Source organism: Gopherus flavomarginatus, chromosome 1, assembly GCF_025201925.1.
Source record: "Gopherus flavomarginatus isolate rGopFla2 chromosome 1, rGopFla2.mat.asm, whole genome shotgun sequence".
Classification (NCBI taxonomy): Eukaryota; Metazoa; Chordata; order Testudines; family Testudinidae; genus Gopherus; species Gopherus flavomarginatus.
In genome coordinates this window covers 135,114,210-135,186,298 of record NC_066617.1, presented here as the reverse complement: position 1 = coordinate 135,186,298, position 72,089 = coordinate 135,114,210, and the positions used below count along the sequence as shown (strand labels likewise).

Below are 72,089 nucleotides of genomic sequence, written 5' to 3'. Positions count from 1 at the left end.
GCAATCACAGAGCATATCAGAATGGATATTCATAGAAAAGCATGTGGTCTGGAGGCCATTGCATCAAGACTAATGCCACATGATCAGGGCTGGTGCAACCATTTAGGCAAAGTAGGCGGCCGCCTAGGGCGCCTAGCGGTTGGGGGCGCCTAAAAGCCCCCTCAGGTGAGGAGGTGGAGGTGAGCTGGGTGGGAGGGCACGCGGGGAGGGCTGCCCGCATTAACGAGGGTGGGGGGCACAGGGGAACCGCTCCCTGCCCCAGCTCACCTCTGCTCTGCCTCCTCTGCTGAGCACACAGCCCAGCTCTAAGTCTCCTCCAATCAGCGCCGCTAGCCTGGGCGGGGAGGAGAATTAGAGCAGCACTGATGTGCTCAGTGGAGGAGGCGGAGCCAAGGTGAGCTGGGGCAGGCTACTCAGGCAGGCTTAGTTTCTGCAGGAAGTCTCCCCAGGCAGGGTTAGCTGCCGGGGCGGGGGGGAAGTCTCCCCAGGCAGGGTTAGCTGCTGGGGTGGGGGGGAGGAGGGAAGTCTCCCCAGGCAGGTTTAGCTGCCGGGAGAGGGGGGATGGGGGGAAGTCTCCCCAGGCAGGGTTAGCTGCCGGGAGAGGGGGGATGGGGGGAAGTCTTCCCCCAGGCAGGGTTAGCTGACTGGCGGGGATGGGGGGGAGAAGGGTTAGCTGTCATGGTCGGGGGGTAGCTGCTGCAGGGGGGGCCTCCCCGGGTGGGGGGCTGAGTTAGCTGCTGGGGGGGGGGGCAGGGTTAGCTGGGGGGGGTGCAAGGTGGAAGTTTCGCCTAGGGCATGAAACTTCCTTGCACTAGCCCTGCACATGATGACTTCTGCAAGCAGATAAACTTGCAGTGGAACATATCTGCTGATACTTACAAGACTGCAGCCACTTTTCACTCCAACTTCCAATGAGGTGGAAACAGCCTTTGGAGGGCGAATGGGAAAGGCTTCCTTCCTAGGTGCAGCGTTTCCTTTACAAATTAGGAAAAGATAATGCTTTCTGGATCATTTTTTGATTTTGACTGGCCAATATGATTTACTTGGAAATAATAAAGTTCAGCTGGTATACTCTGTCCAATTAACCCTTGCCTGTCTTGGGCAATTAAAGAGACATTCAAGAGAGATTTAAATTAGGCTGTGCGGGTTTAAACAATTATTATAGAAAGGATGGCCTTTATTGGTTTTGCTTTACTTGCATGGGATATTTTATAGAAAAATTAAAGTCAATGTGAACTTCAACCTGATTTAAGGGTTTTTTTATAACAAGTAAATGGTTAATTTGCCAAAATAATGCATTACTGATTGGAGATGGCTGTACCAAGTGATTTGTTTGAGATCAGTGTTTGAATGAATATTTAGAGAGATGGACACTGGGTGCAATATTTTAATCTACTAGGGCTGCAGGTTAATACTCCATTGACTAACATGGTCAGAAACTAGTATAATGTTGGCAGCAGTCTGAGTGCTGGACTATCCACTCATTCACACAGTATAAATTAAACAATCAGATGATAACTTTCATTCAGGGCTGACCCAGGCCAGATTTGAGCTAGTGGCCTCGATCAGGGGTTCTCAATCTTTTTCTTGCAGAGACTCTTCCCCTCCCCCACCCCCAAATGCTATAAAAATTCCGTGGACCACCTGTGCCACAACAGTTTTTCTGCATATCCAGTAGATTAAAAGCCAGGGCTGGTATTAAGGGGTAGCAAGCAGGGTAATTGCATGGCACAGGGGGCCTCGCAAAGCTAAGTTGCTCAGGTTTCATATTCAGCCCTGGGTGGTGGGCCTCAGGCTTTGGCTTTCTGCCATGGGCCCCAGTGAGTCCAATGCCAGCCCTGCTCTTGGGTTTATTTTGGCAGCCCCCTGAAACTTGCAGCCCCAGAGGGCCCCAGACTCCTGGTTGAGAACCACTGGCCTAGAGGTCAAACTCCAGATCTCATTACTTTTCCTCTGAGCCATCTAGTCCCACAGAAAACAGAGCTTCTATATCTTAACTAAAAGCATTCTAGTCAATTCCACATTGCTTGTGGGAACAGTAGTGTCTAGTCATCCTAAAGAAATGTAGTTTAAACAGCAGAGCCTTTTTGATCACTACCATTGACTAACATGGTCAGAAACTAGTATAATGTTGACAGCAGTCATATTATAATGATATGAGGGTGGCTTCTGCTGTGATAACAATATCACTGGTGAATAAATTGCAAGACTGAAGTCAGGTGGTTATAACAAACCAACCCAGAGTCCCAGAGCTACTCAGTGCAACTACTCACAAGAATATGGCTTATAGGATTGGACTCTTAGTCCCATAGTCCAGGAACTGGTTCTGTGTGGACACCTTTGGAGCCATATTGAGTTCCATGGAATGCAGCAGGGCTCCAGTTAGACAAAAATGTTTGCTGATTAATTGCAGCAGGAGCAGGACCTTTATTTACAATTTAGCTCAAAAGTTTGCAAGCTATCTGCTTTTTATGGGAAAAAATTGCTTTTGCATAGATTAATAGCACTCCACACTTCTACAGCATCACCCAAACAAGATCAAAGAATGTACATGCTTTTGCATTATCTACACTTGTGTGTAAGCCAGAACTTAACCTTTTGGATTTTCTTAGTAGTAAAATTTTCATGGGAAAAATTGCATTAACAGAAGGTGTTTCCATCCAGAAAAAATAGATCTGGGATGTTAAATTTACCACAATGTAAAACGGACCACTTTAAATTTCAAATTTAAGTTAAATGGCTACAGCCAGAAAAAAGAGCTTTGAAAATTGTAGCTAGGTAACTAGGTATCACCTAACACTAAAACTAAGGCTGCAAAAAGCAGAGAGAGATACATGATGGGAAGGTAGTAATGTACTTTTCTTGTTTAAAAAAAATATAGTAATTATGTACTGGTGTCTGTCAGCTTATGTGAACGTGGATGGTAATTTTGTACCTTCTAAAAGACCCTGAACCAAAGAGATTTGAACACAAATTGAACAGCATTTAAAACAGAAGGGGTGGATGGGGGAAAAGAAAGGCTGCTGTCTTGAATGTAGGTTTCAAAAGCACACACCGTTTTAGTTATGTTGAAAGAACAGTTTTAAACCATCATGCTTGCAATCAACCCAACCTAACCTTTTTTTTAAGCAATCGTCAATACTATCGGGGATAAAAGTAATATGAAAAGCCTAAAGTTTTTAAAGAAACTAGTTCATCTTCTGGTACTACATCACCAACAAGTAAATTTCATCAGTGGCCCTGCACACCCAGGTGCAGTGTTTGCACAGAGAGCACAGTAAAAAGAGATGAGCTAAACAAGGAAGGCCCAATGCTGCATTAACAAGAATGCTATTATACACCTGCCAGGTTAGTGCTGGGATGAGGCCTAAACTGGAGAGCATCATTAAGCGCTTCATTAGCATGAAGATCTGACTTCAGCCCATCTCTCGTCAGATATGTTTTTCACCCATATCCCACCCTTTCTTTATACCACACTTGAGGAAAAGTTTACTAGCACATATAGGCCTTGTGTTTTACTCCCTGTAAGGGTGGAGGATAACTCCTAGGGCTATGATTTAGTCTCAGAAATTATGAATTTGAATAAAGTCTGTGACATCTTGGAAATAGCTGTAAAAAACTACACGTGATTAGCTCCCCTCCCCCAACCAAGTGATGTTGCAACCTGGTGCATGGGATTGTAGAGACACTCAAGTTTGACCCATCTGCTTCGCCTCAGGTGGTGGGGGGGCTAGAACAACTTAAGTGATGCTGTGACCCTGTGCTACAGGTTGCAATAGTTGGAGCTGGGCCCAGTCCTGCAGGACAGAGGCCACCACTACAGGGTGACTGTGAAGTGGACTCGCTCTCCAAACACTCCCCCACCCTGCACTTTTTGTGACTTGCTTTCCCCCCATATCTTTGCTGTGAAATTTACTAAAAATTTCTAAGCCAGAATCATGGCCCATTACACCTGGAGTGTACCCATCCTTACTGCCATATACAGGCTCTAATAGTGGCACAGTCTTGTTCTCCCTACTGAATTAGTTTTAAGGTCTCTGTGTCATTTTGCATATGGTTTCATAAAACCACCAACACCACGTCTGTGATTTCTCAGCCACATGACCAGATTTTCGTAAGCTGCTGTGCAACTACAGCACTCATTGGTTTCAGTGAGGTCACTGGATGCTCAGCACTGCTGAAAGTCAGGCCATCAACCACCACTCTTCACTACATGGTTGGAGCACCAGCATGCTTCTCCAGCCTCTGCTGTGATTTCTCTTCAACAGTCTTCTTTCCTAGCTAATAAATGCTCCAGCTTTTCCAGGGGTGACCTGATGATCAGGAATCCTAGTTTTCAGTGATAAAAACCAAAAATTCTTAAATAACCCCCCCCCCGCATAAAAATCCATGTTTTTCCACAATTAAAATGTAACACCAAACTTTAGTTTCCCTAGCCACTATATATAGAGGTATCAGTTGAACACAATGTTTTATTGATATATTTACTGTTGTAAAACACTGGCATGATCGCATCACATTGTTTCTTTACTGTTGTCGATGGTCCTGTTTCAGCCTCGTTTGTTTCTTTTTATGTTTAGTGCTTTCCATGTGTTCAATAATTGTCTGCCTTCGAACGTAATCTACAGCTTTGTTGCATACCATACAGAACAGCACATTACCAGCAATGTGAAATTTGTCCTTTGCGAGCTCAGTGACAGTCTTTAGGGGTGATTTTTAAAGTTTTCGGCATCTTCTCATAACTTTAGTCAGTCATATCTGGAGGCTGAAGTGAAATTTGAGATGCATTAAAATGTGAACTCCTATACACCACTGAGTAAGCTCTGCATGCTGGAAGCAGTTTCTTGGAGTATGTTTAGCTATGTAAATTTAAAGCACATTCAACAATCAACCACAAGAGGGGGAGGTTGCACACATTGAATAAGCTGTGACACTGGTACTTTGGCTACATCTTCACTACCCGCCGTATTGGCGGGTAGCAATCGATTTCTCAGGAATCGATATATTGCGTCTCATCTAGACGCGATGTATCGATCCCCGAACGCGCTCCTTTCGACTCCGGAACTCCACCAACGCGAACGGCGGTAGCGGAGTCGACGGGGAGCTGCGGACGTCGATCTCGCGCCATGAGGATGGTAGGTAACTCGATCTAAGATACACAACTTCAGCTATGTGAATAACATAGCTGAAGTCGAAGTATCTTAGATCGATCCCCTCCCCTAGTGTAGACCAGCCCTTTCAGTAAAATTTAGTTAATGTTAAATGTAATGTTAAATGCCACATTTTTTCAGGGCAAACTGATGTCTAGGCTCTGTGCTGATGATGTACCAGGATATTTAGCACTGAACAAGTGAGCTAGAGCAAAGGTCCAGGCACATGCGATAATATAGTAACTTGTGATGATATAAACTAGATCTGGGAGAGTAATGACTTGATTAAAGTTTTTTCTAGTTACAAAATGCAAATGAATTCAAGCAACTGTTCTGGTTATTAGTAATCACTCTCTGGGATATTTCAGGGACTCTCTTCACTGTTATTCCAAAATAGGGGCCTGACCCTACCAACATTTACTACCCAGCTTAAGACCTAAGACCAAACAAACAGTCATCCCTATTCAACAAAGGATTTAAGAAAATACTTCACTTTAAGGATGTGCTTAAGGGTTTAGCTGAACAAGGATGACTAGTGAGTAATTAAATGCTTTGCTGAATTGGGGCCGTACTGCTTACTAACATAAGTAGTCTCATTCATTTCAGAAGCCACCTATCACATAAGCTCCAAGTTTTTAGATAGGATGCATTTTTCTAAATACACTCGATATTGTTCTTTTAAAAACTGCTCTCACAGTGCATAAGTTGTGTTCTGTAATAAGCATCCTCAGTTTGTATTCTTTACTAGTACATCATGTTACCATGAAAGATTTGGGCCCCAATCCTCCAAACACTTGCTTATATGCTCAGCTCCACGAGTGGCATCACTAAAATCAGGGGGATTACTCACTAAGCATTTAAGTGATTTCTGCATTGGGGTTTGCATCTCAAAAGCTAGGAGAAGGAAAAACCACTAAGATAAAGCTCTATTACAAATTAAACCAGTTCTATTGTAGTGGTACAGGATGTTGCAAAGGAACATGTTTTTTTCCAGTGATACCCATCAATCTTTATCTGGCAAAGCTTCGTGAGATACTAACCTAAGCCCTGACCCCTGCAAACACTGATGCACGTGAACAACTAAGTGAGTAGTCCCACTGAGTTTAAAACAGAACTAGTCACGTGTGTAAAAGTTATTCAAGTGTATATAAAAATGTGTTTACAGAATGAGGGACCCAATTTGGACTTTCAGCTCTTTCTGATTAAGTGCTGGATGCAGTCAGCAGAGGGTGGCAAAGCTGTTTGCTTTAAAAATACAGGACACATTTGTGATCACTGTGAATGTGTCTTTTAGCACCAAGAAAATCAAACACCATTCATGATGCACCACTCATTAAAACTGGATACAATTTTTAAAAATATTTTATTTTTAAACCATTAAGGCAAAACCATAGCTTTAAATTAACCATCTTTACATTCATCAGTCTTACAGTATGACTTTAAGCGCATATGGTTCTTAACAAATCATGACACACTCACTAATCAGCCCAATCCCTTATTCTTAAGGAGAGAAAAATCAGAATGTAAAATAAAAATTAGAAAAAAATAACTCAATTTACAGGCCTGTTTCCAGTCTGTTGATTTTAGAACAAATATTCAGAATCCATTATATTTAGTAATTAAAAAAACTTTGTCATTGCTTGTAGAAGTGCAAAAGACCTCATAACTTTGTCTTTTCTACAAGTCCCTGTGTTACCAGGGCTTTCCATTCCCTCTTAAAACATCACCTGCACCGACTAAAAAGTAATACGGGATTTAACCTGAGTTACTGATACTTTACAGGAAGACAATCGCTCCATGAGAACTATTTTTGACCCCTCTCCACTTAGCAATATCTGCTACTGACAAGTTTGATACATTTTTCACTACACTTTTGTACATTTAATACAAGTAAAAGGCACCCAAGAAAAGTCTGACAGACAACTGGAAACCCTGACATAAAATGTTTTTTATATCTATATTTGTGCTGAGTTAACCACTTATGACCCCCCACAGGCTAGGATTTTAATTAATGGCAGCATTGACAAAAAAGTGATAATTTTTTTGTGCCACGTTGGATACTATGGGTCATTCTAAAAAAATTAAAATGAACACTGCTATGCAAGTACCTTGGTGTGTTACTTTAATTAAAAAAACTAATTCAACAACTGTTTCTACTCCCATTTCACTACTTTTAATCTTCAATGTAGATCCTTTGAGAAGTCAATAAAACTGATCTTTACTGTTTGACGATGTTTCTTTTGTGAAATCAGTAATATTACAACTTTGACTATTTCTCTGTAATTACCAAGGAAATAAATCAAGGCTTATATGCTCTCTTCCACTTCTGCAAGCTAAGGCGAATACTTAGTAGCTGTCTGTGGATCAAGGACATAGAGATGGAATCCTGGCTCATCAGCATGCTCCCCTCACACACGCACCCTGTGAGAACCAACTCCAGGAGTGGGAATGTATGAAAGCCTCTTTCCATGGCATCATTCTCCCCTTAACCCATTCAGTTAATGCTGGCTGGTTGAGCATTAGCCACCCTGATTAGTAAAAGCTTCCTGAGTAGAAATGCTGGGGAATGTTGGCAATGGGGGGGGCGGGGGGGAGAGGGAGAGGAGAGGAGAGGGAGGGAACATGGCATCAAGACTAGTTAATAACCATTCTGCTTTACTGTGGAAAGCAGGAGGCAGTATGAAGAGATGGGGCCTCCATGAAGGCAGTCCTGGCTTCCATGTGGAAAAATATACCTATGCTATGTAAATATGTCAGCGGTATTAAAGTACAGCTATGATGTATTTGAAGTTGACTTGTATACAAATCCAGCAATTTTGTTACAAAAATCTTCTTACAAAGCCAAGTTAGGGGAAAAAAAAATAAACAGTGCATACTTTTATTGAACTCATACAGGGCTGCCCTGGAGGGGGTGGGGCGGCAAGTGGGGCAATTTGCACCAGGCCCTGCAGGGACCCCCACAAGAATATAATATTCTATAGTACTGCAATTTTTTTTTATAGAAGGGGCCCCCGAAATTGCCTTGCCCCAGGCCCCCTGAATCCTCTGGGCAGTCCTGAACTCATATGCAGTCAATTAGGATGCCCCATTTGCTTACTGTCAGTGTTTCAGCTGGTTAACCTTGTTCCAAACCCAAGTACTGCAGCCTTTAGGAGGTAAACGATAACATTCCAAGTCACCACATAACCTTTTACAGCAATTATGAATCAGGATTTTTCAAATGTGTGTAACAATGCGAGCCAACATGCATATCAAGAGTAGCATATACTCCAAAATGCTTAAATTACATTAAATAAATTGGGCCAAATCTTGCAGTCCTTACTCAGGGCCAGTCCTGCAACTAATATTCCTGTGAATAGTTATTACTTAGGCAAGTAGTCCCAATCGGTACAGGCCTCTCACATTGTTGAGGATTGGGACCTTGGTGTTTACCTTGGCAAATCAGCAAGACTGAAGGATTTGGCCCTGTGTCTTCAGCATTATATCTCTCCCTGCAATTGTGATCTCACAGGCAGACAAATTTAAGAAAGGTAAAAGAGGCCTGGATTGAAATAGATTAAGAAACTGAAAGAAGCCTTAATAAAACTATTAAACACATGGATATTGCTTAGAAAAGCACCTTGCCCCTGGGATGATTTTCGTTAACAGGAAACACATCTATTATACAGTTGCAGTATAACATGACATAGCTGATGTAGCTCTTCGCAGGTTTTACTTTACTGCTGTCCCAGACCGTTAATCCAGTGCAGAAAAAATAGATTACCAAAAGAAAACATAGTACATCTTTTACAAATAAGTTCTTAACAGAAGTTTGACACATCGACGAACACAGAGAACTTGGATGATAATATATCATCTACAATTTTAAAGTTGCACCAACATTATAAGATGTGATATTACGTACTGCAAACAAAACAGCAACAAATTAAATCATGGCTAGAACAATTAGAACATACTGTGCTTGTTCTGGATGTCATTTTTTAATTCTTCAGAATAAAATTTAACCATTACAAATAATTAACTTAGTGTCTATGGCCTGATCCTGCATCAGGATTTGCTAGAAGAGATCCATGCAAACATGGAATTCTACCTTAGTCACAGGATGCAGAATCAGGGCCTATATACAGATTGTCTTAGTCTATATCAAAAGCAGTGGTTTTCAACCTCCCTGGGGTCTGCAGACTACGTCTAAGGGATCTGCGAAAGGTTGTCTTTATCATAGAACATGGTTTTCAACTTGTGGCCAGTGGACCACTGGGGGTCCGCAGACTAAGACTAGGATTTCCAAAGAGGTCCATACCTCCATTAAAAATGTTTAGGGGTCCGCAAATTAAAAAGAGGTTGAAAACCACTGATCTAAAGTCATAGGAAAAAAGGAATGTTCCTATAGAAAAATTAAACGACTTCCAAGTTATTGCATATTTTAATTATTACTTAGTTTTCACTGTATAGTCAAACAGTTACATATTTTGAAATGTCTAAGAAATCATAGTTCAACCTCAGTGTGTGTGGCACCAAAATTATTTTTTATATAAACAAACAATAGGACAGCTTTATTCCTGTAAAGCCAAAAATCAACTTCTCACAAAGTTTAAGTATAAATTATGAGAGAAACATAGGTCTACAGGAATTACATAGAAACGAGCTCTCTGGTTAATTATAAACCTCGTAGGATAACTAAAGTACTGCAGTGCATGGAAAGATGAAAGTGGTTCTGAAGTCTACCCTACGCCTGGGACAGTTTGAGCCCCAACCCTTAATTATGTTAACTAAATATTTTACAGCTACAGTTTATCCTGTGCCAGACTTACGTGTATCAAAAGAGAAATGAAAGAAAGTCTACATTTACATACAAATATTTTCAAACCTTGTTTACAACTGCAAATGCTCACACACGGATATGTCTCAAAGTTTTGCACAACACTTGCCCTCCACCGCCCTGTGAACTACACTTTAGAGCAATGAGGTGCTCCAAGTGATACCTCATCAGCCAAATTAGTAATGGAGCGCTGAACTCTACAAGGAGACTGAGTAGTATAAGGAAGCTACCCACGAGTGTTCTCTCTTTGGGGAAGACTTGAGATCTCCACAGATTAGAAAGGATCCTACATGAGGAAGAGCAGGGGGAAACACTGAGCTGGGGCTTGGAAGTAGTAGGGAGAAGCCTGAGGGAAACTATCAGGGAAGAGGGACAGTAGGAGAAATCCTATTAGCTCTGCAAAGAGCACTGGTGGGTGCCTCTGGATAGGATGGACCTGCAGCATGTGGGGAGTGAGTAGGAAGGTGGAAAGTCCTTTGAAAAGGAGTAAGTTTGTGGGGAGGGAATAGCTGACGCAGGCAATTTGGAACAAGAGACTGATAACCCCAGTGTAGATGGGGAACCGCAGCCAATGCTGAGGTGGCAGGGTGGCTCATAACTGTTTCTCGGTGAGAGAAGAATAAGAGTCCAGAGAGATAAACTATTGGCTGAGACTGCGTTAGTTTCTGTTTTATTATAGGAACCCTCTGTATGAGAGTTCTAAAAATGGTAGAAGTCTGGCTCAGGACTGATTTATACAGATGGAGTGGAAACTGAGGCAAAGGCTAGGGCAAGAGAGCATGATACAGTCCTTTATATAGTTTGTGGCAATTAAGTCCACAAACAGATTAATAGCATCTTTAACTTGAGACCTTGTGGCCTTTACTCATACAAGTATTCACTTTGTGACTAAGGGTTTGCAAATCAGGTCCATAGTGTTTCACTTAAATAATTTACATATTTTCTTTAAAGCTTTTGTAGTCTAATTTACTAAAAGTTTGTCTTGCAATTATATTTGTATATTTTACATATGGAAGTTTAAAGAAACACTATCACATTCAGTTTAAAAACAAAAGATAAAACTGAACAATACCAGTAATCTTAGTTCAGACCTCCATATTGTAAATTTAACCACTCAGTACCTGAGGGTTAACAAACTTGATTAAATACAGATATTCAAATTTGAATGTGGTTATTAAAATAGCACTGAGGTACAGGAAAGCCTTATACTGTGCTTTTCAATTCAACAAGCCTTAATAAAGGAATATGGCTTTCAATGAAGTACCAGTTTTATAACATACTCAACAATTCATGAATTTTATTATAAAATAGTACAATGGATATAAGTGCATTTAAATAACTGCTGATGTTTTGCTTCTTTAAAAACTTTGAGATAGAAGCTTTGGGACTGAAAATTAAGGGACAAAATGAGCTGAAATGGAAGAGGATCAGAAACTAATTTAGGTAGCTACAATGCAATCTTCTCCAGCTGCTTTGTCTAAGGGTATGTCTATACTACGGGATTATTCCGATTTTACATAAACCAGTTTTGTAAAAACAGATTGTATAAAGTCGAGTGCACGCGGCCCCACTAAGCACATTAATTCAGTGGTGTGCGTCTATGTACTGAGGCTAGTGTCAATTTCCAGAGCGTTGCACTGTGGGTAGCTATCCCGTAGCTATCCCAGAGTTCCCGCAGTCTCCCCCGCCCATTGGACTTCTGGGTTATGCATGATGGTGCAAAAACAGTGTCACGGGTGATTCTGGGTAAACGTCGTCACTCATTCCTTCCTCCGTGAAAACCACAGCAGACAATCATTTCGAACCCTTTTTCCCTGGATTGCCCTGGCAGATGCCATAGCATGGCAACCATGGAGCCTATTTTGCCTTTTGTCACTGTCACCGTATGTGTACTGAATGCTGCTGACAGAGGCGGTATTGCAGTGCTACACAGCAGCATTCATTTGCCATTGCAAGGTAGCAGAGATGGTTACTAGTCATTCTGTACCGTCTGCTGTACCATTGTACATTGGCGATGAGATGATGGTTATCAGTAGTTCTATACCGTCTTCTGCTGTCATGGGTGCTCCTGGCTGGCCTTAGCTAAGGTCGGCCGGGGGCGCAAAGACAAAAATGGGAATGACTCCCCGAGTCAATCCCTCCTTTATGGTTTATCTAAAAATAGAGTCAGTCCTGCCTAGAATATGGGGCAAGTGTACTAGAGAACCAGTGTATCAGAAAACCAGAGAGCAAAGCTGCTCCGTGTCAGATCCCGCAGAAATGATGAGCTGCATGCCATTCACTGGGGGTGCCCCTGCAACAACCCCACCCGTTGATTCCCTTCTCCCCCAACCTTTCTGGGCTACCGTGGCAGTGTCCCCCATTTGTGTGATGAAGTAATAAAGAATTCAGGAATAAGGAACACTGATTTTTTGGAGAGATAAAATGAGGGGGAGGCAGCCTCCAGCTGCTATGATAGTCTGGGCAGGACATTAAATGGTAGGGGGGAGAAGAGCCCAGCATCCCGCTGCTATGATAGTCCAGACAGTACAGAATCTTTTCTTTAGACGTGAAAGGGGGGTGGGGGCTGATGGAACTCATCTCCCAGTTGCTATGATGAGGACGGTTACCAGCCGTTCTGTACCATCTACCGGGAATGACCGGGAATCATTCCTATTTTCACCCAGGCGCCCCGGCCGACCTCACCTGAGGCCAGCCAGGAGCACTCACGGGCTGATGACGACGATGGATAGCAGTCATATTGTACCATCTGCCACCAGGGAGGGGAGAGGATGCTGCTATTTGCTGCCGCAGCACCGTGTCTACCAGCAGCATGCAGTAGATATAGGGTGACATATAAAAAAGTCAAGAAATGATTTTTTTCCCTTTTCTTTCATGGGGTGGGAAGGGGGGTAAATTGATGACATATACCCTGAAACACCCCGGACAATGTGTTTGACCCTACAGGCATTGGGAGCTCAGCCAAGAATGCAAATACTTTTCGGAGACTGCGGGGACTGTGGGATAGCTGGAGTCCTCAGTCCCTCCTCCCTCCCTCCCTGAGCATCCATTTGATTCTTTGGCTTTCCGTTATGCTTGTCACACAGCACTGTGCTGTGGCCTCCGTATCATAGCCTGGAGATTTTTTCAAATGCTCTCTCATTTCGTCTTCTGTAACGGAGCTGTGATAGAACAGATTTGTCTCCCCATACAGCGATCAGATCCAGTATCTCCTGTACGGTCCATGCTGGAGCTCTTTTTAGATTTGGGACTGCATCGCCACACATGCTGATCAGAGCTCCACGCTGGGCAAACAGGAAATGAAATTCAAAAGTTCGCGGGGCTTTTCCTGTTTACCTGGCCAGTGCATCTGAGTTCGGATTGCTGTCCAGAGCAGTCACAATGGTGCACTGTGGGATACCGCCCGGAGGCCAATACTGTCGATTTGCGGCCACACTAACCCTAATCCGATATGATAATACCGATTTCCTCTCGTTGGGGAGGAGTACAGAAACCGGTTTAAAGAGCCCTTTATATCGATATAAAGGGCCTCATTGTGTGGACGAGTGCAGCGTTAAATCGGTGTAACGCTGCTAAAATCGGTTTAAACACGTAGTGTAGACCAGGCCAAAGACTTATTACCGTAAAGCTGTCCATTAGAAATGAAAGACCACTCAGAAATGCTAGTTCAGTGTGGGACCTAATTCCAGCAATGAGTAAATCTTCACAGATTTAGTATTTAAGATAAACACATGTTTAGATGCTTATCTTAAGCCCCTAAGTTTACAAACTTGTGTTAGAAATCTCTGGTACAATTGCAGGTATTTCCTAAATCTGTTTGGGCCAGAAATAGTGCAAACATAAGCTCTTTGGCAGCATTTCAACATTTTAGCAGCTGGTTGGAACCAGAAACCCAAAGGCACAGGAAAATGAAAATTAAGGCATTTTTAAATGCCAAAAAAGTTCAGTTTGAGTAAATGGAAAACATTCTGATTGGTGGTCATTTAAATTTTAGTGCATTTAAAATAGATTTGGGCTCCTGAAATTAAGGGATATGTTGGTATCCACACGTAACTTCATTTGTATTAATGAGGGTTGCATGCATGCACTTTGAAATTAGAATAAAGCTTTGAATAGAATAATCAAATGAATTAAAATTAAGGTTATACAATTTCCCCTAGAACCTGCTGCTAGTCAGAGTAATGATGTACCAAAGAGGCCAGCAAGTGTGTAATAGTGTTCTCTTTGAAATAAGACCACTCTTTCTTGTATAGAATTGATATTTTTTTTAAAAAAAACCCTGAAGCCTGGATGATTTGACTCCTTTGTACATGAGGAAAATTGCTCAGGAATCTGTTAGCACTTAGTCCAAACTGTAAACTTTCACAAAAGCAGCCATCTTGAAAATCTAATTTGTTAGTGTCTATTGTGATAATCTGTTGAGGTAGCTGAGCTAAACCTGTGAAAAATTTAATGCTAAAATAAATTCTGTATACCAATGCTAAATTTACAGCTGAGATTATTGTTCTGTGCCTTGTATTCTTTGAAGGCAGTACAGTTATCTCTGTAGTGCACTCAGCGGAATCTCCCAGAATTTTAGGATCTGTTAACATCTTGTTCAAGTTTCTGTAATCTCTAGACAAATACTTCTTGTACATACATTTTAAAGGTTAATTTTAATTGTAGCTCTTTAAAACACTCATCAAAATTCAAATGGTTATGGAAACTACCCAAAACATTAGCCAGTCTTGAAATGCAACTGCTGTCTTTTCCTATTTAAAAAACTTTTAGATGTTTGATGAATGAATTTCTAGATCAGGAACTTTGCTGACAAACAAAGATCCTAGCTGAAATGCAAAGAGGCTCTGGATGTGTGCCATTGCTACCATTGTCATCAGGTTCACACCAAGTGTGCTGTTCACTGTTACACACATGTGGGTGCTGCATACATCAAGAATGCTGAAAGCGATGCCGACAGATGTAGAGACCACCAGTAGGGGTAGCACTATTGGTGTTAAGGGTGAAAGTACATAGACATGGGTGCTGATGTACTCAGATGCTTGTAGTCATAGCATATACAAGTGGAGGTGGGACAGCGTACTGCCTCATCTGGGGAGATGTGGTGTGTACAGCTGCTATTTAACTAAACAAGAGCACTAGGGAGGTTAATAGGTTCTGCTTCACCTTTGTATTTAGTATCAGACAAAGAGGCACCAGGAAGACCAAGGTTTATGAAAGACTGAAGGAAAATGAGATGGTTTCATTCAGCAGATGAGGTGAGAGTGGACAAAACAAAAAAAAAGTCTCCTTAACTACCAGGCAGCAAGGAAGTAACGGTTAGGGCTCCTAACAGAGCAGGTATTCATAATGGCTGATGGTCAAAGACTTAATTATGGGGACTACTATTAGTCAAACACAAGGCATGCAGCTGAAAGTGAGTCAGTTGCATCACATCCCCATACAGAATAAGCATTCTGAAGGTTTGAGTTCTGAGGAACAAATACTTTAATCTAAGCTTTATAAACAGTAGTAACTCCATATGCATATCATCTACCTGCTGAGTCAATTCTAGCATTGCATTGAAGTCTCTCTCTCTAGAAAGTGCTGTCCTTGCTCAACCATCCTGGCAAAAAAACATCACATTTTATCCCAAATGGCAAAACCAAAAATTCATCATTCACTGTAATAGTTATTCATTCTGGGCCAAACCCTACCTCCCTTTCAATGGAAGCACAGCAACTTAAAGTCAGTGGAATCACTGTGATTCTTCTGTACTGCACACATTCTGGACAGCACTGAAACTTCACTCCACACTGGCTTCCTCCAAAGCAGCGCAGACTAGTGGCTGGTGGTAGGAATGGTGGGGGATGGGCAAGGGTATAGCCAGTGTTACAACAATTATGTGGTTCCACCAGTCTAATCACCTGCATGGAAAAAAGTGGGTATAATGGGTGCTGCTCAATAGGATAAGAATGCTGCCCTCCCTGACTCCCATGGACATTTACCTGAGCAAGGTTTGTTTATTTAAGGCCTGTACAAAGGTCCAGAATTTGAACCTATATGAAAGTTGGAAACAAACAGGGACAGTGTACTGGAAATGTAATAAACCCAGAACAAGTCTGAATTACATTTCCAGAAGGACAGATAATAATAGGAAGTTGAAATATTTTAAAATATCCAGAGTATTTAGGTCCATACTTAACTTGAGAAGTCAAATACTGGCAACTCTTATGGTTTCATTATGAGTCTTGCAATATTTGATATTTTATTTAAAGCCCCATCTTCCAGAAAGAAATGATTATGTGAGAATCTCAGCCTTCATTTAAGTTTCTATCCCTCATTCTTGGGAGTAAAGTTTGAAAATGTGACCTAGAAGCCCCTAAAACACCTCTCGCTCCAAAATCCAAGACATCAGTGATATATCTTATAGTTTTTAAGCCAACTTCATAATTTTTTAGCATCTGATTCATGATTTTTGAACTTTGCAGTTGGCAATGGGAAACATTTTTAATAGCAGAAAGTACCATTGCTGAAATCCTCTTATTTTTCTCAAGAGTCACAGTGTACTGCAATAATACATAAAAGCAGATCATTTCTCAATCCACTATTTTCTGATAAAACTTGAAAATCCATTATCAAATTGAATAGATAAGGTAGGGGTCCTATATCCATATTTTTCACTGCTGCTGGTTGTGAAAAAAGAAAAAATGGTGGATGGGAAAGGTAGCATGTATGCCATCATTTTGTGTATATGCATTCTTTACTTTTCCCCTCCCCCAGACCCAGGCACCAGTTTGAACTGTGTGTGCCTAAGAAGTTACATAAGCACAGAAACTGGAATAGATTCTAAGCACACTGATGGAAGTACAGATACTTTGTTTTTAACACTTGCAATGTGTAAGCTGAAAAAAAAATCACTCTAATCTCACTCAATATGTACGGCTCAAATGACCAAAAGCCTAGCTGTACCAACAAGTCTCTAGCAGAAACAAGTTCTACGATGAAAACAGAGATTGCTGTTCTGTGTTCTGGGATTTATCAAGCCTTACTCCCAAGTTGATTCTGTTAGTGAAGGTTTATGATTCTGAGGCCTTGAAACCAGGCTACAATAAAGCAGGCATGAAAACTGACCCTTTTTCAGCCACAGAAAGTATTACTATGAAAGTATTGTCAAAATTGGCTGTCAAGATCATTGTTTTAACACCCCATAAAAAAAGATCAATAGAGAACAATAGAGAAAGATAAGAGAGCAGAAGGAGACTGTCTTTAATATATTAAATGTTACTCCCAAAAGAAACTCATGGCTAGCAGTTTTCATTCTTTATACAGTAGTCTCTGAAAAGTGGCATGATGGAGTTCCATGTCTATGTTTCAATGATTTTCAGATTAAATGTGCTCAGTTTACTGTAACATGATTGTTCTAACTGCCAGTCCTGCAGACAACATGGACAAACTCAAGCTGTGTTATTCTTGCTTATATCACCAGTAAGAACTACACTGTGGCTCAGATTCTGCCCTCAATTACATGAAACGATTTTCTCCAAGCTGTGCCCTCCTCCTTTACAACTGTGCAATCAGCATCTACAAATTCTGCTTTCTGTACCTGTTGTCTCCAGTGTGGTAGAGTAAAAGGAGGGCAGAATACAGTGTGTTTGGAATTTAGTTAATAGTTCTGTTGACAATGTATAAGGAGGAACAGAAGGCATTTCACTCAGCTGGATTGGCAGAGAATGTAAATTAATATTTTTATCAGAACAGTAAATATGTATGACTTTGAATACATATTGGGTGCAGATCTGTTGAGAATAAAGGGGCCATGTTTATACAATCATTTTTCAGAACAGACCACCACCTGAAGCTATTGTATTCTGAAGATCTGGAATTCAGCTTCCTTGGGGCAAGAATCAGACTTCTGAGTGACTCCTCAAGTCCTGCTAATTCAAAATGGCATTTAAAGTAAAAATTTCATCTTCAGCAATTAAGACTTCTCTAAGATGCACACAATATATTACATCTCCACCCAAAAGGGACTTTCGCCTAGTTTCAATAGAACACTTTTGAAAAAGCATTCCCCCATTATAAAGTACAATTCACTAACAAGCATCTTGCTAAGATATCTTTGACGTATTTTATAGAGTCTTACAGTTTACAGCCAGAAAGGACCACTAGATCAACTAGTCTGACCTCCTGTATATCAGAGAACACCAGCACAACCCAGGATCCACACACTGATACTTTGGTTGGTCTAATTTTGATCATCGGGTATTACCTCCCGTGGGAGACTAGACTATTACGTGCCATAGGCAGAGAATAGAAGGGACCAAGATGCACCAGTGCCCAAGGCTCCCGCAGTGGCAGGGAATTGATTATGTGAGTTACACTATGATAATCCTTTAATTTCTTTTTAAAGACTCTTTTTAAAAGGCTAATCCTAAAGTTAATTAAGTAGTACCATTCCTCTCATAATTCAGACAGCAACAAAGTAAATATCTTCCAAATAAATATACCTGTGCATGTATAGTTATACCCAGCCACTTGATACATCTAGCCTGACTATTGTTTGAGAAAAAATCTGAACGTGCTAGTTGGTTGTCAATAATGAACAGGAGAGTATTTAAACCAAGAGTACATAATCTATAGACGATAGTGCACATATACTGAACAAATTTTGCCCTATCTGGTAAATTAATGCTTAATGACTAGCCCAATGCAGAATATAATTTTGATCAATCAAGGTCTATTTGTTAGTTAACAGATTCAGATTTGTTAAAAACATCTACTTGTTCAGTACATACACATTCTCGCTAACCCTCAAATTTCAAACTAACCAAAGCTGCTTATGAGCAAATTCATGAGCACTACGTAATTTCTATAAAGTACTTAAAGAACCCACGACAAAAGAAGTGTGACATTCCAGTTATCTACAATTTAGATTTTTCATGTTCTGGAATTCAGCACAGCAGACAACTGTACAATGTAATTTTTCTCCCATCTATTATTAATATTGCTCTTGGTTTTAAATACCGTGGAAAAAAATACAAAAAACCCTTAATACATATCGCTGTAGATTTCTTGTAATAAAGGATGCAAGAGTGCATCAGATTCAGTCTTTTTGATTATCTGAACAAGCTGAGCATGCTCTGTGACGAGCTGTCGGAGGTCAGCCATTTTCTGGAGGAGTTTTGGGAAGAGGAAGATGTCATCAGGATGGTTGTTTTGCAAGTGAAGTTTTAGTACATGCACAATGCCCTCCTGCATCTTTTCAATGTATTCTACATTTACAAGACCAGGACGATCTGTTCTCAAAACAAACAAAAGAATACACGTCATATAATCTTGCCATTGTTGACATGTTATCTGCATGTAAGGCCTGCTCCAGGCGTCCACTGAAGACAATGACATTATTCCAATCGACACCAATGATTTTGGATCAGGGACAAAGTAAAATCTTGTCATTAGTGAACTTTTGAAACACAACTGAATAGCTATGGAATACTCTCTCAGGGGTACTGATACAGGCTGACTATATTAAATAAATAAATAGATTCTCATGACTTTTGCCAATGTTATTTCAAGATGGGCTGAAGAGAGAATTCTCCATGTGACTCACAAACCTTCTGCTATAGTACAGTGGACATGTTTAGCCTGGATATCTGATCTTACATTCTCTACATGAAGGTTGTGGGGTCTCCAACCCAAATCAGAAGGATGAATAAGATTAAGCATTTGCGTATTTTTAGTACGCTCTTTGGAACAGGGAAGGTATTTTACTGTGTTACTACAGTGTCAAACACATCGAGTCACCAATCTGGCTTGGTACTTGATAGGTATTACTATAGTGCAATTAATCACAGAGGAGGCTGGCAACATCACTTATTATTAAGATTATGAGAGACTTCCCATTATCAGAACATGTTTTCAGTTGCTCATAACTTTGACAAATATGTGGGCTGAAATTTTCCATGCCAGGTGTGTGCCTCAGGCTGGAACTTCAGCTGTTTCTAAATACGAGGCTGCGAAAAACATATGTTGTCCATGCTAAAAAAAATTTTTTTTTCTTTGGAAATACTGCACACCTGTACTTTGGAACAGGGATTTCAGATTTGGCAAATGAAAGGGAGGCCTTTGTGTTAGGATTTTGGAGAAGGGGAGATGGATCTGATGAGAAGTCTTGGTACACAGGGACAACTGGGACTGTTTGGGCAAACAGACTTGGACAAGGTGCCTCGGAGAGGGAGGGTGACAATGAAATTGGAGAAGGAGCCTGGGTAGGGAAATTTGAACTAGGAGCATCAACTGGAGGCTGTGGTGGGGGAAAGACTGATTAGATGATGAGCTGGTAGAAGTGGTGGGGAGGGGGTAAGGTATGGGGACTGGGTATGGATGCTGCAGGTGACTGGGATGGTGAGTCCAGAAGGGGAAGACTACCATTTGCTGGGCAAGGATACACCTCAGGAGTGAAGACAGACTGGCTAGGAGAGAGCAGGAATGGGACAAGGAGTCAGGGATGGGTGTAAGCATTATGATTAGGCTTGGAAAGATCAGACTTTTATCAGGAAATTTGGATTTCACCATGCAGACATGAAAAAAAATGTTTCCATTGATAATAATCCAAATTTTCAGGCAGGCAGAGCAAGAAAAATGTTGCCCAAGAACTTAAGAGTTTGATTTAAGGATATTTATTCTGTATATTTTGACATGTGATGTTGACAATGTGTGTTTTAACTGGGGCTGTCAATTAATAGCAGTTAACTTACACGATTAACTCAAAAAATTAACTGCGATTAAAAAAATTAATTGCAATTAATCACACCGTTAAACAATAGAATACCAATTGAAATTTATTACATATTTTTGAATGTTTTTCTACATTTTCAAATATATTGATTTCTATTGCAACACATAATACAAAGTGTACAGTGCTCACTTTATATTTTTGATCATTTTTACAGTGCAAATATTTGTAAACAAAATAAATATTTTTCAATTCACCTCATGCAAATACTGTAGTGCAATCTCTTCATTGTGAAAGTGTAACTTTTTTTTGCTACATAACTGCACTCAAAAACAAAACAATGTAAAATTTTAGAGCCTACAAGGCCACTTAGTCCTACTCCTTGTTCTGCCAATTAATAAGACAAACAAGGTTGTTAACGTTTACAGGAGATACTGCTGACTGCTTCTTATTTACAATGTCACCAGAAAGTGAGAACAGGCATTCACATGGCACTTTTGTAGCTGGCACTGCAAGATATTTACATGCCAGATATGCTAAACATTCATATGTCCCTTCATGCTTCGGCCACCATTCCAGAGGACATGCTTCCATGCTGATAATGCTCGTTAAAAAAATAATGTGTTAATTAAATTTGAGACTGAACTCCGTGGGGGAGAATTGTATATTTCCTGTTCTGTTTTACCCTCATTCTGCCATATATTTCGTGTTATAGTAGTCTCGGATGATGACCCAGCACATACTCATTTTAAGAACACTTTCACAGCAGATTTGACAAAATGCAAAGAAGGTACCAATGTGAGATTTCTAAGGATAGATACAGCACTTAACCCAAGGTTTAAAAATCTGAAGTGCCTTCCAAAAATCTGAGAGGGATGAGATGTGGAGAATGCTTTCAGATGTCTTAAAAGAGCAACACTCTGATGTGGAAACTACAGAACCTGAACCACCAAAAAAGAAAATCAACCTTCTGCTGGTGGCATCTGACTGAGATGATAAGAATGAACATGTCGGTCTGCTCTGCTTTGTATTATTATCGAGCAGAACCTGTCATCAGCATGGACACATCTCCCCTGGAATGGTGGTTGAAGCATGAAGGGACATATGAATCTTTAACGCATCTGGTACATAAATATCATGCGATGCCAGCTACAACAGTGCCGTGCAAAAGCCTGTTCTCACTTTCAAGTGACGTTGTAAACAAGATGCGGACATCATTATCTCCTTCAAATTGTAAGCAAACTTGTTTCTCTGAGCGATTGGCTGAAGTAGGACTGAATGGATTTGTAGGTTCTAAAGTTTTATATTGTTTTATTTTTTGAATGCAGTTATGTTTTGTACATAATTCTACATTTGTACGTTCAACTTTCATTATAAAGAGATTGCCCTACAGTACTTGTATTAGGTGAACTGAAATATACTATTTCTTCTGTTTTTTACAATGCAAATATTTGTAATAAAAATAAAGTGAGCACTGTACACTTTGTATTCTGTGTTGTAATTGAAATTAATATAAAAAGTAGAAAACATCGAAAATATTTAAATGCTATTTATTATTGTTTAACAGTGTGATTAATTGCAATTAATTTTTTTAACCACTTGACAGCCCTAGTTTTAACAGTTATAAAGCTTTAACTTTGATTCTAAGTCTATTGTTATTAAATAATTATTGCCTGCCCCTGCAGTCTCCCACAACTATGAAAATTGCAAGCGATAAAATAAAAATACTTACACATCAATATTATCTATTGAAATTACACCTCTACCGCGATAGAACGCTGTCCTCGGGAGCCAAAAGATATTAATGCGTTATAGGTGAAACTGCGTTATATTGAACTTGCTTTGATCCACCGGAGTGTGCAGCCCCGTCCCCCCGGAGCACTGCTTCATCACATTATATCCAAATTCATGTTATATAGGGTCACATTATATCGGGGTAGCGGTGTATATATAAAAATAGAAATCTGCCAAGCGTAATTACTATACCATCTTTACTTACATGATCACATCTCCCTCTCCTCACTCTCCTCCCCCTATGACTCCATCATTCAGTGCATTGGGTGGCTGGTGCTCACTTAATGAGCAGCTATTTAATATTTTGTTTTCTCCTTGTTCTGTGTGTGGCCCCAGGCCTTATTTGCTGCCCATTATGCATACCCTGCCCTGAAGACAGAATTATTAATTTCTTCATGAATTTTTCTGTAGCACTCATCACCACAATATCTGAGCATCTCACAATAATTAATGAATTTATTTTCACAACACCCCTGTGAGATATGGGGATATTATTATCCACATTTTACAGTTGAGGACTGAGGCACACAGAGATTACAGTCAAAAGTATCCACTAATTTTGGGTGCCCAAATTTGAGACACCTAGACCCTGATTGTTCAGTGTAGCTAGAATTATAGAGTGTTTATTATGTTCAAAGCATAGCTTCCTTTTACTTTAATTGCAGTTGCAAGTGCTCAGTTCTTCTGCAAATCAGACCCCAAGGTCTCAAGTCAGGCACCCAGAACAGGAGGCGCACAAACAATTAGTGACTACTTGGGAAAAGACTGGTTTGAGTGACTTGCCAAGCATCACATCAGAACTCCTTGGCAAAGGCAGGGATAGAATCCAGTTCTTCAGGTTAGCAATCAGCTGCCCTAACCATGATACCATCCTCTCTCTTCCTTGACCTTCCATCTCATTCACTACACACCTCCAAACTTCTGTAACAAATAACGCAGGGCTCCTGCTCTCCTTCACTACACAGCCCTGCTGCATCTCCAAAGCACTATCCTGTGCACTGAATGAGGCAGGAGTCTTGTGAAAAAAAACCACCATGTGATCATGTATTAAAAACTGGATCATATTAATATGCACAAGAGGACTGAATTAGAGTTGCACAGGCATGGACAATTCCAGCATTTTCTCACTTTTGAGAGCTTGAGTTTACAACCTTAATAATTTTTTTTAACAGCTGTGTGCAGTAAAAAATAATGTTCACAGGGTATACTGGGCCTTCTGTCTTATAGTAAATGACAGGGGGTGGGGGTGTTTGTGGATTGTACTTAGAGGGTATCAGGTCATAAGCTGCGGTACACTGATGACAGAAGGAAGTTGGGATGTTGGGGCAGAGGTTTTTGGTCTGCACATTAAATAAAAGATGGAAGATGCAGGTTGGGCAGGTGGCTTATATGTAGTGAAGGAATTGATGCACTATATTAAGTATGGGACAGTATAGTGGGATATGTGGCTCATTCTGTGAATACTGGGAGAACAGGTGAAAAGGCTGTCCTGTTAATATGGGTGGATGAGGATCCAGAGATGGGAGGGTAGAGTTTGTTGTTTGGAGCACCCTGACTGTGCATTTCCAAATGTTTGTGAGGAGTTTTAAAGTGAAACCTTAACTCTGATTTTTTCCATTTGTTGATTTTAAATTACATTCTTATGCCCCCCAAGTTATTAAATTTAGAGTGTAAACAATGTTGGGCAATGGTTTGTTTGAGGTCATCCGTGAATCATCTAGAACAGTGGTTCTCAAACTTAATAGACTACTGTACCCCAAGTTTCACCTCACTTAAAAACTACTTACAAAAATCAGGCATAAATAATACAAAGAAGTGTGTCAGCACACTATTACTTGAAATATTGTACTTACATTTCAGTGTACTGCATGTAGAGCAGTAAGAACAAGTAATTGTCCGTATAAAATTTTAGTCTGTACTGACTTCACTAGTGCTTCTTATGTAGCCTGTTGTAAAACTAAGCAAATAACTAGATGAGTTGATGTACCCCCTGGAAGGCCTCTGCATACCCCTGGTTGAGAACCACTGAGCTAGCACAACTTTAAGCCTTATAACATAGAACGTATTTATAATCTTAACTCAAATTTAAGAATGCTATTTTCTGGAAATAAACATTAAAATTAAGGTCACTATCCTGCAATATGAAATGCCTGGGCAGAGTGCTGTAGCTGCGCAAACCCTTTGATTTCAATGGGGAGTCCACTCACATGTACCAGAGAGCAACATCAAAGCCATAACTTTATTGGCCTCTAAGGATGAGATTAGAAGAAACAGGAATATCTAACTCCACTATCAGTCCCATATTGTTGTATTTCTCTGCCTGTTTCAGAGTTTAGAAATATTTCTTCATGCCCAACCCTATTACCTCAAGGACTGGATACTCTTCACATCCCACTTTCAAAACTAGAAAGCCCCAAGGCACCAATCCAACAACGTGTTGTAAATAGGCAGACTCTTGTGCAATACATTACAGGATTAAGGCCTTAATGAGCATGTGTCTTGTACCAAACATAATTTAACATGAGACAAACATTGTTAGTGGCAGAACTGAATTGTCATAATTCCATAAACTGCAACAAAATATACTTTTCCATTTTTAATTACTAAATGATGGGAGTGAAATAGTAAATATTACTTCAAAGAACAGATATTTATCTCTTACCTCCACAGCAAATGATAGCAGCTACAAAAAGCGATATGTCACTATCATCCAGCTCCAGTGCATTGAATTTCATTGCAAAATCAAACTTCGGCTCCATAATATCACAAAATGGCTTTCTTAGGCTTTTCAGGAACTCTCGAGTTATAAAGCCGTTTCCATAGGCTACCAGCATCCCATCTTTGTTCATTACAGAAGCTAGCATGGCAAAAATGGCTTCATAAACTCCATATTTTAACAGAGTCACCTGATCATTCAAATCAAGATTTGAGAAGCCAGGAATAGATTTGGCAAATTCAGTAAGTTCTGTTACAGTCTCTACAGATGTACACTGGCAACAATGGAAGATTCGAACTTCTGCTTCCTTGTTCTGGATTCCATTGGCTACCAGTTTTGCCACCAGAGTCTTCTCTGCCATACAGAGTGTTTCCATGTCATGTATAACAAATGGCTACAGAGAAAGGTACCAATTAATCCATTTACAAAATAAATATTTGAGGACTATTTCATTCCCCACACTGATCAGTCTTCAGCCATTAATAAACTCTGAATTAAAAGGATAAGGACCAAATTAGTAGTACTAATGTGGCATTTATGCAGATGACATCCTGTGATGATTTGAGAAATCTGTCTATACAGTTTATGAATTCTGGTTGAAATGGTCAAATTGATCTTATGAAAAACACAATCATGGAATGTCTCTATGTCAATGTGTATCCGCCATTGCTGATGAGCCTATCATTACAACTCTCCCAGCCTGGTCTAAATTTAAAACTTAGGTTGACATAGTTATGGCATGCAGGAATGTGAAAATTCCACACTGTTGAGCACCATAGTTATACCAACCTAACCTTTGGTGTAGATGCAGCTAGGTTGAAGGAATGCCTCTGTTGCTGTAGCTATCATTACTCTGGGAATGGAATTCCTAGAGCAATGGAGAAACACCGTCACTGTAGCCTGCCAAACCATAGCTATGCCACTATAGCTATGGTTTGGCAGGCTAGAAACAATGGCCCCAGGCTAGAAACAATGGACAGTAGTTAACATTAATTACCGTGCTCTGATTGGTCAATAGGTATGCTAAGGAGGTTGGCTGGAGTAGGGACAAATGACTTCCTCCAGCTCATCTGTAAGGAGTAAAGTGCTTAGAGAATGTAAAATTACCAGTAGCAAGACACAAGAACCAGCAACTGGTGGTGGGACATATGAACCTGAGGGACTTGCAGAGCCATCTAGGAAACCTTGGGCTGGAGACAGGGGAAATGTTCGGCATGCTTTCACAGGGGGAGCAAGGGGGTTTAGCTATGCAACCAACCAAGATTAGAGAAACCAAGCTGACCTATGGAGGGAGAGACACTATAAATCAGAAATCAAGCCATGAACTGCAGAAGGAGGATCTTGGACATCCCTAGAGTATCCAGACCCCAGTCCAAAGAATTCTCTGAAGTGATGAGAAAAACTGTTGCAGGGAAATGTGTGGAGGATGTATTACTTTAATATAGCTCTGTGTATTTCTTATGAGGTTAAGTAAAGAACAGTGGTGGTTTAGAATTTTTCACAAAGTCTGTCCACATGTTTGTTATGTGTGGCACCTCTCATGCTCTGTTAAAAAGTTAACCTCTGAACCCAAAACACCCACATGGCTACAGTTCTGGGAGAAGGCGTGTTAAAGTTATGGAAAGTTTGAGGGGTAAGTAGTGGTCCCCCAGGGGCTGGGCAGTTGGACTACAAGGTCTGTTCTCAGGAGGAGGTGCTAGACAAAGGGCCTGTACTGCAAGAATGTCCCTGGGACCCCAGCTAGGGGCAGCGCATAGTCTCTGTTCAGCCTCTGACAGCTTGAAGTACATGGAATCCAGTTGCTGGAACCCTCACAGCAGTCTGGTGAGCAGTCAAGAGAGGGCATTTGACAAAATCTGTGACACATCCAATTCACCTCTGTGGGATATTACCTATGTAAATACTAAGGACTGCGAGATTTCACTAAGAGGAACTCATTCAGTCATTTAAACATAGGTTGGCACTTTACATATTTACACAGTTCTCTTACAACTATCAGTAGAATTGGACTTTTGTATTGTTCTTGTACTTCACTACTGGATTATTTATTTTAAGTTATATCTGTGCAACTGATCTTCTGAAGGAGCTCTAGCCATGACTCCTATTTAAGGTTAGTGCTGGATTGTTATTACAGATAATGATTTTCAGGACACTAGAACAGTGTCTCACAACATAATAAATATGTCAGCACTAAGCAAGAACTTTCTCAATGAATAAGGATGCTCTAAATAAAGAAATCTGTGTACTGCAAACTGAGGAGATGATTCCTTCAAATCATAATTAAAAGCCACAATTTCTTAAACTGAGTGATTGGAGTTCAGGAAAATGATAACCAGACTATAAAGCCTCAAAATATTTTTGAAGAGCAAGAATTAGAAAAAAGGGCTATCCATTAAGAAAAACTAGGTCTAGAAAATCAATGAAGTTTACACCAGTTATAAATCTGGTTCCTTAAATTAATCAAAGTATTTCCCATCTAAGGTAAGTAAACCATAGGGTGAAGTCCTTAAGTCCTTATTCAAGTCTTCAGGCAAAACTCTCCTTGTAGTCAGGTGAGTTTTGCTTGAGTGAGTAAGGACTTCAATATTTAACTGAGAGTGAAAAGGTTAATCTCCATTTAGCTTACTGCAATATATACATTTTTCTTAGGAGTCAGTGACATCTCATTGGTACTTGTCCATCTTTGATCTGCTTATGGTAGCTACACTCTACACCATTTCAGTACCTCTAAATATTATGAACATAACTTCACAGGGGAATAAAACATTCAAGTTTCTAAACCATTTAAAAGGTTTAACCTATTTTTTAAAATACTGTGGGTCATTAGAACTTAACACCTTTTCAGTACGAACTGCTGTTCTTTGAGGGTGGTGTGTGTGTGTGGAAAAGTCTACTGCCAAATCCATCTTGGGACCCAAAGTTAATACTGCTACCTTGTCTCTAGAAAAAAGAGCTTGTAATTTCTGAAAATGAACTACAGTTGTGCCAAGAAGAAATGGTTACTCACCCCGTGCAGTAATTCTGTTTTTTTGAGATGTTTGTCCTCCACTCCAGGTGTGCTCCACTCCAGGTTCTCTAATGTCCCTGTGCTTTGGACTGGAGATTTCTCACAGCTGTATCCATTTGGCCTGCACATCTGTGTTAGCCAGTCTCGTGCCCAGTGCAGTTGTTACATAGGACCACATGTGAAAATTGCCCTCAGTTCTTCCTCTACCGGGGAGCCCCACGGCCATGAACTCCGAAGCAGAGGGGTCAGAGGGCAGGTAATGGAGAACCCATCGGGGAACACATCTTGAAGAACCACAATTACGGCACAGGGGGAGTATCCATTTCTTCTTCTTCTTCAAGTAGTGTCCCCATGGGTGCTCTAGATGGCTATGGAGCAGTGCGCTTTAAGGCAGAAGGGGCTTTGGAGCTGAGTCCAGTACGGTGGAAAGTACAGTCGAGCTGAATGCAGTATTGGGGGTGGAGTCCTGACTTATTGCATAGTGTTTGACGAATGTATGGATGGATGCCCTAATAACGGCTCTACAGATGTTGATGACTGATAGGTTTTTGAGGAAGGCCGTGGAAGTGGCAATGGACCTGTGTGTAAGCGAAGGTGGCTGAATGTTACAAGACTGATCACGAGTTAATGCAGTTTGATATCCACTTGGAAAGTCTCAGGTTAGAGACTGCTGACCTTTTTGATCTGTCTGCTATTGAGATGAATAACTTGTCTATCTTTCTGAAGGGCTTTGTTCTGTCTAGACAAAAGGCCAGAGCTCTCCAGGGTATGCAGCGTGTCTTGGGAATTCAGATGTGGTTTTGGATAGAAGACAGGCAAATGAGTGCGCTGACAGAGATGGAACTCAAAAAAGAGATCTTATGTAAGAATGAGAAGTAGGGCTGCAGTGTGACCTTGTCATTAAAGCACCGTGAAGGGGGGATATGCCACTAGGGCCTCTATTTCTCCAACCCACTGCACCATCACGGATGCCATCTTCACTGCAAATGGAGCAGTGAGAAGGTAGTCAGAGGTTTAAAGGTCAGTCTTGTGAGGCATTTCAGGACCAGATCGAGGTCCCATACTGGGGTAGGGTATTGGACCAGTGGATAAAAGGTTTCCCATCCTTCCAAGGAATCTTGCTGTGGTTGGGTGGGTAAAGACTGAATAGCCCTCTATTGGGGGATGAAAAACCATGATAGGCGCCAGGGAGACTCCTATGGAGCTCATCAATAGACCCGAGGTTTTCAGAGCTAGGGTGTAGTATATCCAGAAACGATGTAGTCATTGGTGAAAGCTGCCTGTGGTCACACCAACTAGCAGACCACATCCATTTTTCAGAATACATGTAGTGAGTAGATTGTTTCCTGCTGTGCAATATCACTATTTTATGTCCTCTGAGCAGGCTGTCTCTAATCGCATGAGCCATCAACAACCATGCTTTGAGACCAAGCATCATGAGACTGGGATGACAAAATCTTCCTGCACTCTTAGAAGAGATGATGCGGAGTGATGAGAGTGACTGGAGGACTAAAAGATGGTTTTCTTACCAGATACAGCTATGTTTGCCTGAGCCAAGTCGGAACTATTAGAATTACTCTGGCTCTGGCACTCTTTATTTTGAGCATAACTTTGGCTATTAGGTGAGTTGGCAGGAGTGCATACTCTAGGGTTGACCACCACTGAAGGTGAAAAGCATCCCCTATGATTGGTGACCCAATCTGCCCCTTGAGCAGAAGTGGCAAATAAGTCTATCTGGGGGGTACCACAGTGACAGAATCTGTGATGTAATATGTTGGGGTTTATTTTCCACTTGTCATCTTGGAAGAAGTGTCTGCTGAGTGAGTCTGCAGTCACACTCTGAATGTACAGGAGATAGGCTGCTGTGATAGTGATCTGGTTTCATATGCACCAGTTCCAGAGTCTGATGCCTTGGTGAAACAGGAAGAGGATCTTGCTCCTTCTTTCAGCAGCCAATTGTCCTGGTAAGGGAATACTTTCCTGCATAGCTACCATCAACACAACATTCTAAAAGATCTTCAGGCAGATGATAGGCCAAAGGGGGGCAATCAGTATTGATAGTGGTCCTGGCCAACAACAAAATGGAGAAATCTTTTGTGGGATGGGTGGATAGTGATGTGGAAATATGAATCTTGAAAGTAGGGGGCTGAGAACCAATCCTTTCCTCTAATGGAATTATCACTGCGTGCATCATCATTCTGAACTTCTGTGCCTTCATATAGGTGTTGAGTAGTCTCAGGTCTAGGATGGGTCTCCAACCTGCACTCTTTTTTGAGATACCAGGAAGTACTTGAATAAAATCTCTTCCCTCCATTCTATATGGGAACTGGTTCTACAGCTCCCATGCATAAGAGTGTCTATTTCTTGAAAAAGCATGCTCTCCTGAGAAGCGTCCCTGAAGACGGATGGGGAGGAGGGTTCATTGGTGGAAGTGAGGCAAAGTGGACTGTGAAGAATATCTCCAGGACCCAACTTGTCCGCAGTGACAGACCCCCAGCTCACCTGAACTTGCGAAGACAGTTAGAGAAGGGAGGAAGGCTGGTGATTCAGTGCAGCTGAAGAGGATGACGATGGTAGTTCAGACCTAAGTTCCTTGTAACCTGCGCATGTCGGCGGGGAGAGGAGCCCATCCTCTGGCCCAGCCCAGCTGGAGCTGCCGCGGACCAGGAGAGGTCCCTCTCACCCAGACCCAAGCTCCTGTGGCAAGAGAGGGTTTGGGGGAGTTCTCTCTCCCTGCCGCAGCCCTGGGGCAGCCTGCACTCCAAACCCCTCATCCCCAGCCCCACCTCAGAGCCCGTGCCACCCCATGCCGCAACCCTCTGCCCCAGCCCTGAGCCCACTCCCACACTCCAAACCCCACCACCACCACCCATCACCTCCATATTGGTGCACATAAAATTAATTCTATACATGGACATAAAAATTTAGAGGGAACACTGGTTCAGACCCTCAATCACCACATTAAAATTGCTGCTTGGTGTGTGAGGCAGTAGGCTGAGAAGTGGACGGTTTCTCTGAAACCTATGCCTTCTCTGGTGTGGCACATACATCCTCTAGGAGAGAAGGAATTGGACAGGGCAGGATCTGAGGGCCATCTGAGACTTGCTGAGTTTTGTAGTGTATGTCGGAGTATAAATGCCAAGAGAACGCAAAGTCACTCTAGAATCCCTCAGTGGTTGCAGAGACTTGTCTGTACTATCTGAAAACAAATTAGAGCCATCAAAAGGAAGGTCCTCAACTGTATTCTAAATCTCCTTTGGGAAACCAGACAGCTAGAGCCAGGAGGCTCTTCTCATCACCACCACTGTAGTGATTGAATGGGAAGCAGTATCAGCAACATCGAGAGAGCCTTGTAAGGTTGTTCCAGCAAGTAGTATGCCATCCACAACAACTGCCTAGACTTGTTCCCTGTGTTCTCCCAGTAGATTGACAAATGAAGTTAGCTTGATAGAAATGACATGGTTGTAATTTGCCATTAAAGCTTGATAACTGGCAATTCTAAATTGAAAGGAAGCTGAAGAGTAAGACTTTCTCCTTAGTAGGTCCAAGCGCTTATGGTCTTTGTCATGAGGCATGGATTTAGTGTGGTGCTGCCCACCACATTCATTGCATCCACCACCAAGGAGTTAGGTGAGGGATGGGAAATAAAATCTGAGTCCTTTGCTCGGGCACAATACTTCTTGTCCGTTCTTTTGCAGGTAGGCAGAATAGAAGTTGGCATGTGCCAGGTTATCTTTGTTAGTTCTAAAAGGGCCTCATTTACAGGTAAAGCTATGCATGCCAATGAAGGTGAGTGAAGGACATATCAAGCACCTTATGATGAGGCTCTGTAACCTCCTTGAAGGGAATCTGCCAGGAGTCTACAACTCTCTTGATCAGATCCTGAACATGTTTTAAATCACCCACCAGGGATGGAGGAGGAGGCATGACTGCTTCATCTGCAAATGAAGAGGAAATGTTCCTGTAAGAGAAACCTCTTCATTGACTTCCTGCTCCTCAAAAAAATCTTTTTGAGGGTCAGGTCTCCTGGAGGGAGCAGGTCATGCAGGCTGCCTCTCTCTATGATGGATGGTACTGGATGATCTGGAAAATTCTTGGCAATAAGCCACCCCAGGGTCCCAAATATGGAGAAGGAGGTGCAGCATAAAGCAAACCAGGAGGCACCCAAGGGTGCTCATACCAGTGAGGTGTTGGTGGTAATCATGGGTTGCAAGTAGCTGCAGCTTCAGCAAAAGCCTCTGGGACGGACCCTCTGAAGGACTGAGGAGACCAACTCTGGACTGACACTTGTGAGATCAAGGCAAGATCTGCCTCAGAATCCTCTTCCTCAGGTTCACTCAGGAATGGTGGAGCTCCTGGAGAGATCTGAGGTGAAATCATTTTAGGTGATCCTGATGTTCTTGGTACTGACAGCAAATTGGAGCTGAGGACCCCAGTCAGGAGTCTCAGTTACAGCCAGGTCCTGGGGGAAACAGAACACTTGCAGCACTATGAGGAACATCAATACCAAGGCTCATGATGTCAGTCATGGCTGAGGACCCTGATGATAGCACCTGAAGACTGTGGTAAGAGGGAAGCATAGTTGTTGACAGAGCCGAAGATCTCATGTGCCCCGAGGGAAGCGTGGTCAGAACCTCAGTGGACTTCAATACTGCAGAAGCAGAGGAAGAGCTCTTCTTGCTGCCTCAATCTGATAATGGTACCAAGGGTCTCTCTGGGCCCGTGGCCTTGCCGCCTTGTGATCTAGCTGTACCCTGGGTACCTGCGGAACTGAGAGCCTGTGAATGGGGTGCTGGAGTACCTGAGTGAACCAACAACCTTGGCTTTTTAGAGGTAAAATATCTACATGGCGAACCCTTTTTCTTTTGAGGACTTGACAGAGGAGTCCTGTATCTTCCTCTTGGGTGCCCTGGAACTGTGGGACTTCAAGGCAGCAGACTTGCTTGGGGACTGACATATGGGGGGGTCCCTTGGCCTGGGTCGGAGGTCAGACATAGAGAGCTCCCATCACGAGGAGGCAAAGCTTTAGTTCTCTATTTTTTCTGGTTCTTGATTTAAAGGCCAGATGAAAATTGCACTTTTGAGCAATAGATACAGCGGGAATGTCTGATGCTGACCGGGATTGACTCCTGGCATGATAAACAGCACTTGAAGCCAGGAGAACTGGGCATCACCTCCTAGTCAGAAAAATGTCAGATCTAAACATCTATATAAATTGTATGTAGAAAAATATTTAAATAAAAAGAAAAAGAAGCTATAATAGGAGTGTATACTAACTGTGGAAAAACTAACACTAACACTACTACAATCAGCAAGAGAAAAAATAGAGTTGAGGAAGCCTATATAGGACAACTGCTAAAGCTCCATCTCAACCCAAGGTGGTTGAGGGTGGCTTGCCGACGCAGTGCTATATAATAGGAGGAGGCATGAGACTGACAAATGCATGTGCAAGCCAAACAGACTCTGCTACGAGAAATCATGTGTCAAAAGTGCAGGGGACCTAGAGTGGAGCATCTGTAGGAATGTTACTTGAAGAAGAACCAGAATTTATTGAAATTAACTGCTAAAGTACTGTTCAGTAACAAGTAAGCTGGATTCCCATCACCACCAACTGAACCTGAAGGGCCTATGTTTAAAAAAACCCCTAACCCTGTTAAATAAAAAAATATTAAAAGGCATATTCTCCAAGTGTTAGCAGGGTATGAATGAACTCTCCTCTGACATCTAGCAATGAGCTGGGGGAAGAGACTTCAGGAACAGAGTGTGTTTGCATAGACATGCCTATTCGCCTAGGTGTGTAGCATGATGAAGCTGCTTTGCCAAAACAGTCACTTTTGGCTGATGGGCAGCAGAACTGTACTTAGCATGCCCTGATTGAGGGGGTCACCTGAAATGGAACTTCCACCTGCTTAGCGAGTGAAGGGATGCCAAATACCAATACAGGAGAGACAGGTGGGGTCAGATGTTCCTACAAGGTGGTGTGGACTCTACCCAAAAAGTCCTATGCACCCTTTGACCTTCCACTCTCCAGTGTTTAAAGACAGAGCTAATTAGACTAAATTGAGAGTCTGTGTTGCTGTGCAGTGATTACCAGAGCTGATAACCAGGTCTAGAAGCTATGTCTTAGCCCTGGTGTAGGCACAGTGATGAAAGGAAAGAAAATGCAGAGGCTGTACTGACAGTGAGGTTCCCCGCTACCCATTGAAATCACTGAAGATGTGGGTGGAACCTAGAACTGCAGAAGTAACAGCATGTGATCAGCAGCAGCAGTGGCAGACAGCAACCATAGAGACATTGCTTGATTACTCCTCTCCCTTTGTTCATAGGAGTTCACCTCCCACCCCAACACACCTCTGAATTCTGAGTCTTTGCTAACCAAGGACAGCCAACTGTGAGCAGGGTGCATTGGAGGAGTGTGAGATTCACTAGAGAGACATTTGTCAGTCAGACTTTTCCACCACAAGGTGGAAAACTTAGGCAAAGGACACTGCTCAACACATTGTGGGGCCAGGTTTTGCTTATGGTTGCATGCTTTTGAATGCAGTTGTGGTATTTTCCCAAACTTATGCTTGGCTCCCTTTCATTAAAAGTTCTCTTTTGTTATATACAGACTTAGTGCTTCCAAATGGGGAAGTATTGCCTCTCAGAGGCGCCCACGGGTGGTTATTAAAATTTTCCAGATTATTGGGTGGAGGCTTGAGCTGGTTCTGTTTTGAATGATTAAGAAGAACCCCTCAATACTGAAGCTAGCCCTTGTTGCCACTGACTCCACTTCACAGGAGAGTTACACAAGGAAATACTTTGTTAAACAATCTAAATCCTCCTCCTTGCCATGTACTGGGGGAGAAATATATTTTATTTACGAATACACAAGCTCTGATTCTCCATTGTCTTGTTTATGTACATCTATCCCAAGTCAGTGCAAAATGCTATCATTGCTATGAATAGAAAATTCTGATTTGGCAATTTGTACATCTATTTTGCACAGACATAAATGAATACACAAAATGCAAGGTCTAGAAATTCAGGTCCGCTGCACCTACAGTAGATATGTAACCAGAAGTCTTGATTATAACTTATGAAAAGTTTGTGAAGTACTGTGTGCTGGTCCATACTATGTGTTTTAGATTTATGTAGATTTAACCTACAATGAAATTAAATACCTGCTTAATTTAAGGCATGTGAATAGTTCCATGGAAGTCAATGGGACAATTTATGTGCTTTACTGATTGGGTACACACAATGGAATGGCACAGAGATAGTGTATCAAGGAACCCACAAGAGAACCATTGATCAACTCATAAGAGAAACAAATATTACACAATTTCCTACAAAAAAAGTAGTAATTTTGGTATTCCTGAGTAAGAATCAGATAGTGTTCACCACTTAATATAAGAGACTGGCTAGGTTATATTTTAGGCAAAATAAACTCCATAATAAAAATCAAATTCATTTTCAACCTTGTTCACTTTCCCCTTCAAAGGAAATCATACAATTAGAGTAGGGAAGATGTGTGTACCACCGGCTAGAGCTGGAAAATAAGACTCAGGAGACCTGCATTCTGTTGCCACTCTGTCACTAAGTCACTCTTTGTGACCCTGAATCAAGGCACAACCTTTCTATGCCATGGTTTCCCCATTGTATAAATGCTGATAACAAAACTTACCTCTGAAAAGAACTTTGATATCGGTGGATGAAAAGTGTTATCGAAATTCTAAATTTTATTACCATTATAGTAGTCTTAATAGGAAATAAATACATTTTTCCCCCAATACTAAACCAGGTCTGAAGTTAGATATCACATTTCATTTTTTGATAACTAATTTACTTCCCCTACCATTTAGTCCCTTGTCACATGGTGACACTGGCCCTTTAAGAGGGAGCAGAACACTCCAATTTGGCTGATTAACTGGATTTAAATGAGGGCACTTGGGCCCTAGGGAAACAGATCTGGTGAGTCAGGGCTGCCTGACAGGAGAAGCTTGAGTATGAGACAAAAGCTGGCACAGACTATACCTGATCCCTGGGAGAAGGCAGGAGAGCAGCAGGAGGGGTTTGCTGGCTGGCATCCTCAAGCCAGAGAGCCAGGGCAGTAAGGCTGAAGGCCAGGGAGCAACAGAGGAAGTTGCCTGCTGGCCCTAAGCTGAAGAGTCAGAGCTAAAGGCCAAAAGCAGAGGAGGAGCTTACCTGCTAACATCTCCACGGCTGGAGAGCTGAACCCAGAGGAACAGAGAGACGGCCAAGGGGAGTCAGGGATACTCCCCTGGCAAGAGAGGCTGTGGCTGTTTCTGCAGGGAAGAGTCAGGTTGCACGACAGCTGAAAGGGCTGGGGTGGCTGTCCAGGGCCAGAGGAAGAACAGAAGACTGACAGGGTTTAAGGGACTAGATGTTGGGGATCTTAATCACTCAGTGTGATAAATGAATTTTATGTTGGGACTGTTATGGACTATTTTGCATAAAATTTTTAATAAACCAATCCAACAGAAGAATAGTATTGAGTGAGCAGAATGTCCATGGGGGACACCTGGGCTATATGAAGCAGGATGCCACAGCCGCAAGGGACTGCTCAGGAGGTGGCCAACCCCATTATGCTGCTCTGCATCATCTAGTACACCTCTACCCTGATATAATGCGACCTGATATAACACGAATTTGGATATAATGCAGTAAAGCAGTGCTGGGGGGGGGAGGGCGGGGGCTAGCCTGCACACTCCTGTGGATCAAAGCAAGTTCGATATAATGCAGTTTCACCTATAATGCAGTAAGATTTTTTTGGCTCCCGAGGACAGCGTTATATCAGGGTAGAGGTGTAGTTTACTGTGACCTTTCATTTACAAGTTAACCACAACTTTATTTTCTAAAGCTTCCCATTATACTGATCTTACATATCAAAGACTAGATTTACGACAGGTACTACTTTTTCATATTTCATGTCTACCACGTAGTAGTAGACCACTTATTCCTAAACGATTTGCTTAAGAATGCTACAGTTCATTGCATTAGCATCAATATATTTTAGCTCTACAATAAAATTAAAGCAAAAAACACTTACTGGATTGTTATTGGTTTTCCCTGCGAGGATGACTCTAGCCTTGACCTTGTTCATATTGAAGTTTTTCAGATAGGCCTCATAGATTCTCTTGGCTAGAGATTTAAGATCTGCCATTTCTGAATCTTCCACATCTTGTTCACCTGTTAGAATTTCTGCTTTCAACTTTGCCTTCTCAGACCTTGGCATTCGTCCAAAACGAATTGCTGGTAAAAAGACAATTATGAAACAAATACATAAAGTCCATACTATTTTTCCCTCCCTGAATACAGCAGTCAGATTTCTATCTAGAAGAAGTAATGACTAGAGGTAGGACATGCTGACTCTAATAAAGCCATGAATTAAATAAGACAGCTCTTCCCCACATAATTCGTCGCTAATTATTAAATCACCAATCTCCAATGAGGATAATCAAAATGTCATGCTTCAGAGCATAAGCTGATAGATGCAGTGGTCCACAATTAGTGCACTCAGCTGTATGCGGAGGGGAAAGGGCAATGTACTACTGTTTGCCTTCAGCTGAAGCATCTTATTCTAGCCATAGCTTTCGGCAGGAGACTAAACCGGACTAGATTTTAATGATTATATACTTGCTGTGAAAGATTGGAAAGCAGCCAGTAGACCTACATCCCATAAATAAAATTTAGAACACTCAGATCTAGTATTATCCCAAATTACGAAATACACTATATTTCTAAATCCTCAGAAGATATGGGGTGCTTGAATACAAGTAGATTAATCCACATATAAAACAAGCTCCAAAATGCAAGCAATGGCTTCCACGTAAGGAAATAATAGAATAAAAAGTTAAGAATTTTTTAAAAAATAATATTAAAGACAGTTGCAGTCAAGATCCTTACATTTCAGACACACACTAAGTATTTAACTATAGATTTATTCTACTTGGTGACTAACAAAATTGAAATGATTTAAAAATATTTAGAAGGCCCAGACAAACAAATAGCAACTATAAAATTAGGTTTCAGAGTAGCAGCCGTGTTAGTCTGTATCAGCAAAAAGAACAGGAGTACTTGTGGCACCTTAGAGACTAACACATTTATTTCACTTCAAAAGTTTTTCTCCTCTGCTGACCATAGCTTCTCTTAATTAAATTAGCCTCTTACAGTTGGTATGGGTACTTCCACCTTTTCACGTTCTCTGTATATATAAATATCGTCTGTCTGCATGTTCCATTCTATGTATCTGATGAAGTGAGCTGTAGCCCATGAAAGCTTATGCTCAAATAAATTGTTTAGTCTCTAAGATGCCACAAGTACTCCTGTTTTTTTTTGTTTTTTTTTTTTAAATAAAATTAGGATATATTTTCTGGAAATGAAAGGCGATTTTCTGATGACCTTAATAGTAAAAGTGAACACACACATACTTTTAGTGACCCTTCATTTTGTTGATCAAATTGAATTAAACATCAGAGTAGAAATCTCACAGACATGCATTCTTAAGCTAGCCTTCAATATTTTTTCCTCATTCCCAGTTAACCATGCTCACATGCCTCTTCCGCACTTAATTTTTGAAAGCGAGTCTTTTTTTGGGGGGGGGGGGGTGGGAATGACCTTTAAACTTGTCCATACACCACGCACCTAAAACATGCTTACTTCAGAACAGAGGAAAAGGAGGAAAGCAAAACACAAACAAACGAACCCCACTAATTAGGCCTTGATCCTGTACTGAGAACAAAATCCTGCACCCAAGAGTTCTCAATGCAGGATCAGGGCCTCATTTTAATACACTGTAAACACCTGAGACTGAATCCTGTAACACTTGCTCACACGAGTAACTGTGTGGAACCACTCATGTAAGTAAAGTTATTCACATGCCTGCCTGCAGAATTGGAAGCAAATTATTAAGGGCACTCTTACCTACCATTATGTGACATTCCAACTGAAAGGCACTTTTGAAAACGACAGTATTGGCACTTATTACGATTTTTTTTCTGAATTTTGCAGGTACGATCACATTTATCATAGATGAGTTTAAGTCGAATTGTTCTCCTAAAAAATCCCTGTAAAAAGTTTGAGAACATTATATACTGTCAAAAATGTGAGCTAATGGAAGTCTTCCAATAAAACTTAATCATATTGCTACATTTTCTCTTTTCTTTCTGTCCTGTTTTTCTACACTTGACACTTACAGAAACTGAAGGTAAATGTTAATAAATTGAGTAACTTAATAAAATACTAATTATTAATAATTTATTAATAATTTAATATATTATAAAAATACAAGATAAAATCTTATTTATAAAGAAAAATACTTAAAGAAATTATTTAAGGTAAAATAATAATTGTATTAATTTTAAGGTAATATATTTTCTTATAATACTATAATTATTTTTATCTTAAGTATGATGTGTCACAATGTAGTAGTTTCCTACTTCACTGAATACAGCATTACATGGAGGCCAGATTCTCATCTGCACTGAGTTGATACTTGGCTCAGATAGAATGTGGAGGGTGGGGAAGGTAGCGTTAAACCTCCTTTCTCCACTCCTGATCCTTTGCAGGCTGGAGAGGGGTCGGGGGCTAAGACGACTCTTAATATACTATCAGAGTAGCCTTGAAGGATCAGGCAGAACCATGCACTGTGCCAGCCCCTTCTCCCTGTCAGAAAGAATCTTCATCTGCCATACATGTGCGCACACATCCTCAATAGATACTTATGTGCAGGAAGAGCACAAGTTAACAGTATGAAGAGTTGGGAATTCACAGGAAAGTGCAAGAGTGTAGAGGAAGAACTAAGGACAGACACATGGGCACCAGAGAAAAGCCTATAAACAGGCGCGGCCCATCCATATAGGTGAACTAGGCAATCACTTAAGGTGCTAAGTTAAATGGGGAGCCAAATTTGTGGAAAAAAAATCAGATTTAAAAAAAATAGAAAAATTGAAAAAGATGGAAAAAAATACAAATGAAATAAAGATGTCATTATTTCAATTTCCGTGCATGTATGGCAGGAATATGAATAAAAATTAATTTCTCTACATTTCTCAGAATTTATTAATGTCAAATCTTCTATTTACTGCAAAAATAAATAATATTTTGGTGATTTTTTTCAATTTGTGACATAGGGTCAAGATGACCCACCCCACAGTTTTGATAAGCAATAACTCAGCCACAATGAAACATCTGCCAGCGGCAAGAGCTGCAATGCTAGTCACTCCTAACTTGAATATACATCAAGGTCGCACAGCCGGAAATTCATGTAGAGCAGAGATATTGCAAGTAGACACATGTCAAAAACGGTCATTTTAACATACGTCGCGGGTAGATGGTTAAGAATCTAGTGAATACTGTGGAAAATTGTGTTCCTTGGTGCCAAAGAATAATAATAAAACGGCTTTCAGCATTACAAATCCAAAATGTGAGTATCTTTTAGCATTATTAAACCTTAGCATTATTATCAGGATGTATAATTATAAACTTTTCTTTGTTATAACTGGTTCACATGTAATAAATAAGGTCAATAAAAGAAAAATAACAGCGTTAACACTTAATAGACTACAAAAGTGATGACATCACACTCCAAGCAGGTAACCGTGAGGAAGGGGATTACTTTCCAAACAACTGGTGTTGTGTTATAAAGTTAAAAAAAAAAAAAAAAAAAAAAGGTCATTTTGTTTCTGTGTAAATGCTGTAACTAACTGTTTTAATAGGTAAGTGAGTGTATGTTACTAATCACTGAACCTTTAAGCAGTGAAAGGACGTGTTGGGATGGCTGCAATGTGGTTTAAATCACCAACCAACCATCTGGTGTGTCAACCATCCTTAATGCTATACTGCTTGCAGTCGGGAGCACAGTACACAACAATATTCAAATGCCCCATGGCAGAAAGAGGAAAAAGAATACCCTCAGGAACCAAGTATTATAAATGAAAGGCTAAGGAAAAGGACCAAATAAAACAGCAGGGATCCTTCCTGAAATATCGTCTCTTTAATCAAAATAAAGATGGAAGCAGTTCACAGCATCCAGATGAAAAGACGGTTACTCACCTTTAACTGTTGTTCTTCGAGATGTGTTGATCATATCCATTCCAGTTAGGTGTGCGCGCCGCGCGTGCACGTTCATCGGAAGACTTTTACCCTAGCAACTCCAGTGGGCCAGCAGGTCTCCCCCTAGAGTGGCGCCGGCCTGGCGCCCGATATATACCCCTGCCGGCCCACCTGCTCCTCAGTTCCTTCTTGCCAGCTACTCCGACAGTGGGGAAGGAGGGCGGGTGTGGAATGGATATGAGCAACACATCTCGAAGAACAACAGTTACAAAGGTGAGTAACTGTCTTTTCTTCTTCGAGTGATTGCTCATATCCATTCCAGTTAGGTGAATCCCAAGCCTTACCTAGGCGGTGGGGTCAGAGTGAGAAGTCGCGGCATGGAGCACTGCAGAGCCGAAGGCCGTGTCATCTCTGGACTGCTGGACCAGGGCATAATGGGAAGCGAAGGTGTGGACGGAAGACCAGGTCGCCGCCCTACAAATCTGGATGGGCACGTGGGCGAGGAAAGCCATCGATGATGCTTGTGCCCTGGTGGAGTGCGCAGTCACATGGCCCGTAGGGGTGTGAGTCAAGTCATAACAGGTCCTGATACAGGACATCACCCACGAGGAGATCCTCTGTGAGGAAATGGGTAGTCCTTTGATTCGGTCCGCTACCGCCACGAAGAGCTGGGGGGATTTGCAGAACGGTTTGGTCCTCTCCACATAAAACGCAAGCGCCTGGCGGACATCAAGCGAGTGGAGCTGTTGCTCCCTGCGGGATGAATGGGGCTTTGGGAAAAAGACGGGGAGAAAGATCTCCTGCTTGACATGAAAGGCTGAGACCACCTTGGGGAGAAAGGCAGGGTGTGGCCTCAGCTGCACCTTGTCTTTATGGAAGACCGCATACGGGGGATCTACCGTGAGGGCCCGGAGTTCTGACACCCGTCTGGCTGAGGAGATGGCCACCAGGAAAGCAGTCTTCCAGGAGAGAGAGAGCAGGGAGCAAGTCGCTAACGGCTCAAATGGAGGACCCATGAGCCGAGTCAGAACCAGGTTGAGATCCCAGGTAGGGGCAGGGGGTCGAACCTGGGGGTAGAGACGTTCTAATCCTTTTAGGAATCTGGTCACCATAGGGTGAGAGAAAACCGAACAGCCATTTCCCCCCGGATGAAAGGTGGAGATAGCCGCCAGGTGAACCTGAAGGGACAATATCGCCAGGCCCTGCTGCTTGAGGGACCAGATGTAATCTAGAATATTGGCGATAGAAACCTCCATAGGGAGGAAACCCCTCTCCGTGCACCAACAGGAGAAACGCTTCCACTTGGCCGAGTATGTCGCTCTAGTGGAAGGTTTCCTGCTGCCCAGGAGTACTTGACGTACCGGGGTAGAGCACCATAGTTCTGACCTGGTCAGCCACGCAGGAGCCACGCCGTGAGGTGCAGAGAGTGGAGGTCCGGGTGACGGAGCCTGCCGTGGTCCTGGATGATCAGGTCCAGGTGAAGGAGCAGAGGGACTGGGTCGGCTAGAGACAGGTCCAGCAACATCGGATACCAATGTTGCCTGGGCCACGCTGGAGCTATCATAATCAAGCAGACCCTGTCCCTGCGCACCTTCAGAAGGACCTTGTGGATAAGCGGGAACGCAGGGAATGCGTAGAACAGGTGCGTCGTCCACGGAATAAGAAAGGCATCCGCTACCGACCCTGGTTCCCGGCCTTGAAAGGAGCAGAACATCTGGCATTTCGTGTTCCCTCTGGACGCGAAAAGGTCCATCCGGGGACAACCCCACCTCTGGAAGAGTGAGAGGGCGACGTCCGGGCGAAGGGACCATTCGTGCAAAAGGACGGATCTGCTCAGACGGTCTGCCAGCATGTTCCGTACTCCGGGAAGAAAGGATGCCATGAGGTGAATGGAGTGGGCTATACAAAAGTCCCAGAGCCGCATCGCCTCCTGACATAGGGGAGAGGATCTCGTGCCACCCTGCTTGTTGATATAGTACATGGTCGTCGTGTTGTCGGTGAATACCGAGACACAGCGACCTTGAAGCTGATGGGAGAACGCTTGGCAAGCAAGGCGGACCGCTCTCAACTCCCATATGTTGATGTGGAGGGCCACCTCCTGAGGAGACCATTGGCCCTATGTCCTCAGGGTTCCGAGGTGGGCCCCCCAACCCAGGTCTGAGGCATCCGTTGTTAGGGATACCGAGGGCTGGGGCGCATGAAACGGGAGCCCCGCACACACTATGGACTGGTCTAGCCACCACCGGAGGGAATCCAATACCTGCCTGGCTGGACGGTATTGGCTGATAAGCCAGGACTGGAGGGGCCTCATACGAAGCCGTGCATAACCCGTAACGAAGGTGCAGGCCGTCATGTGGCCTAAGAGGGTTAGGCACATCCTTATAGAGGTCAAGGGAGCCGCCTGTAGACGCCGAATGATGGCCAACAGCGTCTGGAACCTGGACAGCGGCAGAACGGCCCTGGCCAAGGTGGAGTCCAGAATGGCCCCGATGAACTCTATCCTCTGCATGGGAAGCAGAGCGGACTTGTCCACATTGAGAACAAGGCCCAAATCTCCAAAGAGTCTGCTGACCGTGCAGATGTGGTTGAGGACCTGCGACTCTGACGTGCCTCAAATCAGCCAGTCGTCGAGGTAGGGGAATACGTGTATGCGACTGTGTCAAAGATGGGCAACGACGACAGCCATGCATTTTGTGAATACCCTCGGGGCCGTGGAGAGGCCAAACGGGAGGACCGCAAATTGATAATGGTGGCAGTCGATCACGAACCGAAGGAAACATCTGTGTTGTGGGAAAATGGCTATATGAAAATAAGCGTCCTGCAGGTCGAGGGTGACGTACCAATCTCCAGGATCCAGAGATGGGATAATGGTCCCCAAAGATACTATGCAGAACTTCAACTTCACCATATATTTGTTGAGTTCCCGCAGGTCGAGGATGGGTCTGAGGCCTCCCTTGGCTTTGGGGATCAGAAAGTAGCGGGAATACAACCCCTTGCCCTTTTCGTTCTCTGGAACCGCCTCTATGGCTCCTTTGTTGAGGAGCGTCTGCACCTCCTGAAGGAGGAATTGCTCCTGAGAGGGGTCCCTGAGGGACGAGGCTGGGGGGCGGGAGGGAGGGTGCAAAATAAATTGCAGACTGTATCCCGTTTGCACCGTGCGTAAGACCCAACAGTCGGATGTTATTTGGGTCCACACCGGGAGGAAGAACGAAAGGCGGCTGGAAAACGGAGGGGACGGATCCGTGGAGGAAACTGGTACAACGTCCTTGGGCGCACCTTCAAAACGAAGGTTTTGGGCCAGGAGGGGCTTTAGAGGAGCTCTGATTCTGTCCCCCTTGGTTGCCCGATTGTCTGCGCCAGCCATTCCTGCTTCGGCGCATACTAAAGTCTTGACGCTGGCGGTACTGGGGATAGGGCCGGCGCTGCTGCTGCTGCTGAGGCCGGAAGGGTCTGCGCTGTGTCCTGGGCGTGTGCATCCCTAGTGAGCGCATGATGACCCTATTGTCTTTCAGGCTTTTCAGCCTGGGGTCAGTCTTTTCTGAAAACAGGCCCTGACCTTCAAACGGGAGATCCTGGATGGTGTGTTGGAGCTCCGGAGGAAGGCCAGAAACCTGTAGCCAGGAGATGCGGTGCAAGGTAACCCCAGAAGCCAGAGCTCTGGCGGCCGAGTCCGCCGCGTCCAAGGATGCCTGCAATAAAGTTCTCGCGACCTTCTTGCCTTCATCAAGAATCGCCGTGAATTCTTGACACGCATCCAGAGGCAACAACTCCTTTGACTTATCCGCCTCTACCCAGGAGTTATAGGCATAGAGGCTAAGGAGTGCCTGTTGGTTAGAGACTCTGAGTTGGAGGGCGCCCGCTGAGTAGACTTTCCGGCCTAGCAGGTCCATGCGCCTCGCCTTCTTGGACTTCGGTGCTGGGGCCTGCTGCCCGTGGCACTCCATCTCGTTCACAGACTGCACGACGAAGGAGCACAGGGGCGGGTGGACATGCAGGTACTCATACCCTTTGGAGGGTGCCATATACTTGCGCTCCACCCCGCATGCAGGAGGGATAGAGGCCGGTGACTGCCAGATGGTATTAGCATTGGCTTGAATAGTCCTAATGAAGGGAAGGGCGAATCTGGTGCGAGCATCCGCTGAGAGAATGCTCACCACAGGATCTTCGATTTCCGAGACCTCCTCAGCCTGCAAGTTCATGTTTTGCGCTACACGCCTGAGGAGATCCTGGTGCGCCCTGAGGTCGAGTAGGGGGAGGGGGATTGGAGGATGACGTTCCCACCACTGCCTCATCGGGGGAGGACGATGAGGAGACCCCCAGTAGGAGCGGGTCCACGGGGGGCTCCGTCTGTACCAACGCCTCTGATCCTGGAGGGAGCTCAGGGTCCTGCTGGTTAGACCGGTCTTCCCCCGTTGGAGAAGGGGGAGGGCGAGACAATGAGGCCTCTGGAGCCCGGTGCTCAAATGTCGCTGGTTGCGGTGGAATGTGCTGAGGGCCCTGGGCTTGATGGTACGCCCAGGGTGTCCAGAAGCCCCACTGTTGTGGTCCCTGATCCTGCAGAGGGGGGTCTTGGAAGAGGGCCGCGGGTCTGTCCGCGTCCAGAGCGTACATGCTGTCTGCCTGCGATGAGACAGACGGCTGCCGGGACGGCCATGGTGGGGCCGAACGTGGCTGATAGGGCTCCCTCGGCCTCGACGTCGAAGACCTCCTCGGTGCCGGGGACCGGTACTGGGAATTGTACCGGTGCCGGGATCGGGACTGGGATCTGCCACCAGCGCGGTGCTGGGAGGTCGACCGGGACCTGCCGCCGGCGCGGTGTCGGGAGGTCGACCGGGACCTGCCACCAGCGCGGTGCCGGGAGGTCAATTGGGGTGCTGACTGCTGACGAGAACGGCTCCTGGAGTCTCGGTGCCGGTAGCGGCGACTCAATCCAGACCAGTGCCGGGAGTAGCGAGACCGTCTGGAAGATGACCAGTGCCGCAAGTACGACCGGTACCGCCGAGGGGAGCGGTGCCGGGACTGCGAGCGGCGCCTGGAGCGAGAACATCCACAGTGCCGGGACCTCGAAGGGGATCGGTGCCGGCTGGGCGAGTCCGGAGACGGCGCTCGCATTGTCGCAGGCTTGCCTCTAGATAAAACCCGCACCGGGGGTTGAGGCAGGGTGGTTTCAGTGAGAGGAATTAGGTCCTGCGCCGAAGCGAATGTCTCTGGCGTCGAAGGGACCAACAGCTCAACCCCGGATCTTATAGGGGAGCTATGAGGGACCGGAGTCGACGGACCTCCGGGGCCCGGAGTCGACGGAATCCCTGTTAGTGGTGCCGCGGCAGAGGTAGGTGCCGAGCGCTCCGCTCAAGTCTGCGAGGATGGAGTGGCAGACGTCGAGGGCCTTGCATTGAGTCCCGGTGCCGGGGAAGGTCGGTGCCAGGGCGTCTTTCCGGTGCCGGCGCGGTCCAGTGCCGGTGCGGAGCCGGCGCTCTGCGTCGGGGCCACAGGGTTAAGTGCCGCTTCCATCAGGAGAGTCCTTAACCTCTGGTCCCTCTCCTTCTTTGTCCTAGGCTTAAAAGCCTTACAGATGTGGCACTTATCTGAAATGTGCGATTCCCCCAGGCACTTCAGACAGGTGTCGTGGGGATCGCTCGTTGGCATCGGCTTCTTGCAGGCCAAGCACTGTTTGAACCCCGGCGAACCAGGCATGGGCCCGGTGCCGGGAAGGGCTAAAGCCCAAGCCCGCTAACTAACTATATACAGCTATGCTAAAAGTTAACAATAACGAAAAGTCCAACTACAATTTACAACTATCTACAACTATGAGAACAATGAAACAAAGGAGAGCTAGGGACGTGGAGGACAGCTATGCCGCGCTCCACAGTTCCAACGACCGACACGGCGGTAAGAAGGAACTGAGGAGCGGGTGGGCCAGCAGGGGTATATATTGGGTGCCAGGCCGGCGCCACTCTAGGGGGTGACCTGCCGGTCCACTGGAGTTGCTAGGGTAAAAGTCTTCCGACGAACGTGCGCGCACACCTAACTGGAATGGATATGAGCAATCACTCGAAGAAGAAGGAATTTTACTTGGAGAGGAAGAGGTTAACTCACATCTGCACGGAAGCAGTTTGGAACATCAAGATGAAGGTATACCACTTCAAGATGAGGGCAGCTCACATCCACAAAAAAGCAGTTTGGAAACTCAAGATGATGGAAACTTACTTCTAGATGAAGGCAGCTCACAGCATCAGACTGATATGGAAGTGGAGAAAATTTATTCACCTTCAGAGAGACATGAAGAAATTGAAGTAAATGAAGGAGAAGGAAGAAAGGATGAGGAAGTCAAACAAGTTACAGTATGGGGACCCAGCTTCATGGCCCAGATGTGATGACAGTGTGTGTCAAATTCTTGTGGAATATGGACCCGAACAAGTTCATGAATTTCCCTTCCCTAAGGAGAGCAATAAAATAAAATTCTCTGCTCAGCATTACATGAGGAAACTCATTAATAGAGAAGAAATTCATCAAAACTGGTTACAATATTCAGTATCGAAGATCTTTGTGTTTTGCTTTTGCTGCAAGTTGTTTAGAAATCAAGCAATTGGTACATCACTTACTGAAAATGGTTCGAAGGCCTGGAAAAACATATCTTCAATTCTCATTTCACATGAAAGAAGTATTTGGAATGTTTTCAAAATTGGAAAGAACTTGAATTATGATTGAAAAAAGGAAAAACTATTGAAGAAGAAAATTTATGTGTGATCAAGGAAAAAAGAATATTGGCAACAAATATTAGAGCATCTGATTGCTTTAGTGAGAGTCTCGGTGGGCAAAATTTAGCATTCTGCGGCCATGGTAGAAATGAAAAATTTTATACTCCAGGTAATGGAAACTTTTTAAAATTTGTTGAATACCTATCTTTGTTTGATCCAGTCACAAAGGAGCATCTACGTAAAATAACTGATCATGAAACACAGGTTCATTACTTAGGAAAAATATGTAGAATGAAATTATTCAAATCCTAGCAAATGCCATTAAAAAGAAAATTGTAGAAGCTGACCATTCTCCAAAATACTTTTCAATAATAATGGACTGTACACCAGATGTGAGTCATGTTGAACAAATGACAATGATCATTTGTTTTGCGGTTCTGGAAAAGTCTGCAGAGGAAGATAATGTTGAAGTGCTCATAAAGGAACATTTTTTGCTTTTCGTACCACTGAAGGATACTACTGGAGCATTTATGCCTGAAACTATTCTACAAGAGCTTGAAACAATGTCATTATCTGTTGAAAACGTATGTGGCCAAGGCTATGATAATGGGAGTAATATGAAGGGTAAAGACAATGGTGTGCATAGGAGAATTCATTCCTTGCAGTGTGGATTCTCTGGATTTGGTAGTCAATGATGCTGCTAGATGCTGTTTGGAGGCAAGCAGTTTCTTTGACCTGGTGCAACATGTTTATGTGTTTTTCTCAGGCTCTATACACCATTGGGAGATTCTGACTCGCCATTTGAATTCTCTAACTGTGAAACCACTTAGACAAGATGGGAGAGTCGCACTGATGCTTTGAAGCCTCTTTGCTATTAACTCAGAAGCATTTATGATGCCCTAATCGAAATGTCTGATACTACCTTTACTGGATCAGGTAACAATATGGCATGTTCAGATGCAGAAGCTCTTGCAAATGGCCTTTCCAAGTTCAAATTTGTGACTTCACTCATTTTGTGGTATAATATCCTTTTTGAGATTAACCTCACTAGTATGCAGCCTCAGGAAAAGAACTTGAACATATATTCTGCTACTCAAAAACTGCAGCAAACTAAAAATATTCTGAAGGAATTCAGAAGTGATGAAGGATTCGAAAGAACACTGGTAGATTCTCTTGAGCTTGCTGAAGAAACAGACTTTCCGACAGAATTGGAACCAGAGCCAGTTCGCATTTGGCAAAAGAAACAGCAGTTTTCATATGAAGGATGAGACATACCCATTCAGAACCCAAAACAAAGGTTCAAAGTGAATTTCTACTTTGCAGTCCTTGATACTGCTATTCACTTGGTTGATGAAAGATTCCAACAGATGCAGCAGCTGGAATCACTATTTAGATTTCTATATGATATCCACAGCTTGCAAAAGAACACAGCAAAACAGATAAGAGAATTTTGTATAAAACTGGAGTTGGCATTGACTCAGGAAAACTCAAGAGACATTGATACCACAGATTTGTGTAGTGAGCTTAGGGTTTTTCCAAGATGACTTAAGAAACATTACACTCCTGAAGAAGTACTGAAGTTTGTTTGTGAAAATAAACTCAAGACAGTTTTCCAAACATTTTTATAGCTCTACACATTCTTTTAACTTTGCCAGTTTCCACAGCTAGTGGGGAAATGTAGCTTCTCAAAGTTAAAACTGATAAAAACATATCTGCGTTCAACAATGGTGCAAAAGAGACTTGTTGGACTTACCAAAATGTCAATAGAGCATGAAATAGCTGGATAACTGGGTCTAAAAAGAACTAGTCACTGAATTTTCAAAACTTAAAGCAAGAAAAGTCATGTTTTAAGAGCACAGAGTGTTTTTTATTTGGAGTGTTTTGCAAATACAGGTTAAAGTTCATTGAAGAGTTTTCTTATTTCTTTCTATATTGGATGTGGTGGTAATGGCAATTAAAGCCGGATAACGTAATAGATGATTTTGGATTTGTAATAAAAATTATAATTAACATTTTTAATGCATTTTTATTTGAAATTGGACTGAAATATCATCTAGCTGTCAGGTACAAATCTATTCTGATAATTGTGTGTCTCTACTTTATCTGATCTCAGAAACATTGGTTGGACAGAGACAGACGGACAAACTAAATAATTAAGCCTCTGTTTAAAAAAAAACAGCTTAAACATTAAAAAGGAAAAAAGGGGGCAAAATGTTTCTAAGTTTACCAAAAACCTCAGCCTAGATCTGCCCTTGGAGTTTGGGGTGGGGGGCACCGACTGCATGGTTCACCTAGGCCGCCAGTTGCTGGCAGCTAGTCTAGGGCTGCCCCTGCTTATAAATGATCTTACCATGATGTTCTGAGGGACACTGCAATGAAATACTAGTCTCTACAAACATTGCTACACACGCTGTGTCATGATAAGATATTGTGATGTGTGAAGCAAGACGTTGCAGTGCCAGCATGTCATGAAGTGCCACATTTGAGCATGACCTAAATCTCTAACTCTAAAAGAATGAGTACAAATCTTCAGATTTAAGTTTAGAATTATTCCACCAATTCCAGAACATTAATCCACAAAACTCTACATTTGAACCTTATTATCCTGACCCTAGAGTTAAGGTTGAGTGATTGTAAAATTTTTTTGAATGTTTTAAAATTGCTTCACTTCCTCAAGTCCTGTTATATGATGAAGAAAAAATATATAAAACTAGACATACATTAGAAAATAATCAAAACATAAAACCTTTATGTGTTTTTGGTCATCTATTCTATACTTCAAAGACTGATGGTAAGCATGTTTGGCTTCATGACCATGCACTGTCTCCAAATTTATAATAAGTAAAACATTATACTAAAAGTGATTCAGGTAGGATATGGTGGTGATGAAGCATTCAGGATTTGTTCACTGGAAATATCATGGCTTCCATAGCATATTCCCAACACAAAACAAAACACTAATGGAACTTTTTTTATACCTTTTAAAATTATTTTAATCTCTAACGATAACTAGTTCTTTTCACAAAAGCACTACTTATAATCATCATCAACTGCCTTTCTTGAAGAAGTTTAGTATCATATTATGGTACCAGACAAAAATACTTCTTGAGAAGATCACAAGTGACTTTATTATTTAAATTATGTTTTCTTTTACTGCTAGACTGATTTTAATTAGCCATTTACAAAGTAACTATGTTTTTTCTTCATATAATCCTGTAAATAAAGCAATATGGTTTAGGCTATTAAAAAAAAACAAACAACCGTACCTTACAACCTTCACAAGCATGTACTCCATAATGGAAGCCAGAGGCTTTGTCCCCACAAATTCTACATTCAATGTTTAATACTCCACCAGGTGATTCATCTATGCTACCTGGAATTGTGCCAAAATTAATGGATGATGGACTTGATGCTGGTGAAAGGGTGTCTAGAAGAAAAAGAAACTTCATAAATTCTGTAATATCAAAATCAGTACCAGTTCTGTGTTAAATTTCATCCACATAGGAAAGAGTTTATTTTAAAAGCCTGAAATAAAAAAAATTACATGCACTATTAATTTAACAGTAACAAATCTGTTTGAAAACTAGCTCATGCTTCTATTAATAGTGCAGCAAACAAATACAGGGTCTGTACTAGAATTAATAGAAGCTAATGTCGGTGATACACACAATGCACCCACAAAAGGATAGGAGAGCTTAAGACCCAGAACCAAAGAAGTTGTAGTGGTATTTCAACTACAGTTCAGTAAGTATGCACAGAAAATCTAGAATAATTTAGACAGTGATCCGAAAGTATCTATCTAAAGCTTTGAAATCACGTGTTAAATGAATGACAATTTCATGTTTGCAAGGGAACTTACTCATTATAATTCTCTGCAATTATCTATTTTTCATATATTTTACTGGTTATAAAATAACGTAAATTGGAAATGGAAGAGTGGCATTGGCTGAACAGACTGATTCATGTTGCTGGGGCAAAGCCTATGGACCAGATCCTCAAAGTAGTGCTATAATGCCCAGGCAGCCAATGGACCACCATTTCTCTATGGTTATAATCAGCACAGATGGACATTACATCTTCTGCCCAGGATACCTCCAGACATGTGCTTTAAATTAGCCTACTCAAGTCAGAGTCAGACCTGCTGTTATGGAAAGACAGCACACACATCTTCCTGGTTAAAGCCCTCCAAGTCAGCAGAACACTTAAGCACAAGCTTATCTTTAAGCATGTGTTTAAAGTCCCATTTTAGTTCATTGGGACTACTTGTGAACTGGGGTCTAAGATGGGAGATATTGAGCTTCTAGTGCAATTCTGAAGAGTTTGCCCTTTACCAGAGGAGTGAAAACTGGCCATATGATTAAACTGCAGTGAGGTGAAAGAGAATCTTCAAAAGGAAGATAAGCTAGGGACTACAATGTAGATGATCTGGCAATCAAAACCTTCATTGAATGACTACGCTGCCTCACCTCTCAAAATGTGAGGAAAACAATGCTCAATAACTCCAAAATAGTGAAATAATCAAGCAGAAATTGTCCAATGCTCATCTGTAAAGTTTAAATATCTTGCGAAATTAAAATGTTTCACTTTGAACCACCTCCAACAAAACCAAAAAAACCCCCATAAGAACAAAAAAGTTGCCATACTGGGTCAGACCATGGTCTATCTTGCTCAGAACCCTATCTCCAACAGTGGACCGAACCAGAGCTTCAAGGAGAGCATACAGAACAGGGCAATTATGGAGTGATTCTGGTAGTCAGAGGTTTAGGGTTGCATTCCTGACCATCTTGGCTAATAGCCATTGATGGACCAATCCTCTATAAACTTAACTTGTTCTTGTTTTCACCCAGTTATACTGCTGGCTATCACAACATTCTATGCAATGAGTTCCACAGGTTAGTTGTGTGTTGTATGAAAGAGTACTACTTTTTTGTTTTTGTTAAACTTGTTGCCTATGAATTTCATCAGGGGACCCCTGGTTGTTGCACTGGGTAAAGGAATATAACATTTGTCTATTCACTTTTTCCACATCATTCATGATTTTACATACCTCTATCATATCCTCACTTGGTCTTCTTTTTAGTCTCTCCTCATATGGAAACTGTTTCATAACGTTGATTATCTGTGTTTCTCTCTGAACTTTTTTCAGTTGCACAATATCCTTTTTTGAAATGGGATGACCAGAACTGGACACAGTATTCAAGGTGTGGGCATAGCATGGATTTATATAGGCTCTTTAGGATATTTTTTCATCTTATTTTCCATCCCTTTTCTAACAGTTCCTAACATACTGTTAGATTTTTTTTCATCTACAAATTTGACACTATCAGCTCAGGATTGAACAAAGACTGAATGGCTTGCCAACTACAGAACCAGTTTCTCCTCTCTTGGTTTTCACACCTCAACTGCTAGAACAGGGCCTCATCCTCCCTGATTGAACTGACCTCATTATCTCTAGCTTGCTTGCTAGCATATATATACCTGCCCCTGGAAATTTCCACTACATGCATCTGAGGAAGTGGGTATTCACCCACGAAAGCTCATGCTCCAAAACGTCTGTTAGTCTATAAGGTGCCACAGGATTCTTTGCTGCTTTTACAGATCCAGACTAACACGGCTACCCCTCTGATACTTTCCACTGCTATGCATTGAGCAGAAGTTTTCAGAGAACTATTCACAATGACCCCGAGATCTCTCTCTTAGGCAGTAACAGCTAATTTAGACCCCATCATTGTGTATGTATAGTTGGGATTCATTACTTTGCACTTTCCAACATTTAATTTCATCTGCCATTTTGTTGCCCAGTGACCTAGTTTTATGAGATCCTAGGAGATAGAGTTCCCCCTTTCACCAAACTCATCCCTAAGGGATGTCTCCACACAAACCATATGCTTCTCTGCATCAATCCTCTGCAACAGTGATACTCAATAGGCAGCCGGTGGGCCAAATGTTCCTGCTTCCAAGGCTTCCTGCTGGGCCCATCAGCTCACCTTTAAAACATGTTAATCATTAAATTCACAAACAGAGATGTGCTGCCTATCATTTCCCTATGACTTCTTTAATAAGTAACTTACTTACCCCAGCAAAAATTAAGCACTGCTTACTGGATCTTAAGTTCTTGCGATAGTATCGACTATGATTGAGCTAGGATGCCATCCATTTTTTCATTAGTGATAGAAATAGAATAAAAAAAATGAGCGAGAGTGGGAGTAAATGTTGCAAAGCTGACAGTGAAAACCAAGCTTTTAACCCAAACTGGACAGTGGATTTTCTTTTTACTATCCCACCTCATTTAAATGCAAAATCTTAGGTGTTTAATATGCCAAACCACTGCATCCATCTATAAAGTCACCAACGTGAAGTACCACTTTGAATCAAAGCACAGTAATTTTAACACATCCTATTTTCCTGGCAGTGTTGCAAGACATGACAAAATTGAAAATCTGAAGTCTTCGTATCACACTTCAAATGTCATTTTCACATTAGTTACTTTTTCCTGTATGCAACAGCTGCTTCTCTTCAGATAATGTTGGTACTAGCTAAAGAGAAAAAGTCTTTCCTGGCTGCCGAGCTTGTGAAGGAGTGCACACTGGAAATGCTGGAGGAACTTTTTGCCAGAGATAAAAAGAAAGATGACATTGTGAACTGTGTGAAGCAAACTCCCCTTTTTGATTCCATAGCAGTATGAATATTGGAGGCAATTTACAAAAAATGTTGTCATCACTGCTTTCTGATTAAAAAAACACCAAATATATGCCTCTTGCAAGGAATTTAAGTGACATGGCTCAGCTATTACTGTTTGTTAGATTTTATGATGGTGAAATTTTCAAGAAAGAAAATTTGTGCTTAGTACCATTAGAAACCAAACCACAGGTAAGATCATTTTTGAAAAGGTAAAAGGCTTTTTTGAAAAAAATGGTTTAGATCTGCAGAAAGTACATTTTTTGTGCTTGTTATAAATGGAGGTCCCTCTATGACAGGGAAAAAGAAGGTATTTGCTTCACATTTGGCAGCGATACACTCTTCATTAAAAACACTTCACTGAATCAATCATTCACCACACTGTCCTGCACAGTAAGTTGTCTGGGAACTTGAAAAAACAAACTATGGGTATTGTGATGAGATTAGTGAACTACATATTCTTAACTTCTAGCTTGCAACGTCTTTTTTTTAAAAAAAGTCTTTTACAAGACGTTTCAGCTGAATACAGTAATCTGCTGCTGCACAATGACGTTCGCTGGTTAAGTAGGAAGCGCGTGTTAGAGGGGTTTTGTGCGCTTCAAAAAGAAATAACCACAAGACCAACAAGGTGGAGAGTTTCTCGAATTTACGAATGATGTCCCCTCTATGTCGCAGATAGCTTTTTTTGTGCAATATACTGGTCACCTGAATTGCCTCAACTTGCAGCTCCAAGGCCATGAAAACAGCATCAGAGATCTGAAAAAGTGTGTGCTTTCAGAAGAATCTTAAAACCTTTCAGACAAACTTAATAGGAAAGATGTTGCACTTTCCCACATTGTATGTTGTTGCTACAGACGAAACTTCAATGAAAACAATGCAAAAATCTGACTGCAAATTTTAAAATGTGAGTTGAGAATTTTAAAATTCCAAAGGATTTGCTTTTGTTTGTTCATGATCCATTAGTTGTCATTGCCTGTGGACCTAGCAAAGAACTGAAGCAAAGAGCATTCTTGATTAAACGGATGAAGGTACCTTTCAGTTAGAAATTGTAAAACTCCAGAGCTCAGATGTCTTGAAGGCAAAATTCAGAGAAGTGAGACTTTGTGATTTCTGGATTCAATATGCTGACCAGTTTCAGAATAGCCAGAATCTAGCCATCTATCTTTTAACAATGTTCAGATCAACGTACTTCTGTGAATCTGGGTTTTCTACCACGACTATAAAAAACCAACATCGCAAGCACCTGGCAGATAAGCATTTACACCAGTGCATGCACCTTGCTCTGGCCTCCTACAAACCACTCTTCACAAAGCTTGCCTGTGATTCTCTATGTCACCTCTCCCATTAGAGTTTGCCACAAATACAGGTAATAAATGTTGATTTATAAACTTTGTTAAAAGCTAGAAACACTAATACTTATGTTGCAATCAAGGTCTTTATTTATTGGCAGCTGAAGTTTTTTTTTTTGTTTTTTTTTGAAATTTTGTCAGCCTTCTGCGCAAATGGCCTGCTTTATCATAAAATTCTCAAATCTGCCCGCGGGTAGAACTAATTGAGTATCACTGTTCTAGAACCTACACTCCACCAAACTTGAAATTTTCTAAAGCTAGAAGACTTTTCCTTATATTTTGCAGTACACTAAGATTTTACCAAATTCACAGGGATTTTATTTGAACAAATATATTAAAACAATTATATGACTGTAGGTCAAGGATATGATGTTAGAAACAGGTTCACTCAGAACTCGCATTGCCAACCCCAACCTCAAAAATCTTGACTCAGACCACCCCAAAACATTTTTTTTAAGTTGGGTTCTTTTTATTTGCCTTCCAGATTTTGTGCCTTTGGGTTCATGTTTTCCATCTTTTCTTTGCAACCAGGAAGGCAGTAAAATCGTGAGAGTTGGTAACACCATGTCACAAACTCAGATGTGTTACATCTCTTGTTTTGGCCAGAAGGATCCTGTTTTCAAATCAGCTTTCTGAACTTCTTTACAGAAGTTTGAGAGCTAAGGAGATATTCTAGGCTGCATCTTTATGATTTCTATTGTAAATGACACTTGCTCTAGGCTACATCTCTGATCAGAGTCTCCCAAGCCATCCCTGAGTGACACTGGGCAATGCTCTAGCCATTTCTCCCTTGTCACACGGACAAGCATGCAGCAACCACAGCTTCCGCCCTCCTATCAGGGAACAGTAGGTGAGGTCAACCAAAGAGAAAGGAGAAGCCAGAACTAAACACCCAGGTATAGCAGCTCAGACAGAGCACTTCCCAGTTGATGGCAAGAAGCAACCAGATCTCCTTGATAGCAGAGGGCAAGAAGCAGTCAGCAACAGGGGCTAACAACCCAGCCACAGCCTCATACGCATCCACTCCAGGCCTAGGGGAAACAAGACACAGCTTCCAGAGTTAGCTGGACAGCGGTCTACGGAAATACCCCAGTCAGCTAGGAGCATAAAAATCCCTCTGTTCCTAAAGCTCATTCCATGCTGTAGCCTTGTCAGTCTCATGTTCTGGTAATCGGGACATTTGCTCTCATTTATGTAAATCAGTCATGTATATTTACTCAATAAGAAAGTTAGGACATTAATTTGCATAAACATGCCACATTTATGCACCTTCAGCATTAAGATCTGTGATTTCAAACACTATTCTAAAGTAAATTTAATCTTCTTCTCCCTGTCCTCCAAAAGTGGTGGGAAAAAAATAATTTCCCATTGTCACTGTACTGGATAAGCAAAAATGGTACACAACCTTAATGGCAGCACTACAGTCCTCATTATGCTTTCTATATAACAAAAACCTCATACAGTCAAAGATCTGAGGATTAATGGCTCTCTGCCTAAATAACTCTCTCAGATGTGTTACTGATATCAGCAGAGAAACCAACATTTAAATAAGGGCATTTTGGAGAGATGAAAAGTTACAGACAAACCTTTTCACCGAGTTCTAGCTTAACTTTTTAGCAGTCAGAATGACTAATCTTCTTTTGGCACAGATTTTACTATACATGTCATATATGTTATAAGAGTCACACAGATTGTCGTTCCTGGGACTGATTCAAAGACCGTGAAATCAGGGGAAATTTTTGAGGTATTATAAATATTATACAATATCTGCTAAGTTAGGGGGAAAATGCAGCTACTTTTGTAGTAACAGCTGTTGTGACTATTTGGAAAGATACTGGTAAAAAATGGTGTACACTAAAGGTAGTCAGCAAAATTTCATTTTAAAGGGAGCATAAATTTATACAAAACAAGCCAACATACTTCTATCTCCACCTCATCAGTGAAACCAAAAAAAAATTTTAAATTTTTGTTCTAAAAATATCACTTTCTATGGAGTAACATTTGTCTCATAAATTTCAGGCTGGAGTTAATTTACTGGCATTTTAAACAGCTGAAAGGTTTTTGCTTCCAGTGTGATCTATACATCTGAAACAACTGTTGTAATTTAAAGGAAGGATTTGCTTAGCTCAATTAAATGCATCTTATCTCAACTGATGAAGATTTACTATATTCTAAACTCTTACCTGTAATGACTGATCCATCAGATCCTGGACCATTTCCCAAAGACTGGAGCTCTGTTACACTTAATGCTCCAGGGCTATCATCACCAAGAGACAGAGATGTCCTGTATGTTTTCCATGTCTTGTAGGAACTCTCTAGATAAGGGGCTTCCGAGATCATCCTCCTCTAAGGGGGAAAAACTGGTTTTCTGTGTCCACCATTTAATCCTCATATTAGACCGCTGAAAAAATATACATATGTATAACACATTTAAATGCTCTACAAACAATTACATACAGTGTACAAAATAAGGGACTCCATAATTTTTTTAGTAAAATATTATATACTAAAATGTTTTTTCAGAAGCATTGTGTAAAATGAAATACTGACATGACGGCAAAAATGCCCATAGACTGACCTCACAAGAGAAGATTATGGCTAAGTGTCTATGTTACAGTCTCCCTCTCTTTTGCTGTTGAAAGTGGCAAATTATGTTTCTGTAGCAGACAATAAGTATTTCAGCCTGAACTGTGCTAGGTAAATGAATAAGTCTACAAATTATGAATAACCATACATCAAAATACTTTACTTAGGGAGCAGTTAGTCCACAGCTGTAGTTTGACAAAGGTCAGAAGATGGGCATCAGGTGGTCTCTTCATCCCTCCAAATTTATTCAGTATATCCTGTGATACTGTAGAGATCACAACTTTACCCTATGGTATAAACCTCTGGGAAATAATGAGCCAAACTCATTCTGGGTGCAAACCTGCTGAAGTCAGTAAAGTTAGTTACACTGGAATAACCTCACCACTGATTTCACATTTTTAATTTTTTTTTTTTTTTAGTTGAATCTGCCAGAAAAGGAACAATGGCACATACTGTATAATGTTGCTACTCACGCCAAGAAGTACTGCTACTAAAAGAAGCTGGCCTTTGAGGCTGAAACTAAACTACACTTATAATTGCATTTTCTTCAACTAATGTAAGAACACATACTAATTCAGTACGTCCATGCACTGAATATGGACTGCTGGTTACAGAAAAGCTTTCACTGTTACTTCTGTCACCATGAAGAGTTGACATTTACCAACATACGACGTTCTTACCAATTTTTACATCTTCTAAGTTTACGAGAAAACTGTGGTATATGCTAGCAAATGAAGTTTTAAACACATACACCCAACCCCAAAGTCAATTTACTATTTGACATTGTTAAAAGTTGTGAATATCTTTAATAACAAGCAATCTATGCTTGTTTCAATTTCCCTTGAGTTTTGAGCATTTATCCTGGGAGAAATTTTTTTATTCTTTTCTTTTGCATGTAACTCAAACAAGGGCAGAGTTATGATTGACAGGCTGTGCTGATTGCTGGGATATATTTTTTACAATGTGAAGGACAATGAGCTTTAAAAGTCTGTAACAAATATCAAACACTCAGGGAGGACCAGCCACGTAGGAGTCTGGCCCATCAAAGTTGTTGCAGAGGTGTAATAGAGGGCAGATAGTGATTCAGTATGTGTAACATGAGTCTGAGAGAGAATAAATAAGTTGTTTGCAATAATACAGTATGTGCAAACAGTTTTTACTAGTGATCTTTGATAATTAAAGAGTTGTTATAGTACTGCAGTCTTGCAGATATTCATTATACTTTCCAGAAGTTCACTAGCATATAGAAAAAATTCTACAGCATCCTCCAGTGTGTGCTTATTATACCAAATTACATTGTAAGGTAAAAAACGTAGAACAGGAAACAGCAATTGAAAAGTATATATAAAAGTAATTTGTATGCTGTAGCTTGCAACCTTAACACAGGACTATCTGAGCAATTAATGTCATTTACAATGTTTGCACTGGCTTTCTGTCAAATTCCATATTAATATTAAAGTCCCCCAATTCTCAATGAGATCCCTGAATAACTGTGATTCATCTTACTTATCCACACTCACGCATTCTGATCATAATGGATGACTAGGAATACAGATTCTAATCCTTTTAGTAAGGGAGTATGCGTCGAGTTGGAGTATGTGTCCATAAATTAGCATATTTGTTTTCCTCTAATTATGGTCTGTATGACTTTAGGCAAGTTACTAAACTTTTCTCTGCTTCTGCCCCCCACCCGTGAAATGGAGAAAACACTGTCCAACTTTGTAAAGCATTTTCAGGTTCACTGACAAGACATTATACATAAAGGCAAAGTATTTTTTTAAATTTGGGATTTGCTTCCCTGATCCGCTTGCCAGGAAAGTTTGGCTACTACTGTAGGGCTCTCTCTTTTTCAAACCACATTGTAATGTATAGCACTGAGTTATTTTAAAAATGCAGGGTTCTCCATAATCAGTGGCCTAACACAACATGTATGTATCTGGAGGAAAAGAACTAGTACGGACACATAGATATACAGCCTTCACTCAGTTTTCATTTGGTCCACATCACATCACTTGGGTGTTTTACCTGAGTAAAAAGCTAGTTAAGGCATTCAGTATTTGACCCAGAGACTTTACAATACAAGCTTTTACAGGAAGCACATTGTACAAACCAGGCCAGGGAAACGTTCTGTGTACCAGAAAACTGAAAAGAAACTGCAGGTAGCAAATTGTAAGCAGCATGTCTCCAAATGGCTGGTGGTACAAAGAGGGGAACAGCATTCAAGATTTATTGATTTAGGCTGCATAAAAAAAGACAATGATTGACTGCGGCTGAACTGCCAACTGAAGATATGGAGACAACTATTATTAAAAAGTTTCTCTACCTTATATGGGTAGGTGGTAGGTAGGTGATTTGGTTGGGAGTAGGAAGTACTGCTTTTCCCTGTCTAGTTGCCAGACATTTCCAAAAAAAATGAACAATTATTTTGTTTGTAGTGCTAGATTTCTTGGCAAGATTTGTTCCCTAAAGCTAGGCCAGAGCCAGCTCTACTGTTTTTGCCGACTCAAGCAGCGCGCCAAATTGCCACCGCGGGCAGCTGAAGACGGAAGCTGCCGCCACACTGCTCCCGCTGTGGAAACGCACATGCCACCCTAACAGCACACGGACTGCCCCCGCCATCCATGGCAGCAATTCAGCACGTTGCTTGGGGCCACAAAAACACACAGACTGCCGACCCTTGCAGATTGTCGCCCCAAGCACCTGCTTGAAATGCAGGTGCCTGGAGCCAGCCCTGAGCTAGGCATAACCCATTTAATACAAACAGTATTACAAATATAAATCAATCTGACAAAAAGAGAGGACAGATCTTGAAACAGTAGCCACTCATCTCTAAGTGCATCTGTCTTACAATGTATAACATTTAAGAACATCTATGCTACAGAATGAGACTAGGCAAAGAAGTGATGACAAACTAAAACAAATGTACTAGACCAGGTGTTGTGGCAGATGAATGATACTGAGACTAACAATAAGAATTATTCAAATCAATCATCATAAAACTATCCATCAGTTGGATGCTACCACAGGCGATGGTCATGTTCTGACTAACGTTAGTCTGATTTGCTGCAATTCCGCTCAATTTATTTCTATACACACTCAAAAATGTTTGTATACAGTTAAATTTAAAGGACATTAAAATGTCCTCACTGTCATATAACATATCAAAATAGGCAGCTGGCACTTGAGTTGACACTTTTTTTAAAAAAGGTCAACTCAAGCGCCAGCTGCCTATTTTGATATGTTATATGACAGTGATGACATTTTAATGTCCTTTAAATTTAACTGTAAACAAACATTTTTAAAATGGACAAATATAAATAAGCGATCAGTGATCTCTTGGAGTTTGAGGATTATTGTCTTCCATAAAAATGGTGTATGCACAGGTGGCTAATCTGGGATCCACAATTGATGCAGACATTTCCCAATGAAACGAGTGAAACTGGATTGCTGAGTTGAGTGTGGCACGTTCTTTCTTCCTTTCCCATTTTTCCATTTCCTGTTATCTCAAAATTCTAGGCTCCCTGCCACAAAGTCTTTTTCCATTTTAGTCAGCCAAGGGCTTGGGTCTCCCATGAGCTTATGTCAACATTGCACTTTTTTATGTTGGCTTTAAGGGTGTCTTTTAAACATTTTTTTTTGCCTCCCCTCATCCCACTGGCCATGGCTCAGTTATGAAAACATGACCTGCTTCAGGAGTTGATTTTCTCGCATTTGAAGACCATGATCAGCCCAACTGAGTTGTTGGTGGATGATCATCACTTTAATGCTCGAGGCTTTGGCCTGGGACAGAACACTGATGTTGGTGCATTGGTCATTCCACTTGACTCAGAAGATTTTTCAGAGGCACCACTGATGGTATTATTCAAGAACCTTGAAGTGTCTACTGTACTTGACCAGGTTTCAGCACAGTACAAGAGAGAAGGGATAACATCAGCCTGACACATGTGAAGCTCTGTTTGATTCTTGATGTAACAATCTTTGAAGTTTGTTTTCTCAAGCGCCTGAAAGCTGCACTGGCACACTGAAGGCAGTGTTAAACTTCATCATCAATGTCAGCTTTCTGTGACGGACAGCTGCCGAGGTAAAGGAAGTGCTCAACATTCTCCAGGGTCTCTTTATTGATCTGAATTATGGGAGCAGGATCCTGGTGATCTGCAGCCTGTTGGTGGAGTACTTCATTTTTCTTGGTGTTAGGTATGAGTCCAAGTTGGTGGAAGGCCACAGAGAAAGTGTCAACTAGTTTTTGAAGGTGCCCTAAACATAGTCTGCCTTGCCTCCCCCTGACTGGATAACCATGTCCAGAGGCATCACCTAACTGTGGTCAAAACTAAACAATGAAATTTGGAATCTGGAACGTTCAAAACCTGATGGACAACCTGAAAAGTAACCATTCAGAGCAAAGAACAGCAACTGTGGCCAGAGAACTCAGGAGGCATGACATCGACACTGCTGCTCTGAGACCTGACATACAGGAGGACAGCTCAAGGAAAAAGGGTGGTGGTTTCACTTTTTTCTGGAAGGGAGCAGTGACAATGAACGATGAATCTACGATGTTGGTTTTGCTATTAAAAACATAATTATCAACCAACTCTTGGAATTACCTGTTAGCATCAATGAATGACTCAGGACCCTCTGTCTTAAACTTGCCAAAAATCAGCATGCCACACTCATTAGTGCATAAGATCCAACCCTTGATGCTGATGATGAAATCAAAAGAAAGATTTTATACTAACCTTGACCAAACTGTCTATGCCATCAAAGAGTACAAGTTCATACTCCTTGGCAATTTTAATGCAAGAGTTGGACATGACTTGCAGCTTTGGAATGGCATGATCAGAAAGGAAGAAGTGGGCAAGACCAATTCTAATGGAATTCTTCTCCTGACCAAATGCATGACACACATATAAATAAGTATTACTCCTAGGAAAGGTGCCAGACTGACCAGGGCTTTGGAGCACTGCTCTGGCTCCGCTCCAGGCAAAAACCTGCAGCTCCACTGCTCCGGAGCTGCTCCATGCTCCAGCTCCGGGCTCCACTACAAAGCCCTGAGACTGACAACACTATATCTGAGATCTCAATATCAATTCAGGCTGTCCCACATGAGTCAATCTCATTGAGGAGGGATGAGCTTACAGGGTGGCTCAGCTGTTCTATTAAGAGTGTCCAAACAATATCAATTGTGATTAATTGTAAATTTATATAATATTAGAACCATAACATACAATATTAGAGATAATTAGGTTATAATTAGGACAATTAGGTTATTTTAAACATTGCCCTGAAGGGTAATGATTATTGAATAGATGGTCCCTGTTGATCTAATGTAATTTGAAGCAGTTTATAAAAGTGAAAGTCTCCTTCCACACTCACCTTCTTTCAAGATCATATTGTTGTCAATAGCATAACAATATTCTGTGCTCCTGCAGGAAGATCTTATCTTTCCCTCAACATCCAGCTCACTTATGACACAACTGGTTATCAGTCTCCATAGATGGATCTTTATTTCACTTACAAAACCCATTGAACTAATCTGGCCACATCACTGAGAAAAATAAAATTTGGTGCTCACCAGACTTAGAGGTGATATAAGAGATGTACAAGACACAGTAAGTTGTCATAAGTCAATACAAGTATAGCTCACGTGCCCCAGGAGGATATAGTTATAAAAAGAAAAGCAAATAGCAGCAGCAACGTAAGTAAGGGTTGCAGAAACAGCACTATAGTTAGGACTGTGCTTAGAAACATTAAACCTAATGGTTTGAGCCTGGGAGGCCAGATACCAAATGACAGTGGCAAGGATGGTCAGCAACATTATCAATAGACATGGATTTTATGGCTAAACCAGCCATACATGTTCAGAACAGTACTTCCAAACTAAAGGAAACTCAGAGATGATGTAAATTTGAGGCCTTGAAAAGACAGGGCTTCTGCAACAGAAACCAAATAGGCTGCATTTATTTGGGGTTAACATCACTGTTATTTTCTGCCAATAGCTCTAACTTCTAGATTCCTTGCATAGCTTCCGTCCTAGCAACGCCTTCCAATTTAGTATTATCTTGAATTTAATGTGCTGTTTATTACTTCTTCTAAGTCATTAGTAAATATGTTAAATAAAACTAGGTCCAACACTGGTCCCTGAGGGCCACACTAGGCACCTCGCCTTTTACTAGGTACATCATCAAGCATCATTACCTTAGTTAAGGAAATTCTTCCACAAAAGAAATACATAGGAAACAGAGGGTTACACTGCAATCCCCCCTACCTGACCATGCAGTGAAAGCAGGGAGTAAGGAGCCTTTCCCCCTTGTGTGGCCCACACATGGACAGCCCAGAGTAACACCATCTATGCTCTGGGAACTACAGGGGATGTTCCGCACCGAAGTGACTCACAAGAAATGGGTTGGGGAATGATAGGGAATAAACGGATTCTCTTTCCCCACTATCTGCCAGGCATAGAGCTGTCTCTATATGAGAGGGAGGTCATATAGCAAAACTACTCTTTCAGTGTAACTGGGAAGCCCAAGCTCAATGCTACCTGAAGCTCCCAATGCAAGGTGCACAGCTCTGTCTGGCTCCCAGGCCAGGGCTGTGGCACGCTTAGGCCACAGCAAATATTTTTGAAAGAATGAGGAAGAGGGTACAGAAATTTAAGTTTAATTACTTAAAATGAACAATATTTGTTCAATAGGAATGCCAAAATGAAGCTGAGATGTCAGCTTTAAAACATATCAATATACGTTGCAACAGCTACTTTAACACAGCGCCCAATAAGAATCCAGCCTGCAATATTCTTTTTCACATTCACATTAATATTTAAGTTTGCCAGTCCTTTTAGTAATCTTCCATAAATTCAGCTATCTAGTAAAAATAGTAATTAAACGTTTAGTGGCTAACTGTTGAATTACAGGCCCTTCTGTACTTTCAAAATTACAGCAACTTAATTATTACAGCTCACCAAGCACAGCTGCTTAAGAAGTGATTAACAAATCACTCCACCTATACATACTGATCTCATTATAGAAAAAATATTTAAAAGTATGTACACTTTTATTTTAGTTAATTGTACAAGCATAGAAGCGCTCTACACTAAAACTTCTAGGAATTCCCTCAATAAAACGTTTATTATCTAGGCTGTTTTGAATGTAACTAGAGTCTGTGTATGTATACATACGCTCATGTGCAAGTTTCACTGAAAAAGACTGATCATTACTTAAATGTAATTTCACACTTCGCAAGTAATTTTTTTTATTACACCATGCTTTATTACAGATACAAATCAAAGTTTCTCATGAAATTATTGCTTGAAAAGAAAGAAAAATCTGATGTACACAACTGACATGAAAATACCTACTCCTCGTCTCTGCAGACGTCAGATTGCAGGATATTTTTGTGAAGAAGTCACAAACACTGGGAAGCACTCTGATTTCTCCCACAAAGTCTGATTACAAAATGGGCAGCTATGATATCAGTATGCCATATCAGGCAAACCCTAACCCGCACAAATCGTTACTTTTGCTCTCAGTTTAAGCCATACAATATGACAGACTTTTCCTTCTTGCCACAAAAAACTGGTAAGTTAAAAAAAGGTGCTAGAAAGTAGACAAATTAGAACATAATCGGACACAGTGTAAAAAAAAATCCAGCGTGCTGTGGTTTCAGAGGCATGTGTGTTCTTCTCGAACTCCATTCCAGCCTCCTGTACTCAGTGTTACTTTCCTTCTTTGCTAAACTTTTAACACTTGTCACTGTCTGGATAATCCATGTTGGGAAGCACGTCTCTAAGAAGCATAATCAGTGGTAACAGTCTGGATTTACTGTATAAACAAACAGAACCTGTAAAGGACTTGCTTGCAACTAACAAGGGTAAAGTTGAAGCATTTGTTACTAGACTATAGGTAAAAGACCTCCAGGTCACTTACTTTGTGAACATTGTTGCTGAACAGAGCATTTGGTGCCAAAGCCAGTAGGTATTCTAGACAACTGTAGACATTTTTATGAATAACGGCAGCATCTACAGTTACAGAAGCCAGGTTCAAATTACAAGGAATATCTCAAAGGCATAAGATAATCACCAGGTAAAGAGAAATTTTGCACAACTGCGAGCATCATGGAAAAGTTTATTATTTCACCTTAAGTACAGAGTACTGGCCCATCAGTGAAAGGATGGAGTTTTCTCTCCCCAGTGTGGTAATTGCTGTAGTCTTAGAACAGTTCTCTTTACTTGGAATATTTGTACAGAAAATGACATTCATTGTATACATTGCAAACTTTCACAGAAGGAAGAGAATTCACTATGGATAAGGTGAAATAATTTAAAAAATTAGTTCCTCTTCTATGGCTGCCAGTTACAATGTTAAAAAAAGAAACAGCTTCCTAATATTTTTTGTTTTCACTTATATTGCTGATTTTTTTTTAAACAATAAGATGAATAACTCAACCTAGCATTTAGGCAGGTCATAACAATATTGACTACAGATCACATGCAACTCAATTACACTCCCTTCTCCTCCACTTGCTCCCTTTTCCCCCCACCAAACACACTATCAGCATTTTTAGAATCCTCAGTGAAGCTTGACCACTTACATTAGCTAGATACAGGAGATCCTTTACTTGAGGGGATGCAGGTAATTCCTTGCTTATGGATGAAGGGGACAAAGATAGCCCCCAGCCACTAGCTGGGAAGGAATAGGGGGGCACCTTCTCTATGTGATATTTTGGGAGGGTAGGGGGGAGAGAAGGCTGGTGTGATCCACCCTGTGCCCTTGAGAGGCTGTCTGCTCCTGGGATTCCAGAAGAGTGTGTGAAGCTATTGCTGTGATTGTGGCAATGTTGGCCTGATTTTAGACTCAAATATTCATGTTCAGTTTCAATTTTGGCATGCATGCTGGAAAAAAATGACAGAAGGCATAGGAATACAGCTGTTCTTCCAAGGTTCAACAAGCTTTCGACAAACCACAGGCAGGTTTTTGTTAGAAACCTGGCTGGCTTGCTGGGGACCCGAAGGCTTCCAAGAACCCTGAATCTGAGGTAACCCTGCCATGACAACTGCCCTGGGAACCTCAGGACTTCCAGACTCCTAAGTGAGCTGGCTCCCCTCTCTGCTGCATATCTGATTAATGATTGGCTGGGTGTGAAAGATACAAATCTTGAAATACAGAAAGAAATAAGTGGAAGTTTGGTAACTTCCATTTATTTCTTTATCTAAGGAAGGGCAATAGCTTCATCAGAAAACAGAGGAGTTTACCAATCAGCTTTACCTCTCTCTCTCTCTTTCTCTCTCTCTCAGCCAACTAAATTTGCAGCCTGGACGTTTGAATTGTGCTGTAGAGGGCAACACAAAGGGCAAGAGAGTGATTAAGGATCTTAAACTTAGCACAGTCTTCCAGTTAAGGAAACTGACGGGAATTGAAGTGGAAGCTCCAGGTGTCAGAATTTTTCTCCTTCGGTAACTGTTGCAGCTCAGTTCTAGTTCAACTTTCACTCTTTTGGTTCATGTGAAGTCACTACTTCAAACAAACATTCTCCAATTATTTTTAATATAAAAAAATAACCAGAAAAAATATATCTTTTAAAGACAAAACCTTCCAAGCCCCTTACATCTCAAAGGAGTGAAAAGAGTACAAGACAGTTTTTTCCCTTTTGTAGCTCACCTTCAAAAACAAGAATACAGGCGAACTAGAATGCCTGTCAGTAAGGGAATACCTATGTGATTCACATTAGCTGAAATGTAGGAATAACCAATGGGATACCAGAACTCCGGGTTATAAAGGTATTTATATAGAAAATAGACTGAGGTTGCCAAACTGCTAAAAAAAGGGTTCCTTACACGATCATATGAAAATGTTTAAATGGAGATGATCATAAGGTAGAATCTATATGGACACACCTCCAAAGTTCTAGGACTAACTACAACAACCTAAAAAACACAATCATATGCTTTTAACTTTGAATTTCCTGACTTTTACCATAAAAACAGAGTCAGTTTTTCAGGTTCCCATATCAAATGCTACAAAGCTTCCTGTAGAAGAAAGATCATCAAGAGTTTGCTCACAATCACAGCTCCGGTACATGTAAACAAAAAGAACAAAACCTAGGACGAATTTTGGCTTCTTAGAGCTACAGCACAAGCAGCAGAAACTGTCTTCTTGGAAGACCAACCTTTAGCAGCTGAAGACTACATCAACCTGCCAGAGTTATCAAGCAGGCCATAGAGCACCACAAAGAAATACTCCTTTGGAGATACACATGCATATGCAGGTCAACGGACATTGCTAAGAAACACTTCAGGACTCAGGCTCATGGCATGTATGCGTGCCCACGTGTGGAATATGTATAGGGACCATCACCTGAAGAAGAAACACCCCTTTCTGTTTATAAATGAGAGCTGGTGCCAGGGGAAAAGGATATGCATATGGGTCCCATCAATTGTCCCAAGAGAATCCAGGAACCCCGTGTGTGCAAAGCCACCAATCTCTTGAGCGTTACCAAGCTTTACAATCTGCATAACAGCACAAACCTGCATGACCATGGCCCTAACAGTCCACCCTCCTACTCTGAATTGGTTGAATATGGACTGGTCAGAGTTGGGGTGACCAGTTTATAGGTGACAATAGCAACTCACTTCTCAACAGGTATGGGAATTAACATGTTGGTATGTTGCCACTGTTAGTTCAGCAAAGATCACAAAAAATATTGCCTCCACCATCCTAAAATTCTGTCACTACTGCTGTTCTGCAAAATAATCCTTTCCCACCAATCCATGTTGGTTTCCCAAGCCCAGAAAAGCTGGGAATCTGCATGAAGCTGCTTCAGGAACAGCACATATAATAGCTGTTGCTTGGAATCCTCCTCCTCTTTCTCATCCTCTCTTCTTCCCACTGCTGCTGGAGGAACTGCTATTGTAGCCACATCAGCTACTTGGTGGTATGGTGGTTGAAATCCAAAGCCAAAGCCACCCACTGACAAGAGCTCAAATAAAGCCCAAACAACCTCTATATATTTAAGGTCGTCAGCATTGCACTATGGAGCTTTATTGAGTCCATCCTGGCTGGCAGCAATTTGACAATGGTGCGAGCCCACCCAGAAACAGGAACCACAGGAGAGAGGGAGCAGAATCATGGGTTTTTTGGAGTTTGACCCCAACTCTCAGAATTCCATTGGCTTCGACAATGTATCTCACAGTGCACAGCAAGAAAAATCCAAGAAACCACACAGGTCAGCACTGAAGCAAAGGACCATGGGATACCTGCCCAAAATGCCATGTACTTAGTGTTCAGCAAGCCCCTGCCATGTGTACATGTCTTGAACTGAAACAGTGCACCACTGTCCTACATTCACGCTACTACTGCACTGGCACCAGCTAGTGCGCATCAGCTCAGAGCAAACTAAAACCTCTGGGTAGAAAAGCCCTCTAACTAATGCTATGAAATAATAATGCAGACCTAACTAGGAAGATAGGGCTGGGGGAAAGAGGGGATTTGAGCAAACAGCTAAACATAGCAAGGGAGAGATTGTCCTGAGTGAAAACTGCAGAAATCATTCTGATGACATCATCAGTGTCTATGCCAGCTTCAGTCTCTGGCTAGCTCTCTCCTGTAATTTCCTTCCTCCAGATCACATGATGGGGGCTAGAGGGGAGGCCACTACATGGGTCTTGGTGGCCCCAGAGGGAGAGGGACAAGTCTCCCCTGCAAAGTTCTGGGTCTAGTGGTACTGGGTGAGATGCATGACCTGGGCCCCACCATCCCCATGCCCCTGGTGCAGCTTTAGCTGCTGTTGTAGCTACTGTGCTAGCTTCAGTCTATAACTTGTGCCCTATACTATCTCATCTCTGCTGTCTTCCCTTCCTTTCTGAAAACACTTGTTTCTGTATGAAAATTCATTTGTACTGTCACCAATCCAGGTTATTTTTAATAAGATATTAGTAACTAAAAAGCAGCAAAGCTATTCCAGGGCTAATTTATCCACTTTTGTGAGACTCGAACCTTCTCTATCAACCACACGCAACAGCTACTGCAGTTACTTCCACTAAAAAGCAAGAATAGAAAAGAAATGAGCTTTCAGCATCTGGACAAAAAGATCCAACACAGCTGACCACCAGCAAGTGCTCCACAGACCTTTGTACAGTAGAAAGGTCATTACAGCTTCAAGATCTTTGATGGCTGCCATCCTTCCACCAACAAAAGTCCCAAAGACAATTGGTGTCCTGTGCAAGGAAGGACCATGATTTACTTTGAGCTAATGTTACTCACACCAAAAATAAAATCATCTTTGTTGGAAACTTGAGCTTAAAAGCATCATGCGGTTCAAACAGAGGGTTCAGCAGCTTGGTAAGAGTGCATGAATATCCCGCAAGATTACTTTTTTTTTTTTTTAAATTGGAAATGTTAAATGCAACAAGTTCTGCAAGGACCTTGCGAGCAGGGGCTCAGCTGTAAATGGTTTACCTGCTACATGTTGGGAAACAGTAGTAAATTGAACCAGATTGACATGAATATTAAATAAACTATATAGTCACAATTTTTAAAGACAAGGGAAAAGATTCACAATGGTTTCACAGCAGATTAAAAAAATTTTCACTGGTTGTACAGACTTTCAAGTAATTAACATCATGGATGAAGTGTCTAAAATCTTGGAATAGTTAAGCTCTCAGGAGCTGAGCAGACAGTGCCATATCATATTTAGGACATAGAAAAATATCTTGGTTCTGAATTACCAGATGTGATAAGACCTTCAGCTTGTCCACTACCATACCTTACAGCAGAGTTTCCCCAAACTTGGGACGCCGCTTGCGTAGGGAAAGCCCCTGTCGGGCTGGGCCGGTTTGTTTACCTGCCACGGCCGCAGGTCCGGCTGATTGTGGCTCCCACTGACTGCGGTTTGCTGTTCCAGGCCAATGGGAGCTGCTGGAAACTGCAGCCAGTATGTCCCTCGGCCCACGCCACTTCCAGCCTCCAATCGGCCAGACCTGCAGACAGGGCAGGTAAACAAACCTGCCCGGTCTGACAGGGGCTTTCCCTACACAAGCAGCGTCCCAAGTTTGGCAAACACTGCCCTATGGCAACAGGAACCAGTTTTGACTTGGTCAACGAGGGGCTATATAAATTATGCAACCTGTGTCTCGGCGCTTCAGGGACCAGCCATACAGGTCTATCACCGACTAGCCCAGCCTGCTTGCAAGCATTCTTATTTTCTGCTTTCCTGCACAGCAGAAAAAACCCTGTTCTTTCTAGATTCTTTGCAATAAAAGAATGTGGGCCAGTTGTCTGCACTGGCGTTATCCAGTCAGGGAGCCCTAATTGCATTCAAAACTGCTTTCAACTCCATGACAATTTGTGTGGAGACTGGAGACTGGGCTTAAGTGACACTATGTGGACTCACATCAACCATGGTAGATGCTGCAGTGGTAGCTATAATTAGGAATGGAGGAATTTTACTTCCATTCTACTAGTACATTTTTCATGAACTCTCACTAAGTTAGAACATCTTGGCAGAAGTCCATCAAGCAGTGGCGCTAGGTAGT

General features: G+C 41.9%; 1 protein-coding gene across 1 annotated transcript; it reads right to left on the bottom strand.

The window, feature by feature from the left end:
- Positions 1-17,679: 17,679 nt before the first annotated feature.
- On the bottom strand, positions 17,680-58,362 carry PPARA (peroxisome proliferator activated receptor alpha). The gene is given in 8 exon segments (XM_050966022.1): positions 17,680-19,244; positions 25,140-25,587; positions 37,253-37,455; positions 39,131-39,269; positions 51,221-51,381; positions 58,165-58,256; positions 58,258-58,335; positions 58,337-58,362. Coding segments are annotated over 8 exon segments (1,395 nt in total). The 3' UTR covers positions 17,680-18,996.
- Positions 58,363-72,089: the final 13,727 nt, after the last annotated feature.